Raw genomic sequence first — 60,948 nt, 5'->3', positions numbered from 1 at the left:
GGGACATGTTCCTCATCCTCCCTGACCTTGCACAGTCTCCGGGGCCAGCTGTGTGCCAGCACGTCTATCCCGAGGGGAGCCTCCGCTAGGGAGTACCAGAGCAGGCAGTGGGAGGTCTTTTGGGAAGCGAACAGTTCTACCTGTCCTTTGCCGAACCGCTCCCAAATCAGCTGGACTGCCTGGGGGTGGAGCCTCCACTCTCCGCTGAGCATGCCCTGTCGCGACAGTACGTCCGCTGATGCCTTGAGGTTGCCCGGGATATGAGTGGCGATGCTGGCTTCAAAAGGAGGAGATGGCTGGTGTCTTGCGATATGTGACAAGAGCGCACGCTATTGTGGTGGTTGCTTTATTATGTCTCATACTGGGCGTGCCGATTCGAAGGTGGATCCAGAACGCTCTCCAATGCAGAGGCGAATTCGTCACCAGCTTGGGGGGCTCGAGGGTGTAAACAGACTGGCCGTGAGGTGAGTCTCTCTCACCTCGAGCTGAATGGAGGTCAACGAGTGTGCCGGGGGAGCGGGTGGATCGTGGGGATCTACCATTCCCAAATCACCTCCATTGCCAGCCGGGTCGTCCTCAATCCCGTGGGAAGAAGGAGCGACGCTGGGGGGCAGCTGGAGTGGGGTTCCTCTTTAAGAAGGAAAGCTGCGACCGCAACGTTGCATCCAGGAACTACACAGGGGCGGAAGGGCATCTTTACAATGACGCGTCCTGAAATGGATGTTCAACTCCAGCTGTGTGTTCACTCTTTTAGGGAAATAAACTCTTTTAGGGAAAATACTCTCTTTTAGAAGCTCTGTCGAAGCGCCTAGGGGCAAAGCCTCTAACACACGATTGGCCATTGGTTGAGTAACATTGTTACTTTGTTGGGTGGGTCATGCAAAACAAACAGGAATTTTGGTCATGTGTTTCTAACATGGCAACCCCAATGAGGGGACCCTCTCCATGTAGAATAAACAGCTTTTATAAGGTTTTTGAAGTGACTGAATTCCTCATCTCATGTCATCATCAGTGATCATGCTTTTATACATATGTTTCAAAATGACTATTAATTTATTTTGGAGTAAAACTTTGTTAATCAGAAAAAGAAAAAAAAAGAGTGTAACTTTAAAAGAACTTCAACTGTAAAAATTAAAAAAAAAAAAAATGCGTCTCGACACACCTTAAAGTTCTGCTCTATTCGTGGTGCTTTATCTAGCTTTTTTTCAGAGCAACATCACTTTGGGCATCAAATGTACTTTGTCCAAATGTCCCAAAATGCTGGCGCGTTCTGTCTTGGAACACGTCTATAATGCCATATGTGCTGCCTAGGTTACCGGCTCACTAGTTTTTGAGATTATCTCAGGTTTGTTCATCTTTTTACTGTACACTACTTCTGTAAACAAACATGAGCTGCCACTGTCTTGGTCGGGAGGAGGGACCTTATGGTTTTAGTCACAGTGTAAATCGTTTAATAAGCAGATGTTTCCTATTGCTGTGTTGTCTTCTAATATCGTCATATGCGACAGTATCATTTAATGGGACTGTGAAGAATGGCAGCAAAGGAGGATCTTTACTCTAAGAATATTCCGCGCAGACTTCGGCAGAACAGTTGTGCCAAATATGGGTCCAATCTGGACGCGTTGCTGTCGATGGGATTTCCTCAAAACAGAGCGTAAGTTGGCTAAAATATATTGGCTGTATATATGACCTATATCGCTTTTTTTATTTTTTTTTATTTAAACGTGCGAAACGAGGCTACAGGTCTCAGACAGCATGATTTACGTTAAAGTTTGGAATGACAATGAATTTACGCAAAGATATTACATTGTGTCTGGAGCAACAAAGGAATCATGTCACCTAAATCAAGGTATAGCATGAAATAAACGTCTCTTTTGAGGAAGGCCGTGACTTAATTTTCATAAGAGCAAAGACGTTATTTTATTTTATGAATCATACAATTGTCCTCCAAAATCTGCCTCGGGCTTTAGTATGCTATCTGGCTATTCAGGTGAATGCACTTGTACTTTTGTAAGCAGCATGTGTGTGTCAGGTTTAGGCTTAGTCATAAGGAGTTATTAATATGCTTTTCCTCTGACTTCTATGTATTTTGACCCACGAACGACAGTATAATGCCTTGATTTCATGTACAGGAATGTTTAGGGTCAAACGCTTTTAGTACATTGCCCAGATGTGATCCACTGAGATATAACCACAACATACTGACCCAGTCACATAGGAGCAGGGCCTAGCTAGTGGGGTGAAAAGTCCAGGGGGGCACAACAAATTTGAAACTGTGTTATTTTAATAGGTAAGGGGCATGAGCAATGTATATTCACGGGGCCCAGAATTCCTTGCTATGGCCCTGAATAGGAGCATCATTCAGTGTAAAGTATATGTTCTGTAACATGTGGGAAAGAACATCTGTGGTCATTAGAGCGTGAATGATCAGCAAGTCACAAGGTGTTTTTTTTTTTATTCTTTTTTTGACGAGAAAACCCAAGACTATGCAGCTGTCAAAATGAAATAAAGTGCATGTGCGCTCAGTTTTGCATGGGAAGGTGTTCTATTTCTATTTGTAGTCTTGGTGTTTAGAAGAAAGAACCACTTCAAGCAAGGTGAAGTGCACCTTGTTAAAATATTTTAACTAATCAATCACTGTTTAATGTCAACTCTTAAGTAAGCCATGCGTATGTTGATTTAATGAAGATTTGAAACACTGTCGCGCTTTCAAAAAAGTTGCTTCTTTTGTATGAGCACCCCAAAGAATCTGTAACATTGCCACAACCTATAGTGGGAGTGGAGTTTGGGACATTACCTGTTTATCCAACCAATGGATTTAAAAAAAAAAAATTTTAAGTCATTATTTAGGTAATTTCGTTTAGTTGCACAGAAATTTTAAATTTCACCTCAAAGAAACCCATTAGACAACTTTTGTTTCGTTTGGAGCTGATCATATGTTGTGCAAGTTTTTTTTTTTTTTTTTTTTAGGTTTGTGTGTGTATAGAGATTAACATGCTTACAGGCATAGCTAAACCCCCCCCCCCAAAAAAAAAAAATTCTGTAATTATTTACTAACCTTACAAAAATATTTTTTATTTTTGCATTTCAATTTCATAATCAATTCCAATCAAATATAATTGGTAATTTTTGGCCCAAAATTAAATTAATAAGGCAAATAATATTTCGTTTATTTTATATATATTGTTAAGGATTACTTAATTTAATTTGATGGAATATTGCTATGAAATTAAAATAAATAAAATAAAATTAAAATTAAAAATTAAAATAAAATATTTAGTGTATGCCACTCCAAACTTGTGTTACTTTCTTTCTTACATGGAACACAAAAGAAGACATTTGTTACAAGTCTTAACTAGATTTATCTGCCATGTAATTAGAGTGAATTGTGACTTTGATCTGTCAAGCCCCAAAAAAGAAAAAAAAACACCATAAGCCAGAGTAAAAGCAATTGATATGACATTTGTTACATTTTCGAGGGCTCATTTTTGAATGAATCATATATTATATTTAACCTATTTATAGATTAAATTCTATATCTGATTAATTAAATCTAACATTTCATGCAGTAATATGTATATTTAATCCTAGAATAGAATATTAAGCAATATATCAGATGTTACAAATAAAACACAGAAAATCTCATTGTTTTAAATTTTTTGGGCATTTTTACCCCAAGCCCCCATTAAATTCTGACCCTGATACAGATCATACGCTATATTCTAAGCCTTCTGAAGCCATTCACTGTGTGATGAACAGAATAAAAAGTCGTTATTCCCTCTCAATTCAAATCAACCGTAATTTGTTTTGCGACATGACGGCATGACTTTTGGTCACGAGATGCATTGAGAACCAACGTAGGTTTGATTCATCTAGCCGCTATATTTGATTTCATAAATGACAAATGAGCCCAGTGAAGACTTATAAACAAAAAATCACCTTTTGTTTTTCACAGAAGAAATAAAGTCATACTGGTGTGGAGCGACATGCAAACTTTTCTTTTAAGTCTGACTAATCCAACCAGTCCCGTCCTCTTTCGTCCCTCTGCTATCTTTACACTCTTGCTCATCCATATATCAGCACTGTATACAGAATGTGGTGAGTGATAATATAGGGATATATGTTACTGTTACTAACTTGTCATAAGGTAACCTTTAGTCATATACAATAGTCAGTATGTGCTCTTAATAATTCTGTATCATTGTGGACTTTGTCTCAGGGTCATGTTGTGTAAATGTCATCAACTTCCTTCCTGAAATATGACACACAGCACAGGAGATGAGACTGCCATGGCCTTTTGTACATCTTGTGTATAAATAAAGAGATCCGTATCGATTTCCATATTAAGAGGACACATTGTTGACATCACTTGTGGCTTGTGAGGAGTAGATCCATTTCACATTTCTGATGTGATGCTCTTTTGAAAAAAGTGGTCCTCTCGCCCTTCAACAAGTCAACATTTGTCCCTGTCGCCTGCTGTGTGTAGAGCACATTTTGCCGATTGGCCTGCAGGTGTTGGCTGGGCATATCTTTGGATTGACAGCTGTGCACCCCATTTCTCTGTCTCCTGTGTGGCAGGGATGGCAGCTGGTTCTTGCAGGCTGCATTTGGGCTTCTGGGATAGCTTCTGTTTATTGGTTTTGCTGAGCCTCAGTGAGATCAATCATGTCTCTTTCTTCTTTCCTATTTGGCTCAGCTCCCTCAGTGGCTGCTGGGATAAAGGAAACAGATGTAGGCTAGCACACTAGAATCAATAGAGACAGAGGGCGAATTCCAAACGGAAGTGAGCATCCCTATGCCCTACTCCCTCTGAAGGGCTGAGCCTTTGAAGTGGGAACTCTGGAGAGAGTAGAGCACTCATGTCTCATGTATGACTGTTTAGAACACCCTTGATGAAAGGAGTAATAATAGACATAAGTCACTCCCACTTTACCTTCACCTAAAACATTACAATGATGACACAGTGCAGGAATATCTTATTTATTGCTGTTAATTTGTTGCAAATAAATATAATTTTTGTAATAGTTTTTCCTTTCATACATTGCCTTCTGTGTATTATTTAAAATTGCTTAATGTTGCTGTTTTAATAATAATAATAAAAGTAATATTTCTGTACACCAATGTATATCAAATACATAAATGAACATTTCGGGCGAAAGTTATTTGGTGAACGAGAGGTCTTAATAATAAATAAATAATAAGAAAGCACTGGGTTTAGACTAGCCTACAGTTTTTGGAGTATAGAGACAGGCATTCACAGGCATTCAGGCAAGAGTGTGATCCACAAAGGCTGTTGTTAACAAGATTTACTTTTCTATTCCCCAATCAATTCCTCCACTGTTTACAAGGGTCTTGTGTCAGTGTGTGGTGTTTTGTGTGCTCTCTCAGTGGTGAGCCCACCATCTGTGGTTGTTGTGTGCTTGCCAGAATGAGAGCTGTGTGTCCTTCCACCCTCCTGCTTTAGCAATAGACTGAACCTCTGGAAGCTACACAATGACACAGCTCCATCCTTTGCCACTAAGTTGGTGATTGTTTTGAAAAAGTGTTGGGGCTTATTAAAGGCTGTATGCAAATTCACCCAGAAATTACAATTCTGTCATGATTTATGCTGGCTTCACGTGCTATCAGAATTATCATAGATATGAGTTTTCCACTTGGAAGTTGCACATGAAGTTGTAATTACGAATGGGAAACTCTGAGATAATTTTGATTCTGAGTTTCCGAAATGGTGGGAGATGTAAACTTTCAAAGTTGTGGAGGAGAGCACAGTTTCTGTTGTGAATGACTGCTGTTTTGGTCATATTCGTTTACGTATCAACCATTTGATGCATGTTTTTACATTTTTACATGTAAAATAGCTTGTAATTGACCAAAATTAATTATCATCAGCAAGATTATTGAGTAATATGTATTATACTGTCAAAATAAAAGTTCCTCAATAAATATGAACAAACCTGGCGTTGTCCATGTTTCCTTTTTTTCTGACAACAAAGCACTTAAACACGATATAGTCGTAATTATCACTTCAATAAGTCAACAGTTGTCCCTGTTGCCTGCTGTGTGTAGAGCACATTTTGCCGATTGGCCTGCAGGTGTTGGCTGGGCATATCTTTGGATTGACAGCTGTGCACCCCCTTTCTCTGTCTCCTGTGTGGCAGGGATGGAGTCATATGGATTACTTTTATGCACTCTTTATATTATTTTTGGAGCTTCAAAGGTCTGGTCACCATTCACTTGCATTAGATGGACCGACAGAGCTGAGATATTCTTCTAAAAATCTTTGTTTGTGTTCAGCAGAAGAAAGAAAGTCATACACATCTGGAATGGCATGCGGATGAGTAAATGATGAGAGAATAAAACATTTTGGGTGAACTATCCCTTTTAATGATTTGATATGATTTGAGAGTGGATAACGCCTTAAATTTCAGTCTGTTCATCATACAAAGTAATCATTTGGATTCAGAAGACTTGGAATATGACACACAAGTTGCATAGACTACTTTTATGGCACTTTTAGGTGCCATAAAGTGTTAAAATTAGTCTGCCTATGTACTGCCATCATATTGAATTCGGCCAACAGGACTTTCATTAAATAATTTTTTGCTCCCCAGAAGAAAGAATGTCTTACTGGTTTGGCAGGACATGAAGGTAAGAAAATGATAGAATTTTCATTTTTGGGTGAACTGTCCCTTTAAGATTACAAATAATTTCTGAGAGTTAAAACTGTATACATGTAATGGAATAATATTTTATTTCTGTTCTTTCAAACTCATTTCTAGCTTTTCTTAATTGCAAAAATATCTTATGTTAAGTAATGGTTCACTCTAAAAAAAAAAGTCTATCATCAATTACTCACCACTCTGTCTTTTGAAACTTGCAAAATCTTCTCTCTTTTGTAGAACACAAAATAATTCTTTATAGCAGAATGTCCAAGCTGCACTTTTCCATTCATTGAAAGATAATGGTACCCATGGATGTCAAGGTAAGTGTTTCAGTGATTGACTTCAATTTCAGTTCCTCACTCAAAGTTTACGTATGACATTAGAGAACTAGAAATATATTGCATGATGTTTTTATAGTGCTTTTTTGACTATTATGGAGCTTGACAGCCTCTGGTCACAATCCACTTTCATTGTATGGAAGAGATCAGCTTGAATATTCTGCTAAAATTCTCCTTTGCAGATTCACAGAAGAAAGTAAGTCATTTTGGTTTGTAGTGTCATGAGGATAAGTAAATGATGACAGGATTTTTATTTATGGGTGAACTATCTTAATGAAGTTAAATAAATGCTATCAGCAGTAAAAACTAAAAGAAAACTGTTTCTTGGTTCATGCTGTGAAAAGTACTTTTTTGATGTGTTGATATTAACCTCAATATTACAGTGTAACTCAGTACTCATCCATTGCTAAATTGCTCATGAAGTAAAAAAAGAAAAAAAAGAAAAGACAGTTAGTAAAACTGTAGCTGCATTGCAGGTGTTATCTGTTTATTATGAGAAGATGCCATGCTGGTCCATCTTCTCTGTAGCTCCTTACAGTTGTAGATATAGATAATATCATCATGCACAATTAGTCCTTTGTTTGCACTTGATATGGCAGTATAGTACATCCAGTGTTCAGAAAAAGAGGAGGAGAAGCGCATTATTTGGCATCAGAGAGGTGTGTTGGCACTGATGGCTAATGTAATTTGGACAAAGGGGCACTTAAGTTCACAGGTTGCTATACTTGGTTGACATTTAATTAAGAAACATACAGATTGTTTTGTTCCTTTTTTCAGTTTTGACTGGATTGTTGATTGTAGGTTTTGTTGAAGGAGTTTGTTGCCCAGAATGTGCCTCGGCTTAATCTCATAATGTCCAGTTTGTTATTGATCCATGATGATAGCATACTTATTTATCATCATGATAAAACAGCCATTTGGGCTGTTGTTGATTTATATATTTAGAAAAGGACTATTATTTCAGCCTTGACGATTACAGGATTTTACATTTAGAAAGTAGGAAGGTTTTAAGTGATGATGCATAATTGGTTTTATCCTGCCCGATAGATTTTTACAGCTAACCCTGCTTCTAAAATGTTTAACATGGTCTCTTCAGCACAAGTTACACATGGTCATGGACTAAATTAGGCACTTAATGTTGTTTGTTCATTGATAATTTATGTTAGAGGAATTCTATGTTAACAAACTTAAAAATGTTATTGAGTAGGAGCAAACAAAGTGTTTGTGATGTAGCTCATACAGTGTTATATGGATGGCCACTCTCTTTAAATGTAAGTATCAGTTTTAAAAAAAGCAATATAAAAATTAAGTAAATTGTCCAACATGGCATTAGTTTTATCTCACTGCAGAAATCATTTGTTGAAAGTGTTATTGTAGATCGCAGTGACTTTCTCTATGTTCTTGGCAAAGGAGCAGGCTGAACGGAAGGTCTGTAAACAGGAAATGTAAGGATACTGGGGCCTGAGCTGTGGGATTTCCCCAAAGAGCTGTGTGAAAGGTGTGTTCACGCCTGTTTGGTCAGATGTGTTGCTATGAAAAGACACTTTGTGAAGGTTATGAGGAGTGATTTGTTGAAAAAAGCTGTTAGATGCATTATCAAATAAGACTATAAAAATTAAAACGATATAGATAGAACCATCAAGATTTTTTAGAAGAATATCTCTCATAGCTCTGTAGGGCTATACAATGGAAGTGAATGGTTACCAAAACTTTGAAGCTCCAAAAAGCACACAAATGCATAAAAGTAATCCATTTGACTCCAGTGGTTAAATATATATCTTCAGAAGCAATATGATCGGTGTTGGTGAGAAACACGTCAATTTTAAGTAATTTTTTACTATAAATTCTCCTCCCTGCCCAATTGGTGGCGATATGCACAAAGAATGTGAATCACAAAAAATGAAAGAAGAAGAATGTGAATTTGGAGATTGATAGTAAAAAAGGACTTAAATATTGACCTGTGTCTCAGCCACACCTATAATATCTCTCCTGAAGGTATGGATTTAACCACTGGACTCTTATTAATTAATTTTATACTGACTTTATATGACTTTGGATCTTCAGAATTTTGGTACTTATTCACTTGCATTGTATTGACCTACAGAGCTGAGATATTCTTTTAAAAATCATCATTTGTGTTCTGAATAAGGAAGAAAGTCCTACACATCTGGGATGGCATGAGGGTGAGTAAATGATGAGAGAATTTTCATTTTTGGGTGAACTATACATTTAAGCAAGTCTTAACCTATAATATTGGTTAACATTTTATGTTGCTGCTGCATGCTGTTTTGGCATTTCTCAAAAGCTTCATAAAGGCACTGTATAAATATCCACAAATTATCTCATGTTAAATCATATTATAGGTTACAAAGGTTTTGTTTTTGTAAGTAAGCTGTGATAGAAGAGCATTATTAATTAATGGTAAAATTATTGATTCTTATCATTTTTGAATGCTCAATCTAAGGTTGTGTGTTTCCTTTAAAAATATAATAAGGGAAAAATATTTATATCCATTTATTATTGATCTGATGTGTAGATATACAAATACAAATTCACTAAGCCACATAAGGGAAGAAGATTTTGCAGATCACAGCTTTACATATGAACATAATTCATTCATAAATTAATTCATAAGCATAATATATTACTGGAATTTGAAAAGATTCACCCTCAATGCATCTTTAGCTAAGTGTACATGAGTAATACATGGTAGCAAATAGGAAATAGCTTGTAACACATAAAAAGGGACGTCTTAAAAGACATGAAAGTCTGCGAGTTAGGTGTGTGGGCGGTTGTTAATTTCTTCTATCTAGATTTAAGACACTTCTTTTTTCTTATTGGAAAATATTACTTAAGTATAAAGGCCTACTTTTAAATTTAATGGGTGGATGTTTTCGCAGTCATGCTTCATGCTTATTAAGCATGTTAATATTTCATGTTGTTTAGAGCTTTTTCCATGAGTGAGTTAGCCCTGAAATAGGATTTGTGCTATTGCCACTTGTAACAATGCACTATGCATATGAATATAAGCAGTTTGCATAGCATTTAAGGCCACAGTACTGTTACCACAGTAGCAGATTTGTGATTGGGTCTCAGTGTAGTAGAGTGAGATGATTTTTGGCTGCTTTATTATGAAAAAGTCAGATGTTGTCTAGAAATTAATGTAAGCCCCTTAGCATGTGATCAGTTTGAATATTGAATCTTGTGTGTTTGTAAACTAGATTTAAGTCTTTTTGCAAAAGTTAATCAAAACAATCTATTACACTGTTTTTTAAATGATGAGACACCTGCTTCAATATAAAGAATAAATGAGTTTGCTGGCCTGTGTGCATCTTACAACATGTTGTTTAAATCTTCACTCAGCTCAAGGAACTATTAAACCGATAAGTCCGTTTTTAACCCTCATTTATTTGCATGTTATCTATAAATCATATGTGGTGAGCCATATCCTTGCTTCTGTTTGCTGGGGTGTGTTCAAGCATGTTTTATTATGAGAGAAAAGACATTCGGGTTCACAGCAGATAAATATTCAGACTGACCGTTGTCCACAAACAAAACTATGCCCTTTAGAAAATGCTTTCCTGTCATTTGGCAGTTGCAGAATGAGTTTAGGGGAAGTCCTAGTATACCCTGAGGTTTTGCTTCAGTGGTACTAGATGAAATGGGGATAAATGAGGTCCTATGATGACCTGCTCAAACAGGCTGGGCGACTCACACTCTACAATGCCATGTCACAGTAATAGTCTCACACTAATGAGGTTTCAGAACAGAAACCATTTCACAATTCCTCCTTTGTTTAACTGTGGAACAGAAAATATATTTGGACGTGCAAATGCTGTTTAATTTGCTACCTCTTACTCTAGTGACACCTGGTTCCCAGTGTAGTTTCTGAGAGAAATGGAAACCTTGGGGTTATACCTTAGGACAGAGGCACAGATATGAAACATTCTGCTTGTGAGGCCAAATACCATCATTTCAAACTCAAAACAAGCAGTATCTAATGTATGCAAGAGATTCATTAAAGGAATATTTCAGGTTCAGTGGAATTAATGCCCAAGCGACAGCATTTCTGGTATAATTTTGATTGCCACAGAGTTGTTTTTACCCAGCCCTGGTTAAAAAAAAAAAGAAGCAGCAAAAAAACCCCAGTTGCAGTAAGCTGCTTACAATGGAAGTGAATGGGGCCAATCCATAAACGTTAAATGCACAATGTTTCAAGTGTAAAGTCACAAGACGTAAACATTATACATTTTAACATGATTTTTGTGTGAAAATCTTTGTTCTACATTATTTTACTGTTTCATTTCAAAATCATTTATCAGGATTACAGGATTTTTGCCGTCATGTCATGATGACAACAGTGTTGCAATATTGGATGTATCTGTACACAGATAAGGTAAGTAAGTGATTTTATCACACTAAATTCATGTGAGCATGTGTAATGTTTATGTCTTGTGGCTATACTTTGCAAACAGTGTATATTTGAACATTTATGGACTGGCCCCATTAACTTCAAAATTCGTTTTTGTTGTAATCAACATTATGCCTGCATTAATGCAAGCTACAAATGCTAAGAATAGAAAGCCCTTGTTCTGGTGTCATTATTTTCCCTTTTATCTCTGAATTGAACCTTGTATATAATAAGTTAAAGCTAGTTCAGCACACCTTTATGTGTTTATTGGATTCCGTTTTCTGAAATGTTAGATTGATTCTTTTACAAAGAGTCTTTTCCATCTAAAACTTCACACATTTTAAGTTGTTTTATAACCATTTAGAAATGCAGGGTAGTTTCAAAAGGGTTTTACTCGCTGTTGTCAAAAATGTTAAAGCTATTTCACAATATCTGCTGAAAAACTGAGTAAGAGACACTGAAGCGTGAGAGAAGTGTGATGTTCACCTCACCCACGCAGCTTATCAGCTCCTTCAGTGGCTCTTGCAGTCAAGTTAGAAATCTAATCTAATCTTTTGACACATCTTCTCCACTGTCACAGACCTCAAAACGTATTGTGTGAGCACGAAGTAACAAAGATGAAAAACACATGGTTGACCAGAGAAATGAGAAGTGCATCTTGGCACAGTTGTGCATCCACTTGGAGAGGCCTGCAAAGCGCCACAACATGCAGTATAAGCTTAGAGATGATATACTCGAAATGTTTCATTGTAGTTTATATCATAAGTGTGATTACTGATGGCTGTAAATTGGTTATAGCTTTAATAAGCGCAAAATCACCATATTTATTCAAAGGTGAAAACAAATGCCCTCTTATTTAGTATTATTTTACATTACACTGTTCCTGGATGTTTGGCTGATCCTTTGATCACCATATTGCAAAATGTGTAGCTGCTGGTGATTCTGAGATTAATGTCTTTTCAGATCGAAAGCTCTTGCATCAACCGGAGGCAGAAGTGTTCAGCTAGCATGCGACTGGTGAGCTTTCTTAATTATGAAAAAAGTTATTGAATGTAATATATATATGGTGTGCACCCACATATTTACTTTAATGGGCACTTAATAAGGGATGCTACTGCCCTCTAGAGGTTTCTTTGCTTCATGTTCAATCAAGTGAGTTGTACACAAAACCAGTAGAATTACTAAGGCTTAATTTCCTGGCTTAGCCGTTCTGTGGTGTGATTTATGATTACCTGCATGTGTTGATCTCCATAGGATTTTCTCCCATTTGGATGACCCTTTCCTTGACGACCCTTTACCTAGAGAGTATGTGCTGTATCTGCGCCCCAGTGGCCCTTTACAGAACCAACTTTCTCATTTCTGGCAGGAGTCTCGCTTGAACTGTGTCAAGAACAAAGCTCACAACATCTTTCCACACATCACACTCTGTCAGTTCTTTATGGTGAGCCACAACAGCTGATTTAATTGTGACTACTGATCACTGGGCGTAACACTTTACAATAAGATTGTATTCGTTAACATTAGTTAATGAATTAGGTATCATAAACTAGCAATGCACAATTGATTTTATGGCATTTTCTGATATTTGTTTATGCAAATGTATAGATAATACATTATCCATTGTTTGTTCATGTTAGTTCATAGTGCATAAACTAATGTTGACTTATACAACTTGTAATGTAAAGAATACATTAGTATATGTAGAAGTAGAAATGAACATTATCAAATTATATATATATATATAATAAATGCTCTATAAGTATTGTTCATTGTTAATTAATTTTAACTATTGCACTTACTATTGTTAACCAATACAAGATTATTGTAAATTGTTACCTAATTATGTTCATGCGCAAAGACATGTTAATAGAAAAAGGGTATGTGTGCATTTTTGCTCTTCTTCATAATACATATTTGTAGTGTCCAGACAATAAAGTGGGGGCTCTGTGTGAAGCTCTGCAGTCGGCTGTGAATCAGTGGAGAGGACGATTCCCCAGCCGTCTTCCTCTGGAGCTCTACACCTCCACAAAATTCATAGGCCTCTTTGTGGAGGAACAGGTGGCAGAGATGCTGAAGAAGTTTGTGGCTGACTTTGCGGCTGAGGCTGCCACTAAAGCTGGTAGGGAAGCATGATCAGAGCATTTGTAACAGATGGTGCTTGCAAGTTTTTTAGTTTTTTTAACAGCTCATTTTACCTTCTGGTTTGTCTAGAATTTTCAAAGATTAGTACTGATATTGTGGTGAAGTAAATATAGCAGAAAAAGTTTAACTACTTTTTACATAAATTAGTTTAAGCCTGAAATTGAAAATATTTAGTGAATTCTACATTTGAACTCAATTCAAACATGTAAAATAAATGCTCTAGCTTACAAATAAATATTATTTAAAAATGGTTTGTTGTCTGTACAATGTGTCATCATGTATCAATCCTAAAATTGAAAACCTTGACATATTTCTTTGCTAATATGAGTACATTTCACAGGTAATTAAAATATGTAAAATTCCCAGCATGCACTGGGCTTTAATAACGAATGAGTTTGCATGGTTTACTGTTTGCAAGTTTGTTTAGATCATTTTCATAGTTGATTTTGTTGTTATGTTTGGTAACTTCTTGTTTTGTGAAGTCTGAAGTTCATTCTCTACTCAAAATTAACTGTTCGTGATAAAAAAAATATTATCTGTTGATTGTTACCATCATCGTGTTTTATGCACCAAGTGTTGAGGTCTGTGTGTGTGTGCAGCTGTGTGTCTTATTTCTATTGCTAGAAATGCAAAATGATGTTATCTAATAGATTAAATAGCATGCAATAAAGCTTTAGTATGTCATGTGCTACATAAGAAAAATGAAATGTTCATATAAAATGCCCTCAACAAATATCCCTGTGGTTAAAGCTTGAATGTACACACACACAATTGTTATATATATATATATATATATATATATATATAAATCTTTCTCCCATAGATACCATTAATAAATATTATTTTTAATAAAGTCTATGTCATGAAAATAAGTAGATTTGACTTAATTTTATAACATCAAATTTACTTAGAAAAACTGTGTGCAAAAACTTTAATTATTTTATTTAATACATTTAATTAATTTTTCTACAATTTTTTTTCAGTGTAATGGATATTTTTTCTGTTAAACCTTGTTCAAATTAAGATTATCTGATACTGATTAATTGACAAAAATGGAGATTAATTTAATTGGAAATGATCATAAGTGCTGGCTTTCAACAGGTTTTCTTGATTATGTAATTAGGTTGCATTACATTTTAAAATGTGTATATTCAGATTGTAGTTACTTGGATTACATGATTACATTTTGATTACATTAACAATAAGTCAAGCCTTTTGATTTACTCAGCAACTGACTAATTGTTTTGCTCTTTGATTTTAATGTTAGTACTGTTTAATGAAAATTGTTAATTGGTCAATTTTAAATTATTGTTTAAATTTATCAAAACATGGAATGAGTAATCTCTAAGTAATCAAATTAGATTTCCTAAAATTTTAGTCATGTAATTTGTGAACAGTACCAGATAACATTTCAGAAGAAATCTACCCAACATATTTAGACATGGTTATAATACAGGGTTTTCCTCCTCATTTTATAGATGTTCATGTGGATCCCCATAAAAAGCAGCTTCATTTGACTCTGGCCTATCACTTTCCAACCAATAATTTTTCTTTCTTGGACAAATTGGCAAAAGGGATTGAGGTCAAATTAGGATGTGATTGGCTTGCTGCTGTCTTCTCAAGGGATATAAGATATGCAAATCATGAGGTGATATTTTTACTTATTGTCTTTTTTTTTCATTTATATGTCTTATAGTTTTGCTAGTTCACTAAAGTGTACTGTATAATGCAGTCAAACCTTTGTTTCATTGTCAGACTTTGCGGGTGATGTACCCCTACACTCCCCAGAACGATGATGAGCTGGAGCTTGTGCAAGGAGACTTTATCTTTTCATCTACCGTGGAACAAATGAGCACTAGTGAGGGATGGGTGTATGGCACCTCTCTGGGTACAGGCATCTCTGGACTGCTGCCTGAGAATTATGTCAGCCTTGCTGAGGAGTCTGACACATGGATCTTCCATGGGTAAGCTCTCTAAATGCTGTGATGTAAAAGTAGATCAGTTCTCAGCAAAGCTAATTGAAATTCTTGCTAAAACAAGCATCACTATTACCAGGTCCCAAGTATTAAAAATTGTATGTAGCTTGTCCCGCATTGTTTGTACTACTGCAATTAATAATGAACATTTTACAATACATTTTAAACAGGGCTCAGACAAAAAAAAAAAAAAAATGACTAAGGAGCCATTGTCTCCTAAACTGAAACATTTTGGAGCCAAATGGCTGTTTTAGTTGCCACATCACAGAATTGCTCGATTTAGATTGTTGATTTATTTAGGATTTTATTTATTCACAACATAATTCCCAAAGTTCCATTTATGTTATTCCATAGTTTTGATGATTTTACTATTATTCTAAAATGTAGAAAAAAAATTATAATAAACAATGAGTAAGTGTTTAAAAACTTTTAACCGGTAGTGTATATACATTTTAGAACTTCTTAAACTACTTCAAAGAGTTTTCATCAAAAAATCCTCCATGTGCAGCAATTTGCAGCTTTGCAAATCCTTGGAATTCTAGCTGTCAGTTTGTCCAGATATTCAGGTGACATTTGGCCAACGCTTCCTGTAGCACTTGCCCTAGATGTTGCTGTCTTGTCGGGCACTTCTCACACACCTTACAGTCTATCTGATCCCACAAAATTTCAATGTGGTTAAGATCCATAACACTCTTTTCCAATTATCTGTTGTTCAATGTCTGTGTTTCTTTGTCCACTCAAAAGTGGCTTTTTCTTCGCTATTCTTCCCATAAGTCCTGCACCCCTGAATCTTTTCTTTACTGTTGTACATGAAACTGGTGTTAAGCAGGTAGAATTCAATGAAGCTGTCAGCTGATGACATGTGAGGCGTCTATTTCTCAAACTAGAGACTCAGATGTACATATCCTCTTGTTTAGTTGTACATCTGACCTTCCACATCTCTTTCTGTCCTTGTTAGAGCCAGTTGTCCTTTGTCTTTGAAGACTGTAGTGTACACCTTTGTATGAAATCTTCAGTTTATTGGCAATTTCAAGAATTGTTTTGCCTTCATTCCTCAAAACAATGATTGACTGTCACAAACCCGGATCAGTTGGATTCTTAAAAAGTACAAAGATCCTAGTGAGTGTAAAAGTTTCTAGAGAAAGCTGTTTCTTTTTTGCCATTTTTGACATAATATTGACCTTAAGACATGCCAGTCTATTGCATACTGTGGCAACTCAAATACGAACACAAAGACAATGTTAAGCTTCATTTAACAAACCAAATAACTTTCAGCTGTGTTTGACAAAATGGCAAGTGATTTTCTAATACCAATTTAGCATGATTACTCAAGGATAAGGTTTTGTAGTGATGACTGCTGGACTGGTAATCTGGCATACTGGGCAATTTCCCAGTTGTCCGACACTTTGAGGATGATCAGGCCATTGGGAGAACCGAGCGGTCCAGTGGGTCTGCCACGAAGCGGGCCGAATGGACCGCAATAAGCTAAAATGAGCCGCCGTGTTATCCCCGTGTTAACCTTTATTTAACCAGGAAATAAAAACTCTTGAGATTTAAAATCTCTAAATTAAAACAAAAACATCTTGTAATAACTATGAACTATGAAATAATAAAATCTTGTAACTGGTTCCAATCAAATGGAGCAGCATAACTAAACACAATTTTACCCATATTTGTACGGACATTTGGGATATTTAAAAGATTATAACCTTGTGAATGAAGACCATAATTCTTTACACATTTTTGAATGATATACTGCTGTAAATACGAGTGAAGCGAACCCAAAATAATTTTATATATAAATATGCACCAGTGCTTAAGTCTACGTGATGACAACGCGGGCCATCCAACCCGAGAGTACAACAATAAAGTGTAAAGGCTTTTGAATTTGTAATAAACCTTAATGCTCCATGATAAACAGAATCCAACGCCTGAAAACATTGCTTAGGTGCCTGCATATAAAGAATATCACAATAATCCAGCACTGACATGAAAGTTGAAACTACCAATCTCCTCCTTGCTTTAGAAGAAAGGCAGGACTTAACTCTAAAGAAAAAGCTCAATTTCAACTTTAGTTTCTTCACAAGTTGCTGAACATAAGGCCCAAAAGAGAGGGAATCATCAATTAAAAATCCCTAATATTAATATTCAGAAACTATTTCAATCACCAAACCTTGAAGAGTAGTAATTGAGCGTGAATTTTGGGAGTGCAGACTTTCTATGCTTCAATATTTCATGATCTACGGTATCAAAAGCTTTGGATAAATCGATAAAAAGAGCGACACAATGTTTCTTCTTATTTAATGAAACCATTAGATAATTTAATACTTTTAAAATCGATATGGTTGTACTATATTTTTTCCTAAAACCAGATAAAACATTTTTGGAGGATATAAACACTTAATTGATCATTCACAAGCGATTCCAAAACCTTTCGAGATAGGCCTATAGTTATTTAGTACAGTTGGTTGTCCCCTTGTAAATAATGGCAGAACATAAGCAGTTTTCCAGATAGAAGGAATTTCATTTATAGATAAAGAAAGATTAAAAAGATAAGTTAATTGTGGTTCAATAAAATCAGTTGACAACTTAAAAAAATATGAATCCAACTTATCCAGACCAGCCAATTTTTTACTATCTAAAGATTTAAGTGCCTTATTAACCTATAGAACTATTACTGGAATAAAATCAAATACTTGGTCTGCCTTGAAATAATTTTCATCAGAATAAACATTTAAAGAGTTATCACAGATCAAATTATACGACCCATGAGGTATATATTATACCTAATGCAGTAACTAATGTTAACAAATGTAACCTTATAGTAAAGTACTACCAAATTAAACTTAAAGGTGCACTCAGTAATTTCTTTCTCATTAAAAAAGTTGTACTCCTTAGGAAATGAGTTGTCATTTTTAAACAATAAAATTTACAAAATCATGAACACTCACATGAGATGAAGACTCCAGTCATATCAGTAACCTTTTAAAAGCATTTTTTTCTTCATGGAGAGATTCCCCTCATGGGGGCTGCCATGTTATTATCACATGACCAGCTAAATAATACTCTCTTAATCTCAGTAACCAAACTGTTATTGGACACTTTCAATCATGGATTAAATTAATCATGGCTGTCTGTGAAAAGTGCATTTTTTATTTATTTTTGCTGGATTTTCTCCCTTTTGCTCCTTAATCTGAAATGCCCAATGCCCTCATGGTGTCATAGTGACTCACCTCAATCCGGGTGGCGAAGGACGAATCTCAGTTGCCTACGTGTCTGAGATTGTCAATCCGCACATTTTATCATGTGGCTTGTTGAGCGTGTTACTGCGGAGACCTAACGCATGTGGAGGATTCACGCTATTCTCCACAGCATCCACGCACAACTCGCCACGTGCCCCACCGAGAGCGAGAATCACATTATGGCGACCACGAGGAGGTTGCCCCATGTGACCCACCTTAGCAACCAATTGATTGCGTAGAAAGCCTGACTGGAGTCACTCAGCATGCCCTGGATTTGATCTTGCGAGGTGTGGTAGTCAGCGTCTTTACTCGCTTAGCTACCCAGGCCCCTGACAAGTGCATTCCTAAAATGGCATCTGTAACTGAAAACTTTTTTTGTTTGAATGATGCTGCACCCACGCCACTAGGTATCAGTGTAAGTCCAAGACAACATGCATGAAAAATTACTGTGTGCACCTTTAATAAACCCCATCTTATATTTAAGCATGTATTAAAGCCGTACCTAGAGACCACAATATCATTTTGGCTTGGGTCAGTAAACAAAAACTGAGTAACAGTATAGCAACATTTAATAAAACATTCAAAACACCATAGCAACCACAAAGCAACACCCTGTTAACCACACAATCATGGAGGCGACTTTGATAATCAAATTTGCCTGAATGTTAAGTTCAGAAAATTAAGTATCCAAATTCTTCACAATGCATTTAACTCTTCTCGTGCTCCTTACACAGGTCACACTCCTTCTTTTGTACCTCTCCAGAGAGCAAACCATTGGATGGGCTGCGCAACATTCATTGCTTGGATAACTTAAAGCTGGAGGATTCTGCCATCTTGAGTGTTATTTGCCAACCTATGCAGGTTCCTGATTGATCTAAGAATCACGTTAACATTTAGCTTTTGAGTGATGCATCAACATTGAGGTTATTGTTATAAATGTATATTATTATTTTTTTGTCATTTATTCAAGCATTTTGTGCTGTTGATGATAGATGCTTCAGTCCAATATCCTGACTCAGCTTCCTAAAAGGACCTTGTTTGTATGTCGTCATGGAGAGAGGATGGATGTTGTGTTTGGAAAACACTGGTTCTCACAGTGTTTGGACTCTAAAGGTAATTACAACTGACTATCATTCATAATGTAGGTCATGGCTCACTCACACAGTAGTTTGTTTGGAAACTCAGTTTGCCTCTCTGTAGGTAGGTATGTGAGGAGTAACTTAAATATGCCTGCTGAACTACCTGCTTGGGATGGAGTACAGAGGGACTATGAAATTGATGTTCCTATCACAGTGGCTGGATCTACACAGGCCAGGATAGTGGGTATGTTGTTTACTCAGTGTTTTGATGGGTTCCATAATTCATCAGGTAAATTGTCCAAAATGATCTTTCTCATGTGAATCTATCTGACTTCCAAGGTGAGGCTCTGCTGGAAAGTAATACCACTATTGATTTTGTGTACTGCTCACCCAGCCTCCGCTGTGTCCAGACAGCTAATGAAATCATCAAAGGTATGTACTGTTGTTAGAAAATCTGAAATTGTGTTTATAATACAGTGTCAAGAAAAGTATGTGAACCCTTTCAAATTACCTGCATTTATATACAAATTTGTCTTAAAATCTGGTTTGATCTTCATCCAAGTTACAATAATAAACGAACACAATCCGTTTTAATGAATAAAATGTAAATTATTGAATTTCTCTTGTACATATTAAATACATCATTCAAACATTCACAGTGTAGGTAAGAAAATGTATGTGAACCCATAGGCTAATGACGTCAAACAAAGCTAATTAGAGTCAGAAGTTGGCAAACCTGGCATCCAATTAATGAAATGAGATTGGGGATGTGGGTTAGAGCAACTTTGACTTATAAAAAGCACTCAAACATTTTGAGTTTGCTATTCAAAAGAAGCATCTGCTGACGTGGACCATCCCTCGCAAAAAAGAGATCTCAGAAGACCTTCGATCAAGAATAATTTCTTTGCATGAAGCTGGAAAGGGTTGCAATGTTATCTCAAAGAGCTTAGATATTCATCTGTCCAAAGTTAGACAAATTGTCTAAAATGGTGATGATTTAGAATCCTAGAGTGACAGCTAAATACTTGAAGGAATCATTGGAACTGGTTATCATCTCTGTTCACGAGTCGACTATACACAAAACATTAAACAGTTAATGCAGAAAACCTGCTCATTCCAAAGGGTACTTTTTCTTCCCACTGTTTGTAGGCAGCAGTAGTGTAATGATAAGGACTCAACCCCAGTACAAAAAGTGTTTTATTTCCTACTGCGTAGGAAAGAATGGGGATGTTATCAGATGACTGATGGTTTGAATAATGATGCCATTTGCCCTGACATCATTCACTGAAAAAGTGGTAACCTGCAATTGTTACCTCAAGTATCAGCTTGATTGTACTTGTAATGAAATAAATACTTTTGTTGATATGCATGAATTTGTCTTGTACATTTAGTTGATTAAATAAGATTAAAACTAGTTACACACACACAAAAACACACACACACACACACACACACACACACATATATATTATTTACAATAGTTACATGCTGTTCCAGACATAAGTAGGTCACAAAAAAATAAAATAAATAAATAATATATATCAGCAGAACATATATATATGTTCATCATTCACTCACCCTGGATTAAAGTTGATTACTACCAAAAATGTATTTTGACTTGTTCCTCGTTTATATAAAAACAGCAAAAATACGGTAGGGAACTTACAATGTAGGTTAATGGGGACAGTCCATAAACATTAAAATACACAGTTACAAAAGTATAGCCACAAGATGTAAACATTATACATTCTAACATGATTTTAGTGTGATAATTGTCAGATTCACCAGCATCTGTTCATGTGTTGAACAGATTACAGTGATTTTCAAGTGTTTAATCATCATAAGAATAAAGTTGTAATATTGGATATAACTTTACACAGAAAAGGTTAATAAGATATTGTATTAATCTAAAATCATATTAACATGTACAGTATAATGTTTATGTCTCAGGGCTATACTTTTTAAATAGGGTGTATTTTAATGTTTATGAACCCTATTCACTTCCAATGTAAGTGCCTCACTGTATACGAGGACTGTTTTAAAGTCTGTTGTAAGAGCCATAATTCCTGCTGCCAGGTGGTGGCGCTATGACTGTGACCCAAAATAGTCAAATCCATGTGATTAGCCCCAATAACAACATACATCTCAATTTTTATCTAAATCACACATTGCACACATAAGATATGAGACACATCCTGTTTCCCATTTTTCACCCTTAATGTAATGTCTCGCCATCGCAACACTGTTCGATATATCAAAATCTGTTTGCAATTTAGCATCTTCAATGTCTTGGTATAATGTTGTCTAAATGTGGTGACATGTAATCACCTAGGAGGAGTATTTAAAATGTCAGAGATTACAATATTAAAATAATCCAAAATGGTTGACTTCCTGTTGGGCGGACAATAATTATGAAAGTTGTCCGACTTGATGTGAGCTATATGTGTACCAATTTTGGTGACTATAGGTAAAAATGGGGGTGCTACACAGGCTGTCTTACATGCCATTTTAAACCTGTTAACTGTCACTGGCCAACAGGTGGGCCATTTGAATGTGGCTAAAAAAAACAAATGTTTTGTCAAATTAAAGCTTAAATCTCAACTTTCATCTTCTGCAGTTTATTTTGCAATTAGAACATTACAGTGAAAAACATATTTTAAAATGTTAAAAGAGTGCATTTTTAAACATGAAACAGTAGGCTACTTATGTATCATGTTCTCTGCTTATGATCCAATCCAATTATTGAAGAAAAAATAGCATGCATTTCTTTAGGCTCGTTTGAAGAAAAAACAGCATGCTTTTCATCAGGCTCGTTTGAGATGAGCAAGTTCTGCGCAGAACCGATCACCGGTGATCACCAACAGGTGCATGCCGATTAGAAATCTGTCTGACTTGCTGTGATATCATGACAACGTATGTCAAAAATACTCTTGCGAGAGTGAGGTGGCCGCAGTTGTAGCAGGCAGGCAGCACAGTTGCTTTCTTCCCAGAAGTGTATGAGGAGCTGACAAGGTCGTGGGAGACACCTTTTACTGCCCGGTCCCAATCTTTCAGCTCCCCTGCCCTCACTACCCTTGATCGTGGGGTGGCTAAGGGGTATTCGGTGATGCCTCCAGTGGATAAGGCTCTCACGGTGCACCAATGCTCGCAGAGCGCTGCCACCTGGCATGGGAGCCCAAAGCTCCCGTCTAGCACCTGTAGGTTTACGTCATCCCTGATGGCCAAAGCCTATGGTGCCGCTGGACAAGCCGCCCCTGCCCTGCATGCCATGGCTCTCCTGCAATCCACCAAGCCAAGGCACTAAAAGAACTGCATGAGGGTAGTTCCGCCCTGGTATTGATGCAGAAACTGCACTTGGCGATCGACCTCGCCATCCGGGTGACGAAGGTCATGGCACGGTCTCTCGGGTGGGTGATGTCTACCTTGAGCCACCTTTGGCTCAACCTGGTTGAGACGAGAGAGGCCGACAAGGCACGATTCCTTGATGCCCCATTTCCAAAGTTAGCCTGTTCGGTGACACTGTCAAGGACTTTGCCCAGAGTTCTCTACAGTGAAACAGCAGATGGAGGCTATCCAACACATCCTGCCCCAACTTGGCTCAAGCTCCGGCGTCGAGTCCACTGCAGGAAGTAGATGCCACCCAACTCACAGCTGGCTGCCTAGAACCCGAGGAAGGCTTCGAAGCACCCCTGAGATGGGCGAACTAGGGACAAGGAAACCCGCTGTTCCGGAGCTGGAGAAAAGACCACTCCATCTCCTGGTGGAGGGCCAGCAGTAGAATCTTTTTTTCCCTTTAATTTAAATTTGCCGCACATTCAAGTAGCTGTGGTAACCAAAAGTACAGCAAAAGAGTGGTTTCCTTATTCCCTGGGTCACATATCCGGTGTGCACGGCCATCATTACGACCACCATTCAATTTTGGCAGGTCCGGCTCTCCAGTTCCAGCCATTGATCCAGGGCAAGCACATGTTGGTTCGGACAGACAACACGGTAATGGTGGCATATATCAAACGTCAAAGCTGTTTACGCTCCCATTGTATGTCACAACTCGCGCTTTTGAGGCTATCCTCCTCTTGAGTCAGCAGCACCTCAAGTCGCTGCAAGCCACTCACATCCCGGGCGACCTCAACACTAGCGAACGCTGTCACGACAGGTTACCTGCAAGGGAGAGTGGAGACTCCACCCCAGGTGGTCCAGCTCATTTGGAGTCGAATCAGGCAGGCACAGGTAGACCTGTTCACTTCCCCAGAATCCTCCCACTGTCCGCTTTGGTACGCCCTGAGCCATTTTCCCCAGTGAGCCTACTTGCATAGACCATGTGCAAGGTCAGGGAGGATGAGGAGCATGTCGTCCTAGTAGCACCCTTACTTGACTTGGTTATCTGACCTTACAATCCTCGTGGCGAATTCCCCTGAAGAAAGGGCCTTCTTTCTCAGGGACAAGGCACCATCTGGCACCCGCAATCAGACCTCTGGAATCTCCATGTCTGGCCCCTGGATGGGACGCGGAAGACCTAAGTGGCCTACCACCCGCCGTGGTAGACACAATCACTCAGCCTAGGGCTCAGGGACAGTTGGCCGGGTGTATTGCTTGCACATAGCACCTTTCACCTCCCCTGAGCTGAAGACGTGTGCTGTTGACTACCAGTAGCGTTCACAAAATATTTTCCCTGGATGACTTCCTTTTAGCCCTGTGGCAGACGAGTTTGCGGAGAAACTCACTGCCAGCTCAGTACATGTGCTAACTAAGCCCTATACCGTGGTAGGTGCTCTGCATGTGCTGGTTCCCCATGCAACGTATATCTTCCGCTATATCATTTCCCTGTTGGTAAATTGCGTCTTCCTTGGGCAGAGGGCCCTCTACCCCAGTCACCATGTTTGTAGAAACTCCTCCCCATTGGGTAGTGCCTACCATGTGACTTCTCCACATGACATACTTCTGACAAGGCTCGGGAAGACCATGTGACATATATCCACTGTAAAATTGTTAGCTGATAAGTAGTTTTAGTTTAGTCTCAAAGTTTGTAGTAAAACAATCATAACTGTGCGATTTTAATTATGCTACCTCATCTGTCAGCATGATTCCGGGGAATCACGTTCAGTCTCTTTGTACGTTATGTCATTGTTTTGGCCAATGCTCACTCGCATCCTATAGAATCAATTCCATGCCACATATATTTGCAAAAATATAAAGTACTGCAAAATAAAATAAAGTTTTGCAAAAGAAAAAAGTATTGAGCAAACAAAAAAAAAAAAAAAATGTAAAACAAAAATGAAGTATCACAAACGTAAAATAAAGTATCAAGAGAAACAAATTAAGTTTTGCAAACAAAAATAAAGAATTGCAAAATATAAATAAAATATAGCAAAAACCAATATATAATTAATTGCAAAAATCAATGACTGTTGTAAAAGAAACTAAAGAACTTTGATCCTTTTTATCTCTGCAACAGATTTTTAGGCAGCAATGATTTTGCCACACATCATTTTCTTTGCAATGCCTACTAATTATTTTGCAACGCTCCTTTTAATCTGCATTTCCATCACGTGTGAGCTCGTGATACCGTTTTGCCTTTGCGCTGCACTTTTCTCTGCGTTTCACTTTATGGCACTGTTTTGACGTGGGGGTGGAGTCAGGGGATTGGGGCGTGTACAACGGGCTCGGTGATGCCTCCCTGGAAGTTACATCATTAGCTTGAGACACGGATCAGACATCATGGCTGAGCACAGGCATGCAGGTGGATCTCAGGTATATAAAGTTGATTGTTTAAGGAAACTCATTTTAAAATATTCAATGGGGTATACCCGCCAAGTGAATTTTTTAGACAACGGTTTAATTTTGAAGAAAATGCCTGTACTTTTTGTCAAATTGACAGAGACAACTGATCATCTTTTTTTTCTTCAAATACTTTTTGGGAAAATATTTCTTATTGGTTGAAATCTAAGATTCACTCACTGCCCACTTTTGCTAGGAAACATGTTATGTTTGGAGCGCTGTTGGACGAGAAAATAAATGAATTTCTTATTAATGTAATGTTGATACTGGGCACATTTTTCATTCATAAGTCCAAATGTATGAAGACGAAACCTTATTTTTCTGTATTTAAAAGAGAATTGATTTGTAATTTCTTTCCAGCGTTGGAATGTATGAAAAGTAAAAAGGCCCAGAAATTGGCTGGAATAATAAGAGACCTTGAGCTCTTAAAAGAGGAATAAAGAGACCCCTCTGTATTTGTATTTTATACATTGATTTATTTATTTTATTTTAACTGATATGTGCCTTGCTTAATACTCATTTACCTGTACTTACCAATGCCATTGTAGATGTATATTCTGTTTTTTGTTCTGTTCTTGGTGTTCAATAATTATTTTTTTTAAAAAGTTGATTGTTTCCTTGTATTAGCATTAAATGTGCTTTAACAGCGTTTGCTTCAGATAAAGAAGTTAGAGATCAGTTAAAGCGGTGGATTTATTAGCCATACTCGCTAACATAGCCAGCATCTGCAGTTTTTTCTCTCTCAATTGATTGATTCTTATGTTTACTTTATAGATTATAATTGTCTATACCATAGTATGTTGTCTTCTAAAAAAAAATTTAAACTCCATATTTAAAAATATATAAATAGATGTTACATTATCACTGTTAAAGGAGACAATAAATAGATTACAAATAAAAAAAAGTTAAACGATCGTAACAAATAAGCATCCCAGGAAACGATCTACAAACAATAAAAGAACATCACTTATGTTAATTGTGCAAAAGCAAAACAAATTTAACAGATTGATTCTTAAGAGTAGGTGCTGATAACCTGGTTATATCCTGCTCTACTCGAGGCAGAGAAACAGCAGGAGAAAGCTGTTGCTGCTGCTGCTGACCCTGAGCTGCCTGAATATGACCGAAGCTTTGAGTCAGAACACTAATAAGATTCGTCACGACATCTGGATATTCTCTCTGCTAAATGTGACATAGCAAATCATTACATGAGATGACCTAGATACACGTACATTTTGTCTACAGAACTTTAGTAGCTTGTGAACAGGTTCGTTGAGCAATGGAGGAGTCAGGAGACAGCGAAGCAGGTTTGAAACCAGCACTTTAATTTCTTTCACGAACATACGACGGTCACCGCCGTAGAAATGTAAACATAAACAAACCAATATCACACTCAGTCTGTGGAGCTTTCTGGATCCACTCTCTCTCTCTCCCTCTCAACATTTGGCGTCCCTTTAAATGTCTCTCTCCGTATCACTACAACAAGACACAGGTGTTAGAGATAATTACAAACCAGGTGACAAGCCTTACCACTCTCTCTCTCCCGCAGACTGACACACGACCACGCCCCCCATGGGTTAAGAATATAGGGGATGTGAACATTTTATATTTCAAATCTTTATATTTAAAGACAGAACACATGCACGTTTGTTACGATCGTTTAACTTTTTATTTGTCATCTATTTATTGTCTCCTTTAACAGTGATAATGTTACATCTAACTATTTTTTTTTAGAAGACAACATACTATGGTATAGACAATTATAATCTATAAAGTAAACATAAGAATCAATCAATTGAGAGAGAAAAAACTGCAGATGCTGGCTATGTTAGCGAGTATGGCTAATAAATCCACCGCTTTAACTGATCTCTAACTTCTTTATCTGAAGCAAACGCTTAAACAATCAACTTTATATACCTGAGATCCACCTGCATGCCTGTGCTCAGCCATGATGTTTGATCCGTGTCTCAAGCTAATGACGTAACTTCCAGGGAGGCATCACTGAGCCCGTTGTACACGCCCCAATCCCCTGACTCCACCCCCACGTCAAAACAGTGCCATAAAGTGAAACGCAGAGAAAAGTGAAGCGCAAAGGCAAAACGGTATCACGAGCTCACACGTGATGGAAATGCAGATTAAAAGGAGCGTTGCAAAATAATTAGTAGGCATTGCAAAGAAAATTATGTGTGGCAAAATCATTGCTGCCTAAAAATCTGTTGCAGAGATAAAAAGGATCAAAGTTCTTTAGTTTATTTTACAACAGTCATTGATTTTTGCAATTAATTATATATTGGTTTTTGCTATATTTTATTTATATTTTGCAATTCTTTATTTTTGTTTGCAAAACTTAATTTTTTTCTCTCGATATTTTATTTTACGTTTGTGATACTTAATTTTTGTTTAAAAAAAAAATTTTTTTTTTTGCTCAATACTTTTTTCTTTTGCAAAACTTTATTTTATTTTGCAATACTTTATATTTTTGCAAATATATGTGGCATGGAATTGATCCCATAGGCATCCCTATGTAGTGTGTGCACGAGAGCGAGCGCAAGCTACAGGAAGCTGACTGCAGTTCACTTAATGGCCAGAAGTGTCATTTAAAACAAGGGTTTCTGAATCTTACATACTGCACCTTTATGTATTTGTTTATTTATTTTCTTAACGTTGAACATCTGAACGCCCTTAAAACACGTTAAGTATTGTATAAAAACCCTTAAGGTTGATAAGTTAAAGGGTTTCAAAAAACAAGATAAGGCTTAGTTTATATAACCAATTGAAGAGTACAACAAGCTGGAGGGCGATTTAATAGGAACACACACACAGAAATGTGCCTAGTATTTTCTGCTCTTTGCATCTTTATAAACTGTGTAAATGGATGCTTTATATATTTTTTGAAACCTTTACTCAGATAATTGTGCAGATGTGGTCATTTGGGAATCATTCACCAATAGAGCTTGGCTGTCCTCTATTGGACATTTCTGGTACTGCGTCTAAATAAAAACTGCACCAAAAGGTAATTTATTTATTATATATATCAACCTAAAATTTGGATCAGATCTGGGATAGACATGTGACTTTGCTATTCTAATATCTATTCAATTTTAGTTGATATTGTTTGTATATTTTATTTATATATAAAAAGAAGTTTGTGCAGTACATTTTCATTACAGTAAACTTAAACTTCTATAACTTTATTATTTCAATTTTCACAATATTTTCACTTGCACAATAAACTCTTCTTTAAAAAGAGACCCTAGCATTCATGAGTTACAATTGTTTAAGTTTACACCCAAATATAGGAAGAAAGGAATAACAATTAATGTGTTGCCATGGAAACACTATTTAAGATGTAAAATATCCCTTTACAATTTTACATCAGCAGTGTCTTTATAGGCATTATACAGGGATGCAAACACGTGTATGGTGCAAAAAGAGAGAGATACCCAAAGTCGGAAAAAAATATAACCTGTGCTATATGCTTAAATAAATAGGGAATTATATTTAATGTAGTCAGATCAATGAGACAGACAGAGGTTAAGTAGTAAATTGTGTTTTTTTATTTTAAGAACTACAAGATAACATAAGCAAAATCTCAAACACTTGCTGGTTTTAGATGCTGATATTAAAGATTTGCTGATTTTTTTTTGGTCATATACAAAGGTAAATTAAATATATTTGAGTTTTACACTGATGCACAGACCAAAGAAGAAAAAATAAATACTTTTGAAAACTTATTAAGGCCTTTACTTGAGGAAACTGAATTCAGCCTTTTTTAAGACCTGCAGAAGCTCTGTGATAGAAACTTGTTGACACCTACATACAGGCCTGTTTGGGAACCAAATGACAGTGGAAAGAAATGTAAGATGTAAGAAGAGCTACATCCCATATACTGAATAATGTCAGCTGCAATGTCAGTAACTTTTTTTTGAAAAAGTCATTCAGTGGGAATGTTTGCCTTTTTTCATCTCAGTTGTGGTGTCAAGCTTTAGCCATGACCACTTCCAACTGCACTTGCAACCTGCATTCAACTGTTGCTCAAGAAGTGCATCACTTTCTTCAAGTTCTCTCATTCTGAAAATATTTGCAGAATTGAATGCGTATAGCATAAAGGCATGATGACTAAGTTAACTTATCTAACGCTAAAATATTTCATTGTAACTCTACATGAACACTTATTCCATGAGCATTGTTTGCAGACTGTGCCTCCAGACTATTGTGGCATTTTTAGAACTGCTAACATTAGATCACAAGAGCAAGCATAGCTCATACAAAGATATTAGTGTGACTACAGTAACGATAGCTATGTCAGTACGAAGTTAAATCATCTTCAAATTTTCTTGCCGTACGGCTAACTAAATGAATGGGCTCCGTCAAGTTTATTTTACAAGTGGAAATCCATCTAGCATTAGAGAAGCTGCTCTGACATGGAGTACAATTAACGTTAGCTAAAAAGACAAAACATACATAACATACAGAGCTAATGATGTTAAAATTCAAAACCATAAAATAGTCAGCCAACAGAAAAAAAGCGAATGTCCTTACCTCAGGTAATGTCGGCACTCTATTCTCAAAATGAGGGGCCAAACAGTGTAGGGAGAGAGTGTGTGTTCAAAGGCAAATTTCCTAGCATTTGCTGCCATGCCAGGTTTAGTAAGACTGGAGCAAACAACCACATGATGTAATGTTTTGACAGTTGAGTAGAAGTTTTTTCTCAATGCAGTTCTCTCATACGAGTTTGACAGAAATACTCTGAAGGAATCATTAAGGAGTCTTGACCCCCGCACAAAAGAAAAAGAACTCTATGGATCTTGACGATTCACACAAGTCACACAAATTGATATGAAACAAGAGACATTCACTGAAAAGCGAGTTGTTTGCATCCCTGATTATTTTAAAGAATTTTTAAGGAATTTATGTAAACCCAAGAGGGCTATTTCATAGTCTGTTAAAATTGCCTTACTTCCTGGTGCTAGTTGGTGACGCTATGATCGTGACCCATAATAGCTGTATAACTGTGATCAGCCCTAATTATATTTGGTTGTAATCAATATTATGCCACAAATGCTGTCAATTGAGCTTAACTTGTATAGAACCAAGAACATTCCTTTAATCTTTAACAAATGGTGACTGGTTGAACTATCCCTTTAACACGTTTAATAAAAAAACTTTATTTTAAAAATACTGTGTGACCCCACTGTCATGTGCTCTTTTTTTAGGAATTCAGCAGGATGGAAGAATCAGCATTCGAGTGGAGCCTGGGCTTTTTGAGTGGACTAAATGGGTGCCAGGAGCAACTTTGCCTGCTTGGATACCTCCCACAGATCTTGTTGCGGCCAAACTCAACGTAGACACAACATACAGGTAACAACTGGAGCGATCATATAGGAGGTGAAATTCAGCAATTGAACAACAGTTGTCTGTTTGTTGCACTTTCACAGACCTCACATCCCCATTTGCAAACTAACTGTCTCAGAGACGTATGACATGTACATTAGTCGGAGTTACCAGGTGACCAAAGACATTTTGGCGTACTGCAAAAATAAAGGTGAGTGAAGTCTGTTCATCAAATTATTTATTTTTTTAATTTATATTTTTTAAATTACTGAGTGCACCATTAAAGGAATATTCAAGGTTCAAATTAAGATCAATCCAGGGATGGATTACCGACTGGGCCAATGGGGCCAGTGCCCATGACTACCAAGGGTCCTGGGCTTTAAGGTTGCGCGAACCAGTTTGGTGATCCCCCTGCTTGAAAACCCATCAACAATGAAAATGAACACCCCCTCTCAAAACTTTTGGAGGGGGGCTCTTGTAGATAATTGGGCCTTTGCGAGTCATAATCCATCTCTGGCTCAATCAACAGCATTTGTGGCATAATGTTGATTACCACAAAAATGTATTTAGATTTGTTCCTCCTTTTCTGATTTACAGTGAGGCACTTACAATGGAAGTGAATAAGGCAAATCTGTACACTTTAAAATACTCACTGTTTGAAAAGTATCACAAGATGTAAACAATATGCATGTTAACATAATGTAGTCTAACCTTTTCTGTGTAAAGTTACATCCAATTTTACAAATTCGTTGCCATGAAAATATAACACTGTAAACCCTAAAACGACCGTAACAATTATGATTTAAAATGTAAAGCTCAAATAATACACAAGTTTTAACAGAAGAATTAATGTAGAGTTGAAGTCAAAATTGTACATTCACCTTAGCAAAATACATATAGAAAACCTGATCCTAAACCTGCCTTAGGTCATTTAGGATCACATTTGTTTTTAAGAATGTGAAATGTCAGAATAATAGTAGAGAGAATGATTTATTTCAGCTTTTATTTCTTTAATCACATCCCCAGTGGGTCAGAAGTTTACATACACTTTGTTAGTATTTGGTAGCATTGCCTTTAAATTGTTTAACTTGTCAAAATGTTCCACAAGCTTCTCACAATATGTTGCTGGAATTTCGGCCCATTCCTCCAGACAGAACTGGTGTAACTGAGTCAGGTTTGTAGGCCTCCTTGCAAATTTTATTTCAGATTGATTTCAGGGCTTTGTGATGGCCACTCCAATACCTTGACTTTGTTGTCCTTAAGCCATTTTGCCACAACTTCTGAGGTCTGCTCGGGGTCATTGACCAAGCTTTAACTTCCTGGCTGAAGTCTTTTGATGTTGCTTCAATATATCCACATCATTTTTCTTCCTCGTGATGCCATCTATTTTGTGAAGTGCACCAGTCCCTCCTGCAGCAAAGCACCCCCACAACATGATGCTGCCACCCCCATGCTTCACGGTTGGGATGGTGTTCTTCGTCTTGCAAGCCTCACCCTTTTTCCTCCAAACATAACGATGTCATTATGGCCAAACAGTTCGATTTTTATTTCATCAGACCAGATGACATTTCTCAAAAAAGTCCTCTGAACTTTGTCCTCATGTGCACTTGGAAACTGTAGTCTGTTTTTTTAATGGTGGTTTTTGAGCAATGGTTTCTTCCTTACTGAGCAGCCTTTCAGGTTATGTCGATATAGGACTCGTTTTACTGTGGATATAGATACTTGTCTACCTGTTTCCTCCTGCATCTTCACAAGGTCCTTTGCTGTTGTTCTGAGATTGATTTGCACTTTTCACACCAAATTTATTTTAAGGGGGCCGCGGAAAACTGATCCATCCTCAAATCTCATTCACTTTCATACATTCAACAAAAATATGTATGAAATGCATTGATGTCAGGTGTGCTCATGTAAACAAGGTTATTCTTGCGTGCGCACCAGTTTCAAATTGTGTGTGTGAGTGATGAGGTGAATTAACACTTAAATTTCGTTCTGTTCCTCACACAACACTATCATATGGCTTCAGAAGAATTTAAATCTAAGTGTGACATGTGAGGAGTGTTATGGAGGACTTTAATGGTGCTTTTATGTGTGCTTTCGGGGCTTGTACAGACACAAAAACGATCCTCTCGTCCCTCAAGCTTGTGTTTCACGGATGAAAAAAGTAATACTGATTTTGAATGACGAGGGTGAGTAAATGATGGCAGAAAGGTCAGTTTTTATTAAAGTTTATCAGTATCATCAGAATCAGAATCAGCTTTATTGCCAAGTGTATGCTTACACATACAAGGAATTTGTCTCAGTGACAGACGCTTTCAGTGCACAACAATACAAAAACAAGACAGCAATACATAGATACTAATAATAAAAAGAATGTATTATACACATACATACTTACACACATAGACACACATACATAGTGCAATTCTAATACAAATCTAATTAATCATCATTAATCGGGTGTTAAATATTGACCAGAGATCCTGACCGCTACCGAAACAGCATGTAGCCAGCGCTGTCACGGGACACTTGTTTCTAGTGATTGGTCGTTCATGAATGATTCATTCATTTTGAACAAATCTTTTATGTGACTCAGAAGAACGAGTAGTCTCAGAGAGAGATTTGTTCATTTTGTGTTGAGCGCGCATTGCACAACCTCCATTCGTTTGTTACGTGAAAACCACATGCGCTGTACAGGAAACATAAATTATTAGTTCACCCTTCAACTCTTTTGGGATGAGTCGTTCGTTCACGTGACAGCTGTATACGCTATGCATTGCTCACACAGGTAACAGAAATTATTAGTTCACCTCTCGAGTCATCTGGTCATAGTCGCTTGTAAACGACTTGGACAAGAAGACTTCTGGTGGTCTGGAAGATGAATGGAGGATTCTGTTTTCTAAGCAGCCAAGCGCCCCCTGGAGTGAAGTTTAACTTTTCATTCAGTTGTCATTGTATGTTTAAATAAAATCTTTTTTATCAAATGAAGATGAAAGAAAATGTAATCTTTTAAAAGCAAAATGGGAAGGGGGTGGGGGGATGGGGTCTTGTTTCAATGTGGGGCGTGACCGGAAAAAACTGAGAACCACTGCCTTAAACCCTCCAAAATTGGCCCCTTTCTCTTCCATTGTAAGTACCTTACTGTAACCTTTTTGCTTTTTTAAAGAAAAAGAGGGACAAGTTGAAAAATGTTTTTTGTGCTAATCAACATGCCACAAATACAGTCAATTGAGCTTAACTTGTATTGAGTGGTATTCTTGGCTCTGATATTTACATATGTCCTCTACTGCATTTCTTCTACGTCTCCTAATTCTCCATAGGAAACAACATTCTGTTTGTGGGACATGCTTCTTCATTGGAGGCCTGCACTCGCCAGATCCAGGGCCTTTCTCCGCAGAATCCTAAAGATTTTGTGCAAGTAGTCCGAAAGGTTTGTATAATCTTTACTGTCATTCATATGTTCCTTATCTCATCTGTTTTGTTGACCTTTATATGTTTCCCTTTAAACATGATGCATCATGGGAGCTGATGTTTCCCTCCAGATTCCTTACTTGGGTCTCTGTGCCTGTGAAGAGCAGGGGGATACAGAAGTCTGGCAGTTGGTTGACCCACCAATTCTTCCTCTCACGCATGGGCCCAACCACAGCTTCAGCTGGAGAGAAACCTTACAGCAAGAATGACCATATCTGCATGGTCTGTCCACAATAGACTGTTAATTGCACTGGAAGCACACAACTGAACGTCTTTTTAAATTGATCTTATTTTTCCCATTCATACGTTATGCAAATTAGATATTGATCTGGGAAGTGGCAGAATTTTTGTTTGTAGGTGGACTAAGGAGGCCGCATGATTAATAAACAAATGTGGTTGTGTTTACTGAGCCTTGAAGCAGGCTTTCTCAGGGCATTGGCTATCACTTTTAACAGGTGAAAATGCGCAGTGGCATAATGTAACATTTACCGTGAATATGACATTGCTTCCTACCATGCATATATATGTACATCTTTGCAATGAGATGTTTTAAGAGCTCTATTTTAAATGCTGCCATTTTCAGTATTCTCTTTCAAACTTAAATTGAATACATAAAGTATTATAAGAAAAGGTACATAAAAGTATTGTTAAAAGAATTTCAAATATGTAATATTTTACAGAATGTTGACAATCAGAAGAATTAATAATACTTTGTTACATTGTTTAAATGACTGCCTCAAAACTAAATTAACTTTAGGAAGAAATAAAATTGAATATGTGAAATGCGGATGTAATTAATGCATATAAAAAATTATTAAGAAATTAAAATACTTTGAAATGCACTGTTTGAATTAGGGTCAACATAGGGAACTAGGGTTTTTTCTTCTTCTACATGAACACCTGGATCATGTGCACCTTTACATACTATATCTTTGAAAATGTACAATAGATTATTACTATGATGAGATGTACAGTACTTGACATATAACTCTGTGGTATCATGTCTAGAAACTATTAAAACTATTTATTGCATTTCATAAGTGAATATTGTGATCATAAAATAATCTAATTCAGTGACAACAGTTTGAATAGCTGAATTATAAAATGGCTTCATTCAGTCATTTAGCAGTAAAATCTCAAATTTAGACCTGAACTCACTGGCATATCCTACTTCAATCACATTCTGCATAATATGCCTATAATTTGTCATACTGTCATATACAAGTATTCCACATATGTCATGAATGACAACAACACCTCTGCCCAATTCGCTGTTTTGTACCGTGTACTTGGGTAAGTCAACCTGTACTGAGTGTGTCTACTTACATTTTCTGAGGTGAATGTGTTTTTAGATGAAGTGCGTCTATAGAATATAACCTTGAAATATATGAGGGTGGATTTACTTGATTCTGAAAAGTTGACCTGGATGGGTAAAGCAGAAAGGAGTAACAGTTCCAAGAAAACAGGCACCACCTCACGCTGTGTGTAATTTAAGTCTTTAGCAGGTACGTCGTCATTTTCTGTCAGTTTTATTGATCACGGTTATTGTTTTCAGTCAGCGCATTTTGCGCCTTTATCAGGTACAGTACGTCATTTTCAGTCAGTGCGTTTCGTTCCATTAGCATACGTCGTCATGTTCTGTCAGTTTTGTTGATCACAGTTTATAATTTTCAGTCATGCTGGTTCACGCCTTTAGATATATATATATATATATATATATATATATATATATATATATATATATATATATATATATATATATATATATATTTAAGCAATATCACACCAGCAAGAGTGCGATATGGCCTGTGATTCGGACACAGCGGCCGAGTGCCTTAGGTAATTATAGCTGTGCTGATGTAGGGCCATACAGCATGATTGCGAGTGTGATATTGCTTATATACAACAGTTCAATGAACAATTAAAAAAAATGTAAAACCGAGTACGGTCATAAAAACACATTTGTGCTACTTTCTTACGCGATGGATCAGAATCTGCCGTTGCTGTTAAATGATGTGTCCAAGCCTCTGTTAGTAATTCAAAAAGTTCACTTCAGAAATAGTATCATGGCTTGTGCTACTTCTAACAAGTTATTGGATAAACAAGGATAGACAGCTGGATGTGTGTGTGTGTGTGTGTGTGTGTGTGTGTATGTGTGAGCGTGTATTTATCACTTTGTGGGGACCAAATGTCCCCATAAGGATAGTAAAACCCTAAATTTTTGACCTTGTGGGGACATTTTGTCGGTCCCCATGAGGAAAACAGCTTATAAATCATACTAAATTATGTTTTTTGAAAATGTAAAAATGCAGAAAGTTTTCTGTGAGGGTTAGGTTTAGGGGTAGGGTTAGGTTTAGGGGATAGAATATAAAGTTTGTACAGTATAAAAACCCTTATGTCTATGGAAAGTCCCCATAAAACATGGAAACACAACATGTGTGTGTGTGTGTGTGTGTGTGTGTGTGTGTGTGTGTGAGAGAGAGAGAGAGAGAGAGAGAGAGAGAGAGAGAGAGAGAGAGAGAGATGGAGCTTGTGCAGTCATCTGTTGCCACACCCAATCAGAGATGCTGTCAGCTTTTTCAGTGGAAAATAGATGCCCAAGCGGCAGTATTCCTCTCTATTTCGAGGTAACCGTGTGCAAGAGTCATTCACTATAGAATCAGAGATGTCCTCCACCATTTTAAACAGTGTGTATCCAATGTGGAAACTCTTGAGTTCTGTAATAAATCAATCTGTTGTGCCTCTCAGCATGAGCCTTATTCCGGCAGTTGTCCATTTAAAGACATTTAAAGCTATTTCCTAACTTTGGTAATGTATTAGTAATATGAGCGATCACGGAGTGCTGTTCTATAAACAATGACTAATGGATTCACTTTATGTCACCAACTGGCTCATATTACACACAAAAAATATATTTTGCCAACACCTGCTGGCTAACATGCAACTTCAAATATAAAGCCAGTAACTCCTAAGAGATACACTTTAGTTTAGAACAGCATGAACGTGGAGTGATACGCACACAGTGAAGCGTCCAAGTGCTGATGCTGTCACACCATCAATGCTCATGGAACGTCTCTTGTCCAATCAGATTTGAGGACCGGAACGAACTGTGGTATGTATATATATACCACAGTTATATTATTATATTTCGTTAGCTGTAGTTAGGAAAATGAGTAGTTACCAAAGAATGGGAACCATCCATCCATCCATCCATCTTCAACCGCTTATCTGAAGTCGGGTCGCGGGGGCAGCTGCTCCAGCAGGGGGCCCCAAAATTCCCTATCCCGAGCCACATTAACCAGCTCTGACTGGGCTGACCCGAGCGTTCCCAGGCCAGTGTGGAGATGTAATCTCTCCACCTAGTCCTGGGTCTTCCCGAGGCCTCCTCCCAGCTGGACGTGCCTGAAACACCTCCCTAGGGAGGCGGCCAGGGGCATCCTTACCAGATGCCCAAACCACCTCAACTGACTCCTTTCAACGCAAAGGAGCAGCGGCTCTACTCGAGCTCCTCACGGATGACTGAGCTCCTCACCCTATCTCTAAGGGAGAAGCCCGCCACCCTTCTGAGGAAGCCCATTTCGGCCGCTTGTACTCTCAACCTAGTTCTTTTGGTCATGACCCAACCTTCATGACCATAGGTGAGGGTAGGAACAAAAATTGACCGGTAGATCGAGAGCTTTGCCTTTCGGCTCAGCTCTCTTTCAGTGACTAACGGTGCGATAGAGCGAGTGCAATACCGCCCCTGCTGCCCCGACTCTCCGGCCAACCTCCCGCTCCATTGTCCCCTCACTCGTGAACAAGACCCCGAGGTACTTGAACTCCTTCACTTGGGGCAAAACCTCATTCCCTACCTGGAGTACGCACTCCATCGGTTTCCTGCTGAGAACCATGGCCTCAGATTTAGAAGGTCATGGACCGATGATGACATGAAGACAACATCATCTGCAAAAAGCAGCGATGAGATCCCCAGCACACCTTCCCCACCCCGACTACGCCTCGATATCCTGTCCATGAATATCACAAACAGGATTGGTGACAAAGTGCAGCCTTGACGGAGACCAACCCCCACATGGAATGAACTCGACTTTGTGCCGAGGACCCGGACACAGCCCTCGCTTTGGACGTACAGGGATTGGATCGCCCTAAGAAGGGACCCCCCCCACCCCGTACTCCCGCAGCACCTCCCACAGTCTCTCCCGGGGGACCCGGTCATACGCCTTCTCCAGATCCACAAAACACATGTAGACCGGATGGGCATACTCCCAGGCCCCCTCCAGGATCCTTGCGAGAGTAAAGATCTGGTCCGTCGTTCCACGGCCAGGACGAAAACCGCATTGTTCCTCTTCAATCTGAGGTTCGACAATCGGCCGAACCCTCCTCTCCAGCACCTTGGAGTAAACTTTACCAGGGAGGCTGAGAAGTGTGATACCCCTGTAGTTGGCACACACTTTCTGATCCCCCTTTTTGAAGAGGGGAACCACCACCCCGTTCTGCCACTCCTTAGGCACTGTCCCAGATTTCCACGCAATGTTGAAGAGGCGTGTCATCCATGTCATGACACCCCCCTCCACATCCAGAGCTTTCAGCATTTCTGGTCGGATCTCATCAATCCCCGGGGCTTTGCCACTGCGGAGTTGTTTGATTACCTCAGTGACCTCCCCCAGGGAAATAGAATCTGATCCCCCATCATCCTCTGGCTCTGCCTCTACCATAGAGGGCGTGTTGGGATTTAGGAGTTCTTCAAAGTGTTCCTTCCACCGCCCAATAACCTCCTCAGTTGAGGTCAGCAGCGTCCCATCTTTGCTGTATACAGCTTGAATGGTTCCCAGTTTCCCCCTCCTAAGGTGGCGGACGGTTTTCCAGAAGCACTTTGGTGCGGACCGAAAGTCCTTCTCCATGGCTTCTCCGAACTTTTCCCACACCCACTGCTTTGCCTCCCTCACGGCCGAGGCCGCAGCCCTTCGGGCCTGTCGGTACCTTGCAACTGCCTCCGGAGACCTCCGGGACAACAAATCCTGGAAGGCCTCTTTCTTCAGTCGGACGGCTTCCCTGACCACCAGTGTCCACTGCGGTGTTGGAGGGTTACCACCCCTTGCGGCACCTAAAACCTTGAGGCCGCAGCTCTCCACCGCGGCTTCGGCAATGGAAGCTTTGAACATTGCCCACTCCGGTTCAATGTCCCCAACCTCCGCAGGGATGCCTGAAAAGCTCCGCCGAAGGTGTGAGTTGAAGATCTCGCGGACAGGGACCTCCTCCAAACGTTCCCAGTTCACCCGCACTACTCGCTTGGGCTTCCCAGGTCTGTCCAGAGTCTTTCCCCACCCCCTGACCCAACTCACCACCAGATGGTGATTGGTTGACAGCTCTGCCCCTCTCTTTACCCGAGTGTCCAAAACATATGGCCTCAGATCCGACGACACGATTACAAAATCGATCATCGACCTTCGGCCTAGGGTGCTCTGGTACCACGTACACTTATGAGCATCCTTATGTTCGAACATGGTGTTTGTTATAGATAATCCATGACTAGCACAGAAATCCAATAACAAACATCCACTTGAGTTCAGATCAGGGAGGCCGTTCCTCCCAATCACGCCTTTCCAGGTGTCCCTGTCATTTCCCACGTGTGCGTTGAAGTCACCCAGCATCACTATGGAGTCCCCTACTGGGGCCCTATTCAGGACTCCATTCAGGGTCTCCAAGAAGGCCGAATACTCTGAACTGCTGTTCGGTGCATATCCACAGACAACAGTCAGAGTTTCCCCCACAACCCGTGAGGCGTAGGGAGGCGACCCTCTCGTCCACCGGGTAAACTCCAACGTAGTGGCGTCAGCCGGGGACTCGTGAGTATCCCCACACCCGCCCGTCGCCTCACACCCTGGGAAACTCCAGAGAAGAATAGAGTCCATCCCTATCCAGGAGTACGGATCCAGAGCCAAAACTGTGCGTCGATGTAAGCCCCACCAGATCCAACTGGTAACGCTCCACCTCCCTCACTAGTTCCGGCTCCTTCCCCCCCAGTGAGGTGACATTCCACGTCCCCAGAGCAAGCCTTTGCTGCCCGGGTCTGGTCCGTCGAGGCCCACGGCCTTCACTGCCGCCCATATGGCAGCGCACCCGACTCCTGCGGTTCCTCCAATGGGTGGTGGGCCCAAGGGATGTAGAGGGGGGTTCCACGTTGCTTCTTCGGGCTGTGCCCGGCCGGGCTCCGTGAAAAGCCTGGCCACCAGGCGCTCGCCGACGAGCCCTCCATCTGGGCCTGGCTCCAGACAGGGGCCCCGGGCTTCCTCCGGGCAGGGTAACTCCTCCTCTTGCCGTTTTATCCATGAGTCATTTTGAACCATTCTTAGTCTGGCCCCTCACCTGAGACCACTTTGCCTTGGGAGACCCTACCAGGAGCACATGGCTCTAGACAACACAACCCTCAGGATCATAAGGGCACACAAACCTCTCCACCACGATAAGGTGCTGGTTCCCGGAGAATGGGAACCAGTTAATAGAAATTAATCAATCAGTTTTGGCTATATACAGTAAAACTGAGGTGTGAACTTTAATCGTTCCCGTTTGTTTTAGATTTCAATTTAAACTGAGAATTTAAGGCCATTGTGCGTCAAAGCCTGGGCGGTCTGGTTTACAAGGCCACTGATATTTGATCTCTTCCATTAATGTCCAGGTTTAACCCAAGCTGTCTTGTATGGCTTCTTCGACCTGTGATTTGTGGGCTAATCTTATCTATTAGACATATTTTTTCTTCTCGATTAAAGTGCCCTCTATAGCATCCTGAGATTAGATTGAAGAAATGCAGCATTGACGCATTTGTTCAATTACAGAAGGCCGGTTAGTTCAGGTCAGCTACTGTTAGAGATCCTTAAGGCAATGAGTGGTTTTAATAGCAGACTCTGGACATAGAAACAGCTTAGATCTATAATGTTAGATGACCACAATTTTAAACCTACACTGGTGGATAAATGTTTGGAATAATGTACAGATTTTGCTCTTATGGAAAGAAATTTGTACTTTTATTCACCAAAGTAGCATTCCACTGATGACACTATATAGTCAGGACATTAATAACGTGAAGAATTACAATTTAAAATTTTTTTTTCAGAACTTCTTAAACTACTTCAAAGAGTTCTCATAAAAAAAAATACTCCACTTGCAGCAATGACAGCTTTGCAGATCCTTGGCAATCTAGCTGTCAGTTTGTCCAGATACTCAGGTGACATTTCACCCCACACTTCCTGTAGCACTTGCCATAGATGTGGCTGTCTTGTCGGGCACTTATCATACACCTTACAGTCTAACTGATCCCACAAAAGCTCAATGGGGTTAAGATCCATAACACTCTTTTCCAATTATCTGTTGTCCAATGTCTGTGTTTCTTTGCCCATGCTAAAATTTTTGTTTTGTTTTTCTCTGTTTCAAAAGTGCCTTTTTCTTTGCAATTCTTCCCATAAGGCCTGCACCACCGAGTCTTTACTGTTGTACATGAAACTGTTGTTGAGTGGGTAGAATTCCATGAAGCTGTCAGCTGAGGACATGTGAGGCGTCTATTTCTCAATCTAGAGACTCGATGTACTTCCCTCTTGTTTAGTTGTACATCTGGCCTTCCACATCTCTTTCTGTCCTTGTTAGAGCCAGTTCTCCTTTGTTTTTGAAGACTTTAGTGTACACCTTTTTATGAAATCTTCAGTTTATTGACAATTTCAAGCATTGTATTGCCTTAATTCCTCAACACAATGATTGACTGATGAGTGTCTAGAGAAAGCTGTTTCTTTTTTGCCATTTCTAACCTAATATTGACCTTAAGACAAGCCAGTCTATTGCATACTGTGGCAACTAAAAAACAATCACAAAGACAACGTTAAGCTTAATTTAATGAACCAAATAGCTTTCATCTGTGTTTGATATAATAGAAAGTGATTTTCTAGCACCAAATTAGCAATTATCATGATTACTCAAGGATAAGGTTTTGTAGCGATGTCTAGATTTGATATTTTTTTCCAAATAGTGATGGTGCTCTTTTTACACAAGTAATGTCCTGACTATACTTTGTGATCAGTTGAATGCCACTTTGGTGTATTAAAGAACCAATTTCCTTCAGAAACAGCAAAATCTGTACATTATTCCAAACTTTTGGCCACCAGTGTATATACAGTACATGAGCACAATTTAATTGGGTTGTATGCTTTGAAAATCAAACTGTGATGGATGAATCCAAAATGGGCAAACACCTTTTAATTAGGGCTGGGCGATAAAACGATATCGATCACGATAAAGAAAATCGATATTTACTGCGTGTCGCTAAAACACAAGCAGTTCAGCTTTCTCAGGCTGCGTTTCCACTGGGGCGGATGAAATCCGCTCAAAGGCGCTCACAGCGCTAGGAGAGGGCTCGCTCCGCACCGCAGCCAATCCTACGATCCACCTTGCAAGCATGACGCTCGGCTTTCATAGGAATTAATTTAAAAGGCTCTCAGCTTCGCTCACAATGCGCCAGTGGTAATGTAGGGTCAGACTGGATGAACTTGCTAATGCTAGCTGCCTTGCTAACAGTTAGGCTACGTCAGACACCGGATTGATTCCATCTGCACCGCAAGACTTCATCACAACGGTTGCGTCCTCTCATCGTCTCTAGTGAAGAGCGCGACAGAACAACAGTGATGTGGACAACAGCTCTGATCTTTATGCGCTGTAATCTTAAATATTGTTCTCTAGCACCAAACATGCATAATGTCTGCCCTGTCCCGCTCCGCACGCGTTGCCTCTTTTCCCTGCATGTGTGCAGACATGAAGTGCCGCATGAGTTAACGTGGTTTGAAAGCACCTTTTAGACCATAACGTTTTTCCCTTCTAAATGTATCTTTATTAATCAGCATGTTACGAGCCTTTAATAATAAATAAATTGATTTCTGTTCTAATTTTGTGAAAATGTATTAGCTGTCTGGAATGGATAAGGAAATACTAAAATTACTAGTTGGTAGACTTGTCTCTCACTTTAATGAAAATATAGAAATGTTTTTTACATTTTTAAAAAAAGTTTTCTAAATTTTCTCTCGGGACACCCCTGGACCCACATTCAGCATCATTCCACAGTCACAAGGGCTTCTATGCCCCATACTTTGGTATCTGAATCTAAAGAAATATAAAAAATATTTCATTTTAATGTAACAATATTCCAACAAATATTGGACTGCTGTCACTATGCTTCAGAACAAACAGATGATCTTTTAACATTCGATTTCAATTGATAATCGGTATAAGACAGTAAAATTGGTAAAAGATCCTGCAGACCCCACTGCTTTGGCCGTCTCTGGATCCCCTGTGCAGTTTTAGAGACTATTTTGACTGTTTAGAATGCATTTTTTCTTCTTTTCTTCCGTCAACTTTGAAATAAAAAAAAGAAAGTGCAATGTGTAAATGTATATCGTGATAAATATCAATATTGAACAATATTAAAAAGATTATCGTGATAACGATTTTGGCCATAACGCCCAGCCCTACTTTTAATGTAGATAGTCAGCTGTCTTGGTGCTAAAAGTATGTCTCTGGTGAATCTTTTGAGGCTTTTAATAACCATTTAAGGCTTAAGTCATAGTAAGATTACATACTTAAAGTTGTTGAACTACAGTAATCACACAATAATGAACCTGCAGCAATTGACTCCTTCTATGGTAATGTCCTTACACTCTAATTACACAAGCTGGAAGCAGCCTTTTTCCCTTCCCTTCTAGTTGGCACCTGTGATCTTTCAGACTTGGACTGGTTAGACTATACCCTGATTAATGGGCCTGATTGGCAATAGAGGAGACTGACAAACGATTGGAGGGTTTTATTCCTCTAAAAATCCAAGTCATTATTGGAGAGCAGTGAATCTCTTCAATCTAATAATGCTCTCAGTGTTCTTTTCAAGCTTTTAAACTAATTCATGACTGATCACTAATTATCGGTGATGGAGACTCTCGAGACAGCACTTTCCAGCTCCAAATGTTTATTCCTATCTGAAAAGAGTTTGAAAGGAACTATAACTTCCAAATGGTTGACTCTGCTCCCTGGTGGAGAGTCAATATGCCACCGTGAGACGTTTGAGTGAGCATTGATGTTCTTTGCCAATATGCAATATTGACTCTCAACAGAATAAAACACCTAGAAAGTACAAATGTCTGCTCTGGTTTTGACGGGGCCGTAGTCGGCAATCAGCAGTGTTACAGCTCTTATTGAACTTCTTATTGGGTATATCTATAGTGCTCCCCATATGCCAGACTTTGGTTGACAAATGCACATTCTTTAATTGCGTGACCATTGATTTCAGTTCCAGTCAAAAAGAGAGAAAAAAGGAAAGTGCCTTCTTAAAGACAAGACATATATTAGTCTAATGCCGGAGGCAAAGGCTCTTATTTGTGCAGTGAAAGGAACACACACACACACATACCCACAGAGGGTGTAAAGACACTGATCCTCTGATTCTACCATTATGAGTCAACAGACATCTCACCGGAATAACATTTTCTTTTCAGTGTTGTTATTGTCCTCTGCTTGTTCACTTTGAATTCAGAGAGAATAAGTGAGTTTTGTAGCTTATTGTTTGTTTTGTTGTCACAGGTATCAACATGCTCAAAGAAATTGAGAGGTTTGCTTGTCTTTCATGGGAGCTTGTCTTTTTGCAAATTACAGACATATTTTTAATATGTATGTGGTCCTAACAACATTTAAGGTAAGTCCTCCGATTTTCTTTCTGCTTTTTCTTATTAGATTCTTGTAAAAAAAAAAAAAAAAACAGGATATCATTTTGTTGTGATACAGATATCAGTTTATGGATTAGATGGTTGTTATTAAGAGCTGCTATTGTGGTGTTTTTAAAGAACATAAAGAACAGGACATGACTGAGCATACATTGCAAGCTCACCATGCAATGATCTAGCCTAAAGATCTGAAAAACTTTTTCATCTTCAAGACAAAAAGGGGAAATCAACAGTTCAAACATATTCAATTGAAATACATACTACTAGACATACCTAGATAAGTAACCTTTTGTGTTTAGATTTCAGATGCCAAACACGGTTTACTATTTGTTTTCAATATCAGAGGAAAATAAAAAAAAAAACTGAAAAATGTAAGATACTAAATTCCAATCAAGCTGACTGAAATAAAGTCTACAAGAACTTCCATTTTCCCCCAATAGGAGGCAATAGCGCTTCTTGTTAAAATGGTATGGCTTTATAACGTGCGGTGCAAGTAGCTGTTTCATTGCTTAATGCAGCAACAGTGCTTACAGCGCTTACTTATGGCTTCTTTGAGTTTAAGGCATACCTGTCAACACTCCCGTTTTTTCCGGGAGTCTCCCGTATTTCACACCCATCGCCCGACCCCCTCCCGTTTTGTTATTTCTCCCGGGAAACTCCCGTAATATGTACTGCCCAAACCTCGTTATATGAATAATTACATCAATATATTATTCCAAGGTTGTCCAGTTGCCAGATCTTGTATGAAACGCATCCTACTCACTCAATCGTCACGTCATACAGATTTCAACCTATTTGTGACCGAAACCTGGCAACCTACAATCCAGTTGTGCTGCTGATATCTGCGCAGGTTGACGAGGGAAGTTGACTCAAGCATCACTGGTAGATCGGAGAAGAGCTGGTGCTCCGGTGAAAAAACTAAATGTAATATAAAATATGTAAATGTAACAACAGCTGGACAGAAGAATTTAATTTAATATCTCAAAGCCATATCGACAATGCCCACGCCTTTTGCAAAGTGTATCGCACCGATTTTAATATCGGACACGGCGGGAAAAATGACATTTTGTACAACGGCACAATTTGTATGTATTTAGTCTGCCTCTGGATTTTGTCCAGAAGTAGACTACATTGGTTACACCTAAATGGGTCAAAAAACTAAATATATTTCCTTAAATCAAGTCAAGCACTTTATTGTCGTTGTACAGGTAGCCTAACAAATCATTTTTGTATTCCACAAGGTAGTTGCAAGTTGTAAATTAAAGAGTTAGATTACAGAGTTTAGTAAGAGGTAGTGAAAATGTTATAATAGTGCAAGTATTATGTGCAATATGCTCTATATAAAGTGCAGAGACAGCTACAGTACACTAGAGGTAGTTAAAAACAGAGGTAGCATGTTGTGTTGTGTGAGGGTCAGATGGTGATGAGTTGATGTTATCCCCTAACATAAAATTGTATTATTAGTATTTGTTTTAACGAAGCAAATACTAATAATAGTAAATGTAATTGTAATGTTAACAAAATCACTACAACCTTATTCTATAGTTTTGAACAGCGATGTGGTTAAATACTGCCATCTGCTGTCTCTGATTGTTTTACGAGAAGCAGAACAGCATTAGTCTAGTTACTCTTTTTGGTTTTATTTCCTTTTTAGTTGTGGCCAGGCTCTTCAATGTCTTTCTTGCTTACCATGATAAATTAATAAAGATCACACAATATTTGTTGAGATTCAGCTGTTTAAATATACAGGATCTTTGAGTGATTAATATATCCTTTCTTTTTATTTGCAGATTTAACAAAGATAATCACGTTATTCAGCATGAATGGGTCAGGCAGCAGCTGCCCTTGCATCTCAAAGTACAGTAGGTTTTTATTTGTATTCACTAAGGAGAGTCCTATGGTCAGTGTAGTGGCATGCCGGTTAATGCTGGTGTGTTATGGTAAGGCAAGACCTGAGAAAGGCAGTAAATGTACTGCCTTTGTTCTTGGTGTAGTTTTTATATATGGACAATGTACGCTGTTTGTCTGGCTGAAGTGACCATTAAAGCTGACAAATAGGGCCAGGTTTAAGAGCAACTGGCTGAACCCACGCCAGGGTCTCTTAAAGCTTAATTGGCATTATTTTGGCTTTGAAGGGACATGGGCTTAACCCTTTTATTGTGCTCACCATAATGACAATCCTCCTCCCCCACTTCTGCACCTCTATGCACCGTTTTGTTCTTGCCTAGTCAGACAACCACCTTCACCTCAGCACGAGTGCTCTTTTGACCTCCTTTTTTCCCATAACCTTTGACCTTATTGATTGAGCCACAATCATCTGGAGCAATCTCCCATATTTAATTTGCCCCTTTGTAGTCATTTTGACACCTGCCAAACTAATCGGGTGGTTTGTTTATGCAAAACATTGAAGTGTTGTGAACATGGTTCGAATTATGTGGGAGCCAGTGGGAGCTGAGCTCCCATAGAGAGAGGATGAGCTCCCATGAAAGCAGTAAAATCATACACCTGTGGGGTCTCTAAAAATCATCAGCACCATTATTTTAAATTACAAATAAAGCATTTTTTCCTTCAGTATATTCCTTCAATGTTTATGTTAACCCTTTTGCACGTATGATCGATCAACACCGGTGTGATTAGAACGGTCAGTGCATCACGTGATCAACTGCTAAATTCAAACGTGCTTTCGCGCTTTGGCTGGCGCTGAGCCAGAGACAGACGCGCTCAGTGCTGCTGTCATGTATCACAACCATAGACAGATCAACTGTTCTGTGTTTTCAACCACATAATGTTTATTTTAGGTTTCAGACATTTAAATACACATAAGTACTAGCAAAAAATATTTTGAGTTTGTAAAATACACACTGATGTCTAGGGAAGCGGCAATAATAATCATTTCCATTAACGTTACGTTACAATAAGACACGTTTTCATATCAGATACACATTGTGTAAGTAGCTTTACATTTTACTCTATTCTTCTCCCAGTTCACCGACCACTTACTTTCATGTATTTCGTGAGAAGTTGAGGAATTGACGTGTTGTAAAATAACATGGCGCCGCCCATCGCACATACAGCTCAACTAACTTAACGCGATCGTTATAAAGGCGTTTAAACAACAAAACACATCCACTTGCACATATTTGACAATCGGAATATCAGTGTTTCATGTTATAGCTAATACATTTGTGAATATTTTGTATAAAAAAGGAAAATGACATAAAAGCAGATCATCATTCATTCAGCGCTGTGTTGTGGTTGCGCTGTGTAACGTGACAAGCAATGATGCGTCACCATGGAAACATTAAAGTGACAGGTTCTAAATAACGGTCACCTAGAATAACTCACGCTGGGGGATCATTTAGAATATTTTAGAAATAGTGTAAAGTTCAGAACCAGCAACCATGCCACCAAAAATAAAAAGACTGCTACCAACATCAGGTACAACTTTGGCAAAATTCGGGTTTATTTCAAAAAAACAAAAAACATCATCAGAGGACAGTCTACTCGTTTCTCTACTCCTGTATTAATAAACATTGAAATCAAAAGAATCAAGTGCAGTGTTAAGCAATTGTTTATCACACACACCACGCCTGCTTATAGGCTACTTTTTTTTTTTTTAAGAGACCCCCACAAAGATGAAATCATAATTCGAACCCTGGTTGTGAACACAACTTATATTACATAATTATGAAGGCGCATAAATGATTTGCATGTGCAGTGTAAGATTTGTAAAAGTGTAAATTAAGTTACAAGCATGATAGAAAAATTAACTGCATGCACAGAGTAAGATTTGTGAAAGTGTAAATCAAATTGCAAGTGTAAAAATTAACTGCATGCACACAGAACATTTTGTAAAGTTGTAAATCAAGTTGCATGCGTAAGAAACAAATATTAGCAATACTTTAATGCTTTGCATAAGTGTAATTCATGTGTTGTGAATCTGTAATTGCGTATTAATTATATAAATACACTTTTGCCACTGTTTTTGCACATAAACATGGACAAAAACATTGTAACCCTGCAATCAGCAATATGCAAGCAAAGAAAGGGTGTCATGAACAGCAAAACGGATTGACCACATAGAATCAGTCTGTATGTGTAAAATAAACAGCTACAAATGTGTAAATGACTTTGCGACATAAATATTTTCCAGAAATAATCCGATATACACTTTTACACCTTCCCTTTGTTGCACTCACACGATTTGGCACGAATTTCTCACTGAAAAGAGTTTAGCAAACACGAGGGGGAAGGCGGGTCAACCTGCTTCTAGTAATCAATCAAATTAGGTTTTACTTGACCAGTTTACTCTGACCTGATTGGTTTAACAACGTCACAGACAGCTTCTTCATTTGGCTCAGTGTCATTCCTCTGGGTATCTCTCCTCTCTTAAATATTAAACTGAAATATTAATATACACATTTATTTTATTGCGAGTGCAAAGTTGAGTTGACACCATGTATTGATATAAATCTCAAACTGGTGTTCAAATGTATCGTCTTTTTCTGTTCATTATTTTAATTATATTTTAATTACTTGCGATAATCACTTACATGGTACACGGATTGATGATGGATGGATGGATGAATGGAACATGCTGGTATCATTGAACTCATTCTAAAAAACAAAATTATACTGTATAAGTAATCTATCTATCTATCTATCTATCTATCTATCTATCTATCTATCTATCTATCTATCTATCTATCTATCTATCTATCTATCTATCTATCTATCTATCTTTTCACAGAGTTTCATTTTATATGGCTTAGTTTATAAATGTATTTTCTAGCATGAGTTATGTAATACCAGCTAATGATCTATTCACCAAAATAACTTTCCAGTGATAATTAATAGTAAATAACAATGAAATTGTGTATGTATTAATATTTCAGTTTAAACTGTAAAGTAAACTGGTCAAGTAAAACCTAATTTGATAGGTTACTAGAAGCAGGTTGACCCACCTTCCTCCTCGCTCTTGCAAAACACTTTTCAGTGAGAAATTTGTGCCAAAAGTGTGAGCGCAACAAAGGGAAGATGAAACAGTGTATATCGGATTATTTCTTGAAATACAAATGCCACGCAAATCATTTAGGCACTGTTATACCTTCATACCTAATGAATTAATATTACAATTAATTTGTCTTTAACCGAATTAGCATTTTAGAATTTTTTTTCTGGAATATTTTAGATTTGTGAAATATGTTTTTATGTTTTAAGATTAGGTGAGGCAGGGAACATTAATTAAATAGTGAAGGATATGAAATGCAAGGTGCAAGATCTTCATTTGAAATGCAGGTATGGTTCTAGATAGTAATGAATTTAATAATAAAAAAAATAATGAATTCATATTGTGGATGTAAGAAGTTAACTTTTGTTTGGTGCCTACAATGACATGGTAAGATGGACAGACATAAAAGGGAAAGGAACATACAAAAAATGTGGCAATCAGGGAAAGACCGAACAAAAAAGAAGGGGGTAGAAAGTGAGTGTATGTAAAAGATGAGAGAGCTAGGGGAGGGTGAGAGAATCTCTCAAAGGACTAATGTCCTCATTGTACAACCTGGTTTGAATTCAGACAGATTCTCTGAGAAATTAGGACACCAGAGAAAATCACAAGACCATGGCAGAAACACCCCGCACAGCTAAACTCACATTTTTTATATATGGATACAATCAGAAATGCTATGCTTCTGTACATTTGTAGTCCAAAAACACCTCATAATTCAGATGTAGCCTATTCATCCAGTGGTGATTTTTATCAGACAATATTTATTTTTCATTTTTAGCAGTTTAATTAGCAAAGATAAATTACCAATTTTTTATTTTATTGTAAGAAAAAGGAGAAGTCCTTTTGGTTTATGTTGAGATGTTCTCTGAATAGAAGCTTGTTCTAGTTTAATCACATTTTCTAGAATGAGTCTATTTGCTCTTCAGATTTATCAGCTCAGCGTGTGTGCTAGAGGGCTGTAAAATATAATCAGTTATTCCATGGGTTGTGTGTGTTTTTGTCTGCGCTAGATAGAGAGGTCTGTGATACTGAATGTATGTGTGTGTATGTGTGAATATTGCAGAGGTTTGTAATGCTAAACCTGCTGAACAAAAAGTCTCATCCAGTTGATCAGTGAAATGGCAAATAGAGCAGCATGTAGGCGCTTATCGTGCTGTTTTCCTGACAGTGGAACACAGATAATAGGTTGACAACAGACCACACATGCACACACACAGAAAATTACAGTGGGAGGTGTACCTCATTTTTCACTTTCGAGTAGATATACTACATTAATATGAAATGGTATATTGTAAAAGGTAGCAGTGCTGGTGTAATAGTAGAATTCCATTTGAAATGGCAAAAAAATATCCATAATCATTACTGGAATTTGACAAATTAATTTCAACATTTTGGTTGCTTTCAATTTCCTCATGTTCTTGGAGCTCATATTATGTGCTCTAGTTTGTAGTTCTTTTGTTTGTGTTGTTTTTACGTTTTTACTATAACTACATTATATTACACAAAACTTGGACAGAAGCACAAAACAAGCTCAATTACATTTAACATAAAGGTGAAGGGTGTAAATTGTGTAAAATGTCTTTAGCAGCACCAAACAGAATTGCAGAACAATGCGTGCATTTAAACACGCATGATCTTACACCGATTATGCTTAATAAACCAGCAATGTGTGAGGTCATGTAAACACCTTAAATGCTTTGCCTTCTTACCGGCATATCCAATGTGTACAAGTGTTGTGCGTATACCTGTTTTGACAACAGAAGCAGAAATCTAATTTGAATGCAGGTTTCTTATGGCAATGTAATTTTTTTTTAATAAGCTGATTTTTTAACAATTATCAGCATATTGCTGTGTATGCAATAAATGCTCAATAACAAAACAGGTTTCCCAAACACATTCCTTGCCTTCCCTTTGACCAATACACAGATTGACCCTCCCAAGCCCACGCCAATTGTTGAGTCGATGTTGTTGTGTCAGGCTGGTCGGGATATTTAAACAAACAATGCATTGATTTGATAGCATCACAGAGCCGCAGTATTATATTTCTTGGAGGGATCAATCTATGAATGGCTTACTTGTAGTTGATCCAGCACATTAAACTGAGACCCCTGTCCACATGCGTGGACATTACGTTTTTGCTTCGCTATAGGCTATGAATAATTTAATTGTATTTAAACTGACTGATCTCATGCAACAAAACATGGTGCTGATCTCAGCTGAGTTTGTCTTTGGAGGAAACGGCAACAAAACATCTGATAAGAAACCTCATTAAGGTTTTACCTTAAAACCTTTTTGAGTCAAAAGAGGACAGTTTCTATTAGGGATGTGCCCGAAGCCCTTCAAACAATTAATGGATTTATCTGAATAATATAAAAAAACAAATTGTTTGACTGATTATCCAAAAAGCACAAGGATGAAGTGATATTTTAAATAAACATATCCAAAATGACAACAAATTTATGAATCTGTGCAGCCAATATTTCTAAAGTGCAAACCTTATGAATGAAAATGTACACGTTGTGATTTCAGATCTGATGGGCGTGGTCTCGTCTCTGTTTGCAGTCTCTGTACATTGTGCACGTCTGGAGCTTATCAAGTGTAACATTAACTAAGATACGACATCATATACACTTTCCACTTCTTGAAATGTCTATGTTAATCTATTACACAATTCACACATGATTCTCATGTATTTATTTATAGCCTAAACCTGAGTGTAATGTTAAATTCCTGAACTGAAGTGATTTCACGTCGAAGCTCATCTAGCCGTCTCTTAAAGTTGACCACATTTATATTCACATCAGCGATTAAAGTAATTAACTGGTTAAGACTTAAATCTGAGAAAAAGTTAAAATGCTCCATAAAGGTTTAAATGCTCCATAGAGTATTCATCTATTAGGAATATTTGTCCTTATGTAAAACAAAGAAACTGAAACAAGCGTCTTCTTCTTCTTTAAACTGCTAAATTTGAAAATGTTAAGTGTTCTTCAACTCTGATAATGCGCTATATAAATGTAACATTAATTATTATTATTATTTAACTAAATAATAGTGTCCTATCGTAAAAATCCCTGATAGACCTATGGGACTTTCACCTGTTTGAAGGCTATATTGGTTTTATTTTAATTTATTTTAATGTTTGAATTTGTATTTATTATTTACTGCAAAAATTTGTGCTTGACATTTCACATTAGGATGAACATAAGGTGCATTTGAAACTGTTCAGAGACCAGTGCAGACAGACAGCACTCTGGAGGTTTAGTCAATCCATAATTAGGGAGCAAGGGAGCACCCTACCGCTTTCCTATGTACCCAAGTAGATTCACACCTAACATCCGGTCAAAAGTTCAGTTTCAGGCTGCAGATGATGTTTGGCGCACTCAACATGTTTGGCAGACATGAGACAATGGTACATGCTAATTTTTATTTTAACATGGTTGGCAGTGATTGGATGATGCAGGCCAATTATAATTATTTATGCTAATTTCTGTTAATGTCTGTAATGTCTCAAAAACTTGAATAACCAACACTCCTGGTAACATAATAAACAATTAGACTTTCTATAGTTTGGTATTATTTAATATTTCACAACTGAATACCACTGTCCACATATGTGAACATACATTTTTAGGAAAACTATTTGGTCTAAAAAAATTATTGTTCTGTTCCTTAGGGGCTTCTAGTTGCAAATCAAAAAGGGTAATGTAAAATGCCAACAGCAGTCACACTTGGGTCTCAGGAGGTTAAAATTTAATTGGTATCAGCTGTGAGGTTATTTCAAGTATTAATTTAATTATTAAAAGTCCTTTGTCATGTCATTTTGATTTCAGTACATGAAGTCAGGAGGTTAAATATGGGAGGCTTTTCACTGCGCTCTTACTTGTGTTAAGAGAGAACTTGAGGAGAACAGTAACATGAGTAAAACTTTCACACCTTAATTCACCAGTTGAACACCTCTACTCAGGTGTCTTTTTACCTTTCACATTCCTATTCTTTTAGAAAAATGAACAGAGACTGTGTTAAAAAGCCATTCATTTTGGGTGCCCCAGAGGCAGATGAAGGGTCAGGGGGTTAGTTAGGTGCTCTCAGGCACAACAGCAGTGGTTTCACTGGGAACTGGGATCCTCCCATTTGTGGTGCACACCTCTTGCCATTAAGCCACTTGTCTCCAATAAGGAAATGTGAGTGGATGGTAAACTTGAGAGTTTGCTTCAGGCAGCTAGTCATGTTATTGATCTGATGGGGGGGACTTTGGTCTGAGCTGCATTGCTGGGTTCTGTTCAGCTTGGAGGCAGAATGGAGGGAGGATGTGGATGGGAGGAGGGACCCAGAGGCTGGAAATGCTTGTCATGTGCATATAAAAGTGTGCCTTTCATTTCAGAGCATGCTCACTGAGGCATGCTCGACTCAGCCCCCCAAATTTGAATGGGAGGGAGGAGAAGTTACGGGACTGATTCTTGTGTTGCACTCTTCTGTGTCTGTTTCACTCCCACACTGCGTGGCTCCCTCTGGACCCATGGCTCTACGGTTAGAGTGGATGAAAAAGGTGAATGTGGATTAAACTGAAAAAAGGTGGACGGCATTGACTGGAAAAAAAACAAGATGAGTGCGTGTTTTTCTAAGTTCTAGTGTTTACCCCTGTGCTGTCTTTTTCCAAGACCTGCGTGAGGGATACTTTTATAAAAACATAAGGGGCTGTTTCTGTAAAAATTAAAGAAAGTTGTTTGAAGTGTTGTTCAGTATTTGGGAGCTTAAATGGAAAGAAAATGCTTTTTTGCTTCAGGTCAGCCCTTTCAGCTAGTGAAGTATAAGAAAAGAGAGGTCAGAAGTGATGTTTGTGTGCTGTTTACATGCTGGCAAAAGGGGTTAGAAGGCTTGGAACTCTGTAATGAAGTAAGAAGACACGTGGGCACTTTCTAAGAACTCCTGAATTGACACAGGGATCAGAGTGTCACCTAACTGCTCCAGATGCGTCTTATCACCGTTCTATCTATGACTGCTCTAATTCAGACACTGCTGCATGAGGAAGTATCAGTCTGAGATGTGAAGGGAGGGCGGAAGGGATTTGTCTCAACTGCGGCCACGTGGGTATGATATAAAAGGAAGATTTCTAAAGTGCTGTGCTGTTCACGTGGTTGTTTTTCCAAGTTATTTGTTTAATTTGTAGATTTTTTAGTCATGTGAAATTACAAAAGCCTCAGGCTAATTTGTGTGTACTTTCAGGGTACCTGCATTGGTTAGCGTTTTAGGATTTCTTATAACAAAATGAAAAGATGTTTTTATGTGTTCTCATTAGAAGTTATTTAGTGAAGTTTTTAATGGTTCAGCTTGCTTTATGGGCCAGTGACAGTGTTTTGAATGTAACACTACAAGGCTTGTCACCTGCTTCATCAGAAGTAATTAGACGATTAAATTAACACCGACTTAATGTGTAAGCATAATTTATGGATGTATTCTTAGCAATACTGTGAAACACAGCAATATATTATCTGAATATCCAGTTCTAATGGGTAATTTTCTATCAACTTTCAAATGCTCATTAATTACCAGGATCATATCGTACCTGATTGTTGAAAAGTGAGTAGTAGAAAAATGTGTTAATGAGACTAATTTTAGTTAATGTATTCTGTATATGTATGTATACGTTAACTCAGTCCTCTCTGTGGCAGGCCAGGAAGATTATGTTATTTTCAAGGTCACTGGCAAGAAAATATCTGTTTTTTTATTTTTATTCTAAATCTAAATTATTAACTGAACTTGACAATGGACACTACAGTATTGTCCTATTATAATTTTTTAGGGTGTAATATCAGTCCACTGTATGTATTTTGACGAGATTTTAAACCAGTACATAGTTTATGGCATACTTCCTCTAGTATCAAACTTCTTTCTTTTTCAATTGAAAGCAATTGAAAGTAATAAATGCATAATTTTGATTTAGTGATCTACCAGTGATTATTTTGATTTTTTTTTAAATAATGTTATTGATAATATAACCCCCTTATCAGCCATGGCCTGTGCATTTAGTCTGGGCCTTCAATGCAATTCATGTCATTAAGGACATTTCACAATGAATAAGACAGTCAACTAATAAAACCAATTGACATTTTAAAAACAAGTCCACGCATGAAAGCCAGAACCAAGGAGGTCTAATACCAAGAAAAAGCTTTCTAATAATATTTTCGATTTAAATTTTACTTGCAACTAATTTTGTTTCATCAGGGTGCACGGTTACTTTTCAAAATTTTGATCTGAAACTGAATGCTCATGCAGCCTAATTTACACTTAGAAAACTCCTGATGTTGCTATAACAATGTAAAAAGCACTTACCAATTTACTTGAAGTGAAAATCAGCCCTCCTTTTCTGATTAATTAATCAATCACACAATCGTGCACAACATCTCAGGTTTTTAAATCTTTAAGTATCTCTTTCTCAATGGTGATGAGGCAGTGATGACAGCTGACTCGTCAGCAAGATCTCGCACTCTTCGCTTTCAAATTATATACATCACTTAAAGTGTGATTGTGTCACTCAAGGCCAGCTAGAAGGCCAGGACTGGGACATATCCTAAAGACCACACCCATCAAGAACAAATATATCAATCTGATTGGCTGATGAATCTGACAATCTGACTTTAGATGCCCATTAATTTGCACTTTTTAGGGATTCTGTGGAAATTCTTAAGGCCTGACGGGGTGGAGCTCAGACTCACGTGCTGCTTGAGGCTAAGGGGCTTGGCTTCAGGCATACAATTTGTGAAAAAGTTGTCACACTTTGCTTGTAAGCATAGAAGAAAAAATTCTGATTGGAAAAACTTTTAGTTTTTTGCTATTTGTTTGTAGATTAATTAGGAGTGGAAAGCGATTGAAAATACATAGGCAAAAGGTGAGAATGAAAGGATGAAAAGTTATGTATATATTAGGCATTATATGCCAGCAGAGAAGGCTTTGCTGGCCCTCAGATATCACACGGCCCTTTATGTAGCAATACTAGCAATAGCATTACTAACATCCAGTAGTAAAATTCCTCTGTGCACACTATCAACACACCAATATGACTTTAGATTAGATTTGTTATTATTCTTGCCATCTGTTAAACATGTTATTGTTGTAATGTTTTTTTTTGTTCATTTAATTTCTGAAAAGGAAAGCCAAGCTATTCCTCTTTTTGTTCATGTTAAGAGTGGAAACAGAGAACATTCCATGAAATCATTCTTCCACCCAGCTGTTGTACTTATGGGCAGCTCCCTTCTCTGGCAGGAGATGTAGAGATGAGCTGTGTTTTCAGACATATTATACTGCTTTATTTTGTCATGAAGACACACCATACATACCACTCTCTCCCTGTCAAACCCATATTTTGATACTTGGATTTCACAGCTGGGAAGTGTTGCCAGGCAACAAACAACAGTATAAAAATCCTGTAGCCCCCTAATATGGTTTATTTTCATTGCACCGGATGGCTCTGTTAGTTAGCAACTGTTGCACCATACTAAATATAAAAAGCGTGTTTGCACTCTAAATTACTGACTCTTAAGTGCTTGTGGAAACACTTGGATAATTCTGCACACTTATCGTCAGACATTTACGAATTGTCTTGTAAGGAAGAGTATGTTTTTTTTTACTGACACAAACACTCTTTGGTCAGTGGTCAGTTTTTAGGTACCAACCCCGCCAGTGGTTGTTCAAAGGATGCTAGGTGGCGCTGAGAGCCAATTAGTAGAGAGGGGTGTGTTAGGTTACATATTGGGGGCGTCACTTTAATCAAATCTATCGTCAAGTTCCTGTTTCATTTAAAAAGTTGAACAAGACTCCATTATATTGGTATGCATTTGTACTGAGGTTCATCTGATTCTGTAATCTAGTGACGCATCTCAAGTATCTGGTTTAGCAGCGTCAAATAAACAGGCGAAGTCACATCCTCCGCTGATGTACCTTAATGGCTCTGTAGGGAGATAAGGCTCATTGGACAGCAGAGCTAGGGTTGCTCCGATACCAACATTTTGGCTTTGATACGATACCAGCCCTGGTACCTCAGTGTCGATACTAAATCAATACTATAATCAACAAATAAAAAGCCTCAGATTTTTTTTATGAAATTACACAGAAAACTACTTGATTAAAAGAACTGCATAAAGTCTCAGATACAAATTCTGTGTTTCCCATTTCAATTGCTTTAGATTCCATGCTCATTTTTTTTATTATTAAATGTTATAATCAAATGTTGTTTAATCAAAATAATACATACAGATTTAATCAAATAATCAAATTTAACTTTTTTATTTTTGGCAAAATAAAATGCTGCACAACAGAGCTTCACAGTATTAAGTATTATGAATATTATTATTATTAATAATAATAATATTAAAACAACCATCTATTATTATATAATCAGTATGACAGCATACTGTAATTAGCAACAAGATGATATCGTACAATTAAAAAAAAACTGATTCTGCAATAGTACCGGTAAATCACGCAACCCTAAGCAGCGCTAGTAACACTAACTGTACTTTAGGCAGAAATAGATTCATAATACATATTATCATATCACTATTTCAGCTCTATTACATTTTTCATAGGCTACATTAGAGTGAGGGAATACATTTGAAATGTTTATATTTTGTATTTATTGTTTTTACATGTGTTTAGAGTAGGCCTACGATTTGTAATTACAAAAATGCCATTATTTTTTTTGTAGAAATCATGATATATTTAAACATGGTGATGAAGATGATCCATGCTTTTGTGTGTTTACTATGGTCTTGTTACAAATACCACTTTAAAAAATAAATAGATAAATACAGTATAATTTTCATAAGGGCAAATGCAGAATACACTATTTTTTTTTTTTTTTTTTTAGATTAAATAGAAATGCATGAATTAAAAAAAGAAGGCTAAAATATGTTATATGGGTGCCTTCAGAAATGTCAAGAGATGACTCATTTGAATCAATAAGAACCAGATGAAAGGAGTTCCAACTCAGTTACACTGTTAGAATAATTTAGTCACATAAATTAGGTGTTAAATTTTAACTTTGTATAGATAACCTCTGTTGTTGATACCAGTAAATCTACATCCAACTCAAAATCAATGCTGTAATGGAGAATGAGCATTTCAGTGGAACAAAATATGCAATATTATTGTTTATTTTTTCCCCTTATATATTAACATTAAAATACATTTTTTTATATTACTTTCTGTCTTTGCATTTTAATTTTATAGGCCATAGATGTAGCCACTTGTAAGGGAAGGGAATGAAATAGGGGGGCGTTCATCAAAAAAAACCGTTGAGAACCACTGTATTAAAGGGATTCTATCATGCATCTCATGTAGACCTTTAAAAATGAATGTATAATCTAATCATTTATTATGTTTGGATTTAATACAACATTTTGAAAACTGGCTCTAGTCAGCCTACCAAAAACATTTTGTGAATTCATTGAGCTGAAGATCCTTGAACCATTCTTGATAATTGATGCAAGCAGCTCTTTGAGATAATTTTCTTTCTTTGAACTGAATGCTGTAGTCTGAATGCTATATGCTTAATTTATAGAGAATACATCACTCTCTATGTACCAGAGGCAATGAGGTTGTTAGCTTTCTTAGTGCTCCTTTTATTGTCCAATGCAAACACACTTTCTTTTTTGTGTTTAAATAATCAGACATATTGTTTTCTAAAATATTGGCTAATTATTTTGTTTTTAAATAAATTTTTGACATCTAAAGTGTCACTTTCCTAATTTCCCTCTGCTTCTCTATCTATGTATCTATCTGAGTGGGAACTAACTCTGGGAAATAATGCATGTTTAATTCATCCTAATGCTATAATAAAAACAGGACCCCATCATTAACATCTATAGGCCAACACCCTGTCAGCCACCAGCCCATTCTTGTACAAAATGAAAAGACATTCCCCTGTGACATTTGACAATTCTCATTAGCGAAAAGAATAGTAACTAATTAAACATTGTTTTAAGTTCTGAATTAATTATTCAGGACAAGGAAACAACAGTAATAAAATAAGAATAAAGAAACAAATTAAGAAAACAGTGCTTAAAGTTTCTAACAGCAGTATCAACATGTATTCACAGGTTTTCACTGCATAATTATAATACATTAATATTTTTAAAGCTACTAAAGTTATCCAGCCAAGAGCAATAAATAATCTTGTTTTCTTTTTTATTGTTGTTTGATTCATATTAATGCCGTAGATGGGCAGGTCTATCAGGATTGTACTGATTGAGATTTAATTAATAGCTCATGCCCAGACAGGCATTTTACAGTGTACAGTCACACTGCCGCATATCTGTATTATTGTGAGCACTGTATTATTGTGTGTACTACACACACGCACGCACGCACGCACGCACACACACTCACACATACAATAGCATGCACAGGGAAAGAAGGCGTCTGTCAATCAAACATTGCACAGGGGTGAATTTCCGAAATGTAGGATGGCAGGGGATGTCCTTTATCTTCATGCAAAGTGATACCTGCCGAAGAAACTATAATCCAACCGTAACCCTACCCATAAACCTAATGCTTTCAAATCATGTATCGTTTTCCTCATAAATATGAATGAGTCTTCCCCTGCCATCCTACGTTTCGGAAATCCGTGCATTGGGGGAGCCAATATAAGGAAATATAATGTGATCTTTAAGATTGTTGTTATTTGTGTAGTTTATATTTCTTCTCCCTTTCCCTTTTGAACTGTTAACGAGATCAACTAGTGGTGGTCTTGCGATCGTCTAATCGACTGCAATCA

At 37.8% G+C, this 60,948-nt stretch overlaps 1 protein-coding gene across 2 annotated transcripts; it reads left to right on the top strand.

Moving 5' to 3' along the window:
• Window positions 1–1,454: 1,454 nt before the first annotated feature.
• LOC127630016 (ubiquitin-associated and SH3 domain-containing protein B-like) lies at window positions 1,455–35,386 on the top strand. 2 transcript variants are annotated; one of them, XM_052107386.1, is made up of 14 exons: window positions 1,455–1,654; window positions 12,375–12,428; window positions 12,666–12,852; window positions 13,332–13,530; window positions 15,032–15,201; window positions 15,309–15,517; window positions 19,506–19,632; window positions 19,764–19,884; window positions 19,972–20,094; window positions 20,190–20,282; window positions 30,839–30,983; window positions 31,061–31,167; window positions 34,274–34,383; window positions 34,496–35,386. In XM_052107386.1, the coding sequence occupies exons 1-14, from the start codon at window positions 1,533–1,535 to the stop codon at window positions 34,631–34,633; spliced, it is 1,905 nt and encodes a 634-aa protein (XP_051963346.1). In that variant the 5' UTR covers window positions 1,455–1,532; the 3' UTR covers window positions 34,634–35,386. The 2 variants fall into 2 exon arrangements, 1 of the variants encoding a protein (XP_051963346.1); XR_007968821.1 differs by lacking the exon at window positions 34,496–35,386 and having other exon boundaries at window positions 31,036–31,167.
• The last annotated feature ends 25,562 nt before the right edge of the window (window positions 35,387–60,948 follow it).

This window comes from Xyrauchen texanus, chromosome 36 (genome assembly GCF_025860055.1).
Source record: "Xyrauchen texanus isolate HMW12.3.18 chromosome 36, RBS_HiC_50CHRs, whole genome shotgun sequence".
NCBI lineage: Eukaryota > Metazoa > Chordata > Actinopteri > Cypriniformes > Catostomidae > Xyrauchen > Xyrauchen texanus.
This window is presented reverse-complemented; position numbering and strand designations above follow the sequence as displayed.

Bases quoted from the DNA above. Each gene is read 5' to 3' on its own strand.
- LOC127630016 (XM_052107386.1), top strand. From the start codon at position 1,533: ATGGCAGCAAAGGAGGATCTTTACTCTAAGAATATTCCGCGCAGACTT. The intron at 15,518-19,505 runs GTAAGCTCTCTA...CTCCTTACACAG, and splicing joins GACACATGGATCTTCCATGG to GTCACACTCCTTCTTTTGTA. The intron at 20,095-20,189 runs GTATGTTGTTTA...CTGACTTCCAAG, and splicing joins TACACAGGCCAGGATAGTGG to GTGAGGCTCTGCTGGAAAGT.